Here is a 72089-nt window from a genome sequence, read left to right on the forward strand (position 1 = left end):
TTATTTAGCAATGGATGTCCTTGATATATGGTTCATAGGTGTAGAAAGATCCATTAGATAAGAAGGAGGTGAAACTTTCCATGGTGGGCAAGACACGGCATTTTCATTTCTAGACATAGTTCACAGGCCCCCAAGTTAAAGAAACTAACTATAAGTTGTGGTTTCAAACATATTTTCAATTCTCATGATTTTTCTCATTAGTTGTGTGTGTATGTGATTAGGGTCAATCAAGGAGGGAAGTGGTCTATGCAGTTGGAGCCACCATCAAAGCCTCCCTTGATCACCAACATAGTGAAAAAAAATAATGGATGAGCTAATGCATAAAATGAAAATTATCATTATTAGTCCTATCGATTTGTGTATTGTGGAAGCCTATAAGAGCATAGAGAAACCTTGGTCCTTTGATTTTCTTCTGCACGATGATGACTCCCTTGCATATTTGGTACAAAGCACAAAGGATATTCCAACAGATATTGAATTTCGGTTTGATGTTTTATTATTTTTCTTAGTAACCAATCATTAAGGTAAAACCCAAGGTAATAAAAATTTATTTTATTTGTTGCATTGGTTATATGATTTTACTTAAAATGCTATACTTCTTTGAGTAGATTAGGATAGGATGAATAATATGTTGAAAGAAGTTTTCATTGATGTCAAAGGCTGTCCAAATGAAAGAAAAAAGTTACATATTCAAATAACATATTTCAAAATATTAGCCCCAAGGGTTAGCTCAATTGGTTGAGTTCCCATTGCTAAGTATCTCACCATTTGGGAGGTCACGGGGTCAAATCTCCTCGACACCCTTGGGGTTAGGCCTTGCTTGTTTGGTCAATGGGTAGATCCCTTCGGGTTGATCTGTCTGGATTTTCCCCTGGATGTAGCGGCCACCCAGTGTCCGTGAACCACCCTTAAAAAACATATTTCAAAATATTGTTTTTGGATTTTTGATGCCCAATTTGGATACCCTATATTTGAATACATTTTAATCCATTCACTTAAATCAAATTGAAACATTACATATATAGTTGGGAATCTTATTCCAATACTTTTCCAACGATATATGTCACTCCCTCTAACTCCTCACAGTTGAGGATAAATGATTTTCTACTAGTTGCACAAGGCAGTATGGCCAGTGGACAAGTCAACCCAACCAGTGGATAAGTCAACCCAACCAGTGGATAAGTCAACCCAACCAGTGGTTAAGTCGGCCCAATATAGACCCTAAATGCATTATAAATAGGCATGAGAAGGAGCATTTCAAGCAACTTACTCAAGCAAGTTCGGATATGTTCAAATGAGCAAAGAAAAGAGTTTTGAGGGTCATACCTTGTGAACGAGAATTGAAGAGGAGTTGATTTGGAGAGACTTTCAAGGGAAGGGTTTTGGCACATTTTGAAGGGTTCCTGGCTTATTATGGAAAGCTATTTTTTGGTTTATTTTAGAAGAGTTTTTGGCACAAATTTTGAAGGTTTATGGTCCTGTTTAGAACGTTGATTGGAAACATGTTCTTGAGGGACGAATTCTATCCCCTTTGAATTCCGAATTTCATATATGTGTAGAGGGCCAAATTTTAGTGTGGAAGGATAAGTTCTAGGCCTATCCTTGTTGAGGACGACTTGAAGGACCAAAGTTATGGTACAAAGAAGGCTGAACGTGGGCCTGTTTTGAGGGCCAAAACTTGGTGTGTTTGAAGATGAGTTTCATGTCTATTTTTGAAGATCTAACAAAGTTATTTGTTGAGGAGGCCGAACCTTGTGGAGGAGGCAAAGTTCTAGAAGTTGAGTTATAATTGCTTAAGGGATGAGTTTAGGTGCATGTCCAAGTTTCAGTCTTGTTTTGGGGCTTGTTGAGGTTGATTTCTGGTGATAAGGAGGCTGAGTTCAAGGATCATTTGTTGAGGGAAGTTCTGTTGCTAAGAAGGCCATGTTTGGGAAACCGAGTGATTGTGTGAAGGAAAAAGGAGAAACTTCCAGGAGGGAAAACTTTCTTTGACTAATATTGAGTCTTATGCAATCTTAGGTGCTGATAAATCAGGGAGTTGGTGCTTCCTTTCAATTGATGTTGATAAATGAGGGAGTTGGTGCTTCCTTTCAAGTGGTGCTAATAAACCAGGGAGTTGATGCTTCCTTTCAATTGGTGCTACTAAACCAAGGAGTTGGTGCTGAAAAATTTGAATGTACTCTTTATATAATTAAGAAAAGCATTTTATGGTTTTCTCCCACTTTGGGATTCCACATAAAGATATAAGTGCTCTATATATTTATGTTCTTTTCTTTATATATGTGGATGCATTTATAAGTTTTTGAAGTTAAAAATTGTTAATATTGATTCACCCGCCTTCTCAATGTTGCTGAATATTCTAACAATTGGTATCAAAGTGGGTTCATTCTGAAACAATTTAACCACTGGAAGGTATATCTCAGTAAGACTTATGGACACACAAGAAAGATACACCAAACATTGTCTACGATTGTTTGATGGAAAAAATTATGCCTTTTTTAGAATAAGGATGACATTATTCTTACAAGCACAAGGATTTGATGTTTGACAAGATGTTCTAAATGAATACATGGTACCAACCTCTGCTCCAATAGATCTGGTTGGAAGAAGACTCCATGAGAGTAATTCAAAGGCTATGTATGCCATTCTCGGAGGGATGAAAGAATACTTTTTTTTCAAGGTTATGCATTGTGATTCAGTAAAGGAAATATGGGACAAGCTCAAGAATGTGTATGAAGGAGATGGAAATGTCAAATAGGCCAAGCTTCAAACTTATAGAAGATTGTTTGAACACTTGAAGATGAAAGAATATGAAGATGTTGTATTTTACTTTCTTTGGGTTGATGAGATCGTGAATACTATGAGAGGATTGGGAGATAATATCGTAGATATAGTCACCGTTCAAAGATACTAAGATATCTTCCAATGAGATTTGATTATAAAATCTCAACTTTAGAGGAAATACAAGTTCTAGCTACGTCGAGTATGGATCTGCTACATGGAATTCTTATATCATATGAAGTGAATACATTCCAAAATGGAAGTAGATTTAAAGGTCTCCAAGAAGACAAGGAAGAACAAACAAAAGTAAAAAAATAATCTCTAGTTGTAGTGATGATTTAGATGATGAAGAAGAAGCCAAATCTCTAAGAAATTTGAAAAGATGAGTTGGAAAATATAAAGGTAATATTCCTTTAAAATACTTTGAATGTGGTAAAATTGGTCATTATGATCCTAAATGTCCTTTTGCAAAAGGGTCAGATAATGATGAAGAAGGAAATTATAAAAGAAATATCATAAAATAAACAAAGGAAAGAACAAGGGAAATTTATTCAAGAAGAAAAGCCTCTATTTAAAAGAAGATAGTAGCTCATCTGATGAAGCTGATGATAGTGACCATGATTCTGATAGAGTGCTCTTCATGGAATTAGATACTCATAATGAAACTCTTGAAAACTATGAAGGAAATCATGAAGAAGAAGGAGAAGTGGATCTTGAGGCATAATTGATTAGTGCCTTAAGTGATCTTAGAAGAACAAGGAAGAAAAATCTCATACTCAAGGAAGAGGTAAAGAAACTAAAACAATGTTTACAAGTCCCAACAGGAACTCTGAAGAGACCAAGCATACTATAATAAATCTGAAATTTCAATTGGAAGAAGCCATAGTGATTGAAGAAACACTTGAGATGGCTGGAAGAGAAGGAGAGAATACTAAGAATCTAGAAGCTAAGATAGTCTCCTTGAGGAAGGAACTGCAGAAGAAGGATATCCAACAAAACTTTGACAATAGTACTATAATAATGAATGAAATCACTATAAACTAGAAACCATTCAATGACATGTCTAAACTAGGATATAAACAAACTAATATTGATAAAGGTTCAATATCTATGATGAAAGGAAATGAAGTAAAGCAAGGAAGCTGCATTGATGGGATCAAGGGTCTTATCAAGAAGGAAGAATACAAGCTACTAAAGGAGGACGTACAACAACCTACAATGAAGAAGATTCAAGAGGAAGATCATGGATTTAGAAGGACAACGCCATCAAGAAGACCACCTACACTTAGGTACCATAATATTTTCTTGGAGTGTGTTATTCTTGTAATAATTTTGGGCATAAGGCTATAAACTGTAGAGCCTATGCAAGGGGTAGAAATACAAGAAATAACTATGAAAATCCCAAGAACTACTATGAAGGAAGTTATGGTAAAAAACCTCGTGAGGTTTTCAACATAAATTATAATAGTTTTGGTGCTCTTATTTATGAAACTAAATGTTACAGATGCAACAATTTTGGAAACATGGCTAGAAATTGTAGAAGCAATTTGATAGTTCCTTCAATGGAAACAAGGTAGGTTCTTGTCCATGGTATGAGGGAAAAACCAAGAACTTGGAAAAAGAAGCAGGAAAATTTGAAGATTGAGGAATGTGGGCTTTCTCTACAAGCCCAAGGTAGAATATTTCAATGGTATATTGACAATGGATGCTCAAAGCATATGAATAGAGACAAAAATTGATTTGTAACATTGAAGAAAGAAAAAGAAGGATATATCACTTTTGGAACGATAACTCTACCAAGATTATAGGGAAAGACACAACTAGCCTTAGAAGCAAAGATGTGGTGGTAGAAAATGTTTTACTTGTTGAAGATATGAAGAATAATTTGCTAATTGTTAGCCAAATGTGCGATAAGGGACACACCCTTCTATTCAATTCAAAATAATGTGAAATAAGGAAAGAAGGACCAGGAAAATTGGGTGCAACAACAATAAGAAATCCAAACAATATATACGTCCTAAATGAGATTGGAAATGAAAGATGATGCCTCAGAAAGGAAGATGAAAGTTGTATTTGGCATAGGATATTGGGGCATATACACTTTGACAATCTTATCAAGATCAACAAGAAGAACGATGTAAGGGATATGCCTAAAATTAGAAAGCCTTCAAATCCTATGTACAAGTATTGTTAGGATGGAAAAAAAAAAACACGAGTTGAGTTCAAAACTAAGGGTCATTCCACAACAAAACCACTATAACTTGTACATATTGATTTATGTGGGTCAACAAGAACAAAAAAAAATAGATGACGAACAATACTTCATGTTGCTTGTTCATGACTAAACAAGGATGACTTGGTTTTTTTTTCTTAAAAAGAAGTCAAAGGCTTTTGAAAGTCTTAGAATATTCAAGAAACTTGTTGAAAATGACATTGATTTTAAAATTAAATGCTTGAGATAAGATAATAGAGGAGACTTTACTTCAAATGAATTCAATGACTACTGTGAAGAACATGGAATAAGAAGACTCTTCTCCACAACTAGAATTGCTTAGCAAAATTGAGTGCTTAAAAGAAAGAACAAAACCATGGAAGAGATGGAAAGAGCTTTGTTGCACGAATCTAAACTAAGTAATATCTTTTTGATACAAGCAATACATACAACTATTCACATTTTGAACAAAGGATTATTCAAAAGCAACAATGACAAAACTTCTTATGAATTGTGGAAGGGAAGACCAACTAGTGTCAAACATTTCATAATATTTTGAATAAAATTTACATAAAGAGGGATGTCTAGGAGTTAGGAAAGTTTGAATCCAAAACATGTGAAGGCATACTTGTTGTGTACTCACTTAAAAGCAAAACATACAAGTTCTATAATCTTAGACTCAACAAGGTAGTAAAAAGAATCTATGTAAAAATTGATGAAATAAACTTGCTAAAGACAAATAAGGAAATAAAATATAAACACATCTATGAAGAATAGGAAGAGGAAGAACCAAAGCAAGAGGAAGAAAAGAAGAATAGGAACACCAAGAAGATAAGTAGTCATAGATAGAAAAAGAAGTAGATAATCATCAATATTTTCAGACACTTTCCAGGGCATCTAAACATTGGTATCAAAAGAATCATCCACCAGAACAAATCATTGGGGAGAAGAGTGCAGGAGTAGAAACCAAAAGAAGGAAACATACACAAACATTGGAGCAAGGGCATCTATCACTATTGTCCACAATTGAACCAAGTAAATTTGAGCAAGCTAGAAATGATGAGCATTGGATCAAGGCCATGGAAGAAGAACTAAATCAAATTGAGAAGAATGAGACACATAAAATTGTTCCAAAACCCAAGAACAAAAACGTGATTGGTGCAAAATGGGTCTTTAGGAAAAAACTAAATGAAGATGGAAAGGTGACTAGAAAAAAAGTAGGGATAGTGTGTGTTGAAAATAACAACAAGAAATGTTACAAATAGCATCTAGAAATTCCAATTTAATTTGTCCTTGTAATTCTCTTCTCATAGCAACTTGTAATAGTTAAACTAAGTTAAGTTGACTTAGTTAGCTTAGGAATTTCGAGTTGGAAGTCTATCTGGAGTCATGTAAGTGTGATCCCTAAGCTTTAGGGGTCCATAGTGAGTTCATTGGAGTTGTAATTAGATAACTCAATTTGACTGAGTTATGGTCGGTTAAACTAGTTCTAACTATTGGAAGAACTAGTAGAGGTCTAGTAGTGAGTTGGTGCATCCTCAGTGCTACTCCAGGTAACTGGAGATTCAATCAAGAATAACTCATGCATGTCAGTTCAGAGGAAGATCCAATTGAGACTAGAGTGCAGGGACAATGTACTATCCGTTGTATAATTTTCTAAGTTGCACAGATGGTGCATGCAATCAGTCGAGGACCTAAGTTTGGATTGCACAGTTGTGGAAGAAGGTTTTCCTCATTAAATAGAGGTTAATTCCTCTAGGAATTATGCAAGGAAGTAGGGGCTTGGAGAGCATCAAAATAAGCTAAGTGTTGGCTTGAGCTAGCTTGTGAGAAGAGAGTTGATCATTCTTGTGTAGGAATTGTTCTAGTGAGAACAAGATTTGTATTTTATTCTCATATCTTCTAAATAATGCAATATAGATAATCAGGGTTTTGAGTAGTTGTTTTCCCCAGAGAAATATTGTGTTATGTGCCATTGATTATCTTCCTCTTACTGATTATTGTTTTCATCGATCTATTGGTTTCCATTGTTGAGGGTAGAGTATATTCTTATCTTGTGTTTTAATATATTACATGAGTTGTGAGTATACAAGAAAATCTACATGGTATCGAAGCTAGATTTGTAGAAATTTCTACATGGTATCAGAGCTGAAGATAATATAGAAGAGAAGAATTCAAAGTTGTCCTCGCAGATTGATGGAGCTCTAGGTTAGGGTAGATCCAAAAGACCCTATGTACAGGCTTCTTAATGGAGCTAGGAGGCTATTAGTGGGTAGATCAATGAGCCAATGTTTAGTGGCACAAAAGGAGTTGTCATCATTGATATTGGCAAATTGAGAAGCAGGATTTTTTTTGTGTGGAGAGTTTGCAGAGCAGACCTGAAAATTTTTGTTGAAAATTTTCAAAAAAAAAAAAAGCAGATCTGGATTCTTTACAAAAAAATAGCCAAATTCAAAAAACCAATTAACCGAATTGGAGTTCGGATGAGGGAGATATTGCCGATTTAAATTTAGCTCTTTTATAAGAAAATTTTGTGACGACGGATGTGCGAGTCAAGAACCTATATGCAATTGAGGTACAAGATGAATGAAAATAATTGAGGAGCAAGGAAAAGGTCAGAGACATGGTGGTTGAGAGTAAGAGTGAATTACCTCTCAATATGTAGCCCCAGAAGAAACCTCAGAAGCAGCTCAGAAAGTTGTGGAGAAACCACAATTAGAGAAGCAGAGAGGAGATCGAGTGGAGGCATCCACTCAAGCATAGACCTCCAGTAGGGGGAAATATCGAGCCAAGTGGGCAGGGGAGCACATGCAACCATACCTCCAAGTGAGAGGTGGGGATATTTGAAGTATTAGTCCCAAGGGTGCAGAAATTTGGGCGGGGTCCATTGAGAGGTTTTGTCTCTTAGATCATACCTTGCTACGAGAGCCCACATACATAGTAGCAGGATGGATCAATGGCGGTTGATGTAGTCAGATATCAGAGTGGCAGAGGCAAAGGCTAGCAACATTAAGATATTGGAGAGTGCAGAGAAGAGTTAATAACAGTGCATATGGCACAGAGGCAGAGTCAGCAGAAGCGTAGAGTTTTCAGTCGATAGAGGCAGAGCTAGTAGCAGTCAGAGACTCTGGTGATAGATACCTCATTTGATTCAGTTTGGATGTTTTTTGTCTTTTTTGTTTTTTGTTTTGTTTTTGTTTTTTTGTTTTGTTTTGTTTTTGTTTTTTGTTTTTTGTTTTTTGTTTTTTGTTTTTTGTTTTGTTTTTTGTTTTTTCATAAGTTGTAGTAGCAACAACTATAGAGAGAAGTGTTGCATGCAGAACATTCCAAAGGTACTAGATTGGGATAGAGTTGAATTCCTTTCTTGTTGAGAGGGAGTGTTGAAAATAACAACAAGAAATGTTAAAAAATAACATTTGGAAATTCCAATTTAATTTGTCCTTGAATTAAATTGTGAATTAAATCTAAATTCTATTCTCATAGAAACTTGTAATAGTTAAACTAAGTCAAGTTGACTTAGTTAACTTAGTAATTTCGAGTTGGAAGTCTATCTGGAGTCATGTAAGTGTGATCCCTAAGTTTTAGGGGTCTAGATTGATTTTATTGGAGTTGTAATTAGATAACTTAGTTCAACTGAGTTATAGTCAGTTAAACTAGTTCTAAATGATGGGGGAACTAGTAGAGGTCTAGTAGTGGATTCGTACACCAGTGCATCAACAGTACCACACCACTTAACTAAAATTTCACTCATAAATAATAGAGGAGATTTTGAGTTTGGAGTTATAGGTGAAATTTGAATTTACAGTTCACACTTCAAGGTCGGCAAACGACTTTCTATGGTTTGGCACTCGAGTATGCCTTGGATGGCAGCTCGAATTATATAGCCTAGAAGGATAGGATGGAGGAAATGTTGGAATATGATGGCCTCAAGGAATTCATTGATCAAGACATTCCTACGTCTCCAACATCGGATGCCAAAGATCTGGCTGAATGGGTAAAGTGTGTAGCAAGGGCAAGGAAAATTACCCTTGGAGTTCGAGACCACATTGTCTTGAGTCTCCATGGCAAGGAAACTTCGTATGCTATGTGGAAAGAATTGACGAACTTGTTTCAAAACAACAATGACCATAGGAAGTTGGCACTGAAAGACAAATTTCCAAAAATCAAGATGGAGAAGGGTGACTCAATTCTAAATTACTTAACCAAGTTCACCCATTTTCGGGATGAGCTTGGAAGTGTTGGAATCATTGTTTTCAAGGATGATATGGAGAGCCTAGCTCTTCTAGGAATTCCCAAGAGTTGGCATAGTTATCAGGACTCTGTTAATGGGAGGGAGAAGCTACTAGATTGGGAATGACTGTGGTCGAATTTGGTACAAGAAGAGTTTCGACGGAACACCAGAGATGGGACCTCTTCCAAAAAAGTGGAAGAGGACTTTGCCTTAGCGAGTAAGGCAAAGAAATCCAAGGGAAAGAAGTCTCAAGGTGAGGCAGGTAGAAAGAAGATGGACTTATCAAAAGTCAATTGTTCTCACTGTCATGATCACATGCACTATGTGATGCAACAAAGCTGCATATTTCGAAACTTGATCCTCGACCGGTGGGTTATGGGTCCACTGTATGGTTAATTTCTATCATGAGATGCTTTCGTTGCGGTGGCCCATGGTTTCCTTCACAAAAATCCTTCACAGTATCACAGCTCACACAATCATGTGACTCCTCTCACATGTAATATGCTTAAACACAACCGGAATGAAACGATCGTTTGACTTGTATGACCAGAATTCAAATAAAATTTAATCCTCTTTGATAACATATTGGGTCATGAAAGGTCCGTTAACCCACGCACATGTTCATGTGCGATTATTGTCTGATCAATCAACCAACAAATGGTCTTGATGGCCGGAACTCAACGAGGTTTTAATCTCGTTGTATAAAACTTTATCGCGTCCATTTCTAACATTAACCTGTGCGCACTTTCGAAAGTGATATGCGTCTGATCACCCATTAAATGGATGGTCTGATCACTCTAAACCTTAAATTCTTTTTAATAACCACATCGCGTCCATTTATCATGTTAACCTTCTTGCATGTTTTGACGCGATATGTGTCGATCTCCTCTGATCGGAAGATCATTGCTTCCCTGCGATTTTCGTCAATTTTAGCAATCTGCCAAATTTATTTCTCATCTGCCGCTTTTACCTTGACTCCAATATGCACTCAGTGGCCACAATACTCCTCCAAATTCACACAATTTCTATCGATTATCTTCAATTCGCCAGGTTTTAGATTGTCACGATTTTTCCTTTGCAGCCAATCAATAACCAGACATGAGTTTACAGAACATCCAACCACCAAGCCAAGGGTAGTTACCAACATAAACCTCTATCACCAAAAGGATTATTACAGAATCAAAACATAACGAACATAGAATCGTGTGAGTTCGAAACATAAGGAACACAAGTTCAATCATTTCACAGGGAATCTAAAACCTTCGGAATTTGACCATTCATGCGTATAAATTACAGAGATGCAGCAAGATACCAATTAGGAAATTAATAATCACAGACTCTCGCTACCAGTGCACAAATTCAACTATTCAAGCGAAGAAACCCCGATTGTCACACAAATATATACAAATCCACATTGTTTTGGTATTTATAAAATATTTACAAAGGAAACCGTCACATTTGACTGTTTCAGTTCTTTTCCATAAAATCCCTCTACTACTCTTTCTAACCTATAGCTAACCTCCAATTCTCTTCCCAAAAGGAAGAACTCTTTATTGAAAAAAACCTCTCGAATGTTTCTAAAGCTTACAATATATAAAAGAAAAGGATTCATGAACCATTTCAGTTCTGATCCCACAATTCTCTCACTTTCTCCTAAAGTATCTTTTCAGCTCCATTTTTCCCTCAACAAAATCCTAAATTAGATATTTCAAATCCCTAAAATCCTCACTCTTCCTAGGATTACTCATTCATTCCTAAGATCTCTACAACTCATGAGATATTCCCTATTAATCAAATTACATTCCAATCTCTTTAAAACTCAAAATAAACTTAGGAAAATAAATAAATAATTAAGGGAACCCACTCCCTTTAGTAAATGTGTGATAAGACTCCTAGGTCTTATAAACCTTGAAGAATGCTCTTGCATCAGACTCCCTAGGTTGAAATAATTCATGGACTCCTGTTCATGAGTCTTCCCACTTCCTCTATTGTAAACTTCATTAGATTTCATCTTCCAATTGGATGTCTGACCTTTTTAATTGCAAGCGTTTTTGCTGCATCCTCTCCTTCTTCTAGATGCCAAACTCTGTATTGTGGATGTCCTTGTGCTCTTCTTTCAGGAGCATCTCCACTGCATAGTGTTTTGATGTTGATATCCTGCATAAACAACTCCTTAAACAACATAAATTTATGCTCCTTTGTTTGTTGATGCCTTGTCATCATATCAATAGAATCGAGCTCCAACTTTATGTATTTTCCACTATTTTGTATCTGACTGTTCATTTTGATTTTTGACCCAATCACTAGCATCCTCTTCTGTCTATAAACCATTTTCTTTATGCTGTCCTGTATATCCTTCCATCTTTCCTTGACTTGCTGACTTTGACAATTCCTCATGCTCATCACCTTTGTAGTTTTCATCATCCACCTATCCAATATCTTGAGTAGAATCCTCTCAATCTCAAAAGAAGATTGTTTCTTGTTTGATACAAGAACATATAACCTTTCAACCACATACTGTCCATCAGCTGCAAATATTTTAGTTATTGAACCTTGTTCAATTTCCTCCATATTCCTATTAAATTTAACTGAACTGTTCATCCCAATTTTCAATTGCAAATTCAAAATAAACTCTCGATATTCAAATCTTCTTTGGATTAAAAACAAAATCTGTTTGTGGACTGTACTTTCACATCCTCTGTAATTTTCTTTCTCTTTTGCAATGACTTGGTTAAGAGCTATGCCAACTTTCCTTCCTTCATCCTGAACTTCTGAGTCAACTAGTTGCTTACTCTCATCTTCTTGTTTCCATAAGGAAAACTGACTTTCTGCATTTCCAGAACTTACATACTTCTTTATGTTTACTTGTGCAAACATATCTCCAAGAGAAGTTTGTCCTTCATCCTGAAAACCACATTCAACAATTAATAATTCAAAATCAGAAAATACATTACATTTTCCGCTAACTCTGCTCCTTAATTTCTCTGATTTATCATTCTCTTGATGCACATATGACATGTCAAACTTGTCATATCCTCCTCCATATTGTCTTGTCTCGAAAAAGTATTCTTTGTTTTCACTTTTCTCTGGACGTTGTCTAATTTCTGAATTTTGTTCTTTGTTGTTCTCTTTGGCCTTCCTTCCTTTCACACTTCTTTTCATTCTTCGTGTTTCTTCCTTACAAATCTATAAGCCACTAAGTTTCCTTTTCCATTCCTCTTTCTTTTCAATCAAAATCTGCCAATCTTTGATTTTAGAACCTAAAGTTCTCTTTGTTTCTATACAAGAAGCAAAATCACCATATACAACAAATTTTCCATTCCACTGTAAAATCCCTTTTACAACAGTAAAAATTACTGTCAACACCATGAATATCACATTCCACTAAACTCCTTTGCTGCTTACTGCAAATGCATAGTTCACGAAAGCATCCTTGCCTTCATCCTCTAAGATTGCCTGTCTCTTTCCAAGTTGCTGATTACATTCACCCTTACTCTTTTTGCAATTTGTACAAATAACACTGTCTTCAATTTTTTGTTGTGCATTAGTCTCTACCAACCTCTCTTTAAGTTCCTGATTGTCCTCTTTTCCTTTCTTCTTCACAGCCTTTAATGGATTAACTGTACCTCCTTGGACTGAATTCCCCTTATAAATTTATGTTTCGTCATCTTCCATAATGCAATCTTTAATAAGAGTCATCTCCATTAATGCTTCATTCTTTCCTCCCAAGACAATTTCTTGCCCATTAACTATCAATATAGGTTCATAATTTTTTAATAAAAATTGAAGAGATAATTCCATTACCTCAAGTGTTTTTTCTGCACATATACTCTTGTTTGCTTCTGTCATAATATTATCTTCATACCTCTTTTCTACTTCTCCTTTTGCAATCTGCAATTTTCTTTTGTCTTCAGACCGTCTGCCATCTTTTTTCCAAATCTTACTGGACTCATCATCTTCAACTTCCATGTTAGTCTTCAACAATTGTCCATCTTCAGTGTCTTTGAACACATGTTCAATTAAAAACTGTTCTATTACGACCATCTCTTCTAACAGCTTCATTTCTTCAGCAACCTGCATAAACATATCTTCTAAAGGTTGTTCACTACCTGCATACATACACAAATCATCAGTTTCAAAAACACTAGGCTCCTCTTTCTTTGATGTCTCAATCATTACATCTCTCTACTGATTCGAACTTGTCCAACAGTTCATAAAATCATCAATGATTCCTTCCTCAGCAAGGTAAACCTCTTGCTCAGGTCTACAATAGCTATCTTTCACCTCTAACTCAGCTGCTTTGAGTTCCTCACTTAATCTGATGTACATTCTCCTCTTTATCTGTCTCTGTAGCAACTTCCATTTTATTTTCTTTCTTTTCATAGTCCAACCATACCTTTGGTCTTTCTCATTCCTCCGTAACAGTTCCATTAGTACTTTAAGATGGACTATTATCTCAGCCTTTTCCCTCTCATATCCTTCATCAGTCCACTGCTTCCATATGCCATTTGCCTTGGCACCTTTCTTTCTTCTGTTGTGGCTTCTCTCTGAACCCCTGCTATGACTATCAGTAGTCATTTTCTCATCTCACTCTATGAGTTCCTCACTCACTATGAGCTGCACTAAGCCTCTTGCAACAACAAGTCCTCCCTGCTGTCATTTACCTCACCAATCCCCTCTCTGGACTTGGTCTTTTGGTAAACATTGGTTCTCTATCTCTGGAACCTCTTGAGCACTCTCTTCTGCTCTCTTTAGGCTTATATCCTCAACTCACCTCTCTTGAGAACACTTTAACTATCCTCCCTGTCCAACTTTCAACTGGAATATTTAGGTTCACTGCCACTAACACAACTCCTCTCTTTCTTTACACAGTCTGCTATTGTGTGTTGTTGCTATCACTCTCTTCCCTATAAAAAAATTCAAATGAAACCGACATCAAAATATAACTCATACCTGAGAGATATTCAAATGATCTATCTCTTTAACCTTTCACTGGCTTGGGCAATACACATGTTGCCTTTCTTTTCACTTTCTGCACTTCAGTTCTTCTTTCAACTAAATTTCTTTTCTTGCGGAGTACATCCATATTCACTTCATTTGCTGCAATTTCTTCATTCACTTCTTTGTCACAACTACTTGCTGGAACATCTGTTGTTACTTTGCATTCTCATATATATCATTGAAATTTTAAAACCTGCACAACCTCTACCTGATTCTATCTTTCCCAACTCTTTTCCACAATCTGTCTTTGATGAAATGCTTAAGTCCTCATTTTTTGCAACATCTCAAGTTTCCTCTAAGCATAAATCATTGTGTCCTATTCTCCCTCTGTATCGGATCCATTACAATGCAAATTATATACATGCTGAGAATAAAATTCAATCTCTCAACCAATCTCCACAGAGCATTAGTCTAGCTCTGATACCAAAAATGATGCAGCAAAGCCGCATCTTCGAAACTTGATCCTTGGCCAGTGGGATATGGGCCCACTGTATGGTTAATTTCTATCGTGAGATGCTTTCGTTGCTATGGCCCATGGTTTCCTTCACAAAATCCTCCACAATATCGCAACTCACACAATCGTGTGACTCCTCTCACATGTAATATGCTTAAACACAACTAGAATGAAACGATCGTTTGATTTGTATGACCAGAATTCAAATAAAATTTAATCCTCTTTGATAACATATCGGGTCACGATAGGTTTGTTGACCCACGCACATGTTCATGCACGATTATCGTCCGATCAATCAACCAACGAACGGTCTTGATGGTAAGAACTCAACGAGGTTTTAATCCCATTTTATAAAACCTTATCGCGTTCATTTCTAACATTAACCTGTGTGCACTTTCAGAAGCGATATGCGTCTGATCACCCATTAAACGAACAGTCTGATCACTCTGAACCTTAAACTATTTTTAATAACCACATTTATCATGTTAACCTGCTTGCATGTTCTGACGCGATATGCGTCGATCTCCTCTGATCGAATGATCATTGCTTCCCCGCGATTTTCGTCAATTTTAGCAGTCTGCCAAATTTCTTTCTCATCCGCCACTTTTACCTTGACTCCAGTATGCACTCAGTGGCCACAATACTCCTCCGAATTCACACAATTTCTATCGATTATCTTCAATTCGCCAGATTTTAGATTGTCACGATTATTCCTTTGCAGCTAATCAATAACCAGACATGAGTTTACAGAACATCCAACCACCAAGCCAAGGGTAGTTACCAACATAAACCTCTATCACCAAAAGGATTATTACAGAATCAAAACATAACGAACATAGAATTGTGTGAGTTCAAAACATAAGGAACACAGGTTCAATCATTTCACAGGGAATCTAAAACCTCTGGAATTTGACCATTCATGCATATAAATTACAGAGATGCAGCAAGATACCAATTAGGAAATTAATAATCACAAACTCTCGCTACCAGTGCACAAATTCAACTATTCAAGCGAAGAAACCCCGATTGTCACATAGATATATACAAATCCACACTATTTTGGTATTTATAAAATATTTACAAAGGAAACTGTCACATTCGACTGTTTCAGTTCTTTTCCATAAAATCCCTCTACTACTCTTTCTAACCTATAGCTAACCTCCAATTCTCTTCCCAAAAGGAAGAACTCTTTATTGAAAAGAACCTCTCCAATGTTTCTAAATATTACAATATATAAAAGAAAAGGATTCATGAAAAATTTCAGTTATGATCCCACAATTCTCTCACTTTCTCCTAAAGTATCTTTTCAGCTCCATTTTTCCCTCAGCAAAATCCTAAATTGGATATTTCAAATCCATAAAATACTCACTCTTCCTAGGATTACTCATTCATTCCTAAGATCTCTACAACTCACGAGATATTCCCTATTAATCAAATTACATTCCAATATCTTTAAAACTCAAAATAAACTTAGGAAAATAAATAAATAATTAAGGGAACCCACTCCCTTTAGTAAATGTGTGATAAGACTCCTAGGTCTTATAAATCTTGAAGAATGCTCCTGCATCACTATGCCACGAATTTCCCACATAGGAAAGCAAGCAAGAAGGAGCATGTAGTAGCTGCAACATGTGAAGTCTCTCATTTCATGAATGGCAAGCACTGTAATGGGAGGCGTGTGGTATCTTGACAGTGGTGCCTCATTCCATATGACGGGTAATAAAGAGCTCTTTAGTGATTTTGAGGAGAAATACCTCAAGCAGAATAGAGAGTTTGGAGATGACAGGAGCTATAACATTACTGGGATCGATACAGTTACCTTTCAGAGGGAGTCTGTCTCCCCTCTTAGAATCACAGATGTGATGTATGTTCCAGTAAAGAAGAATCTTGTTTCCATTGCAGTATTGGAAGACCATGGCTATGATGTGATTTTTAGCCTTAGACCTTAGACACATTTCCACGAGACAAGTGAAACAAATCGATGTATGAGTCAAGAACCTATATGCTATTGAGTTACAAGATGCATGCAAAGCCTTGAGGAACAAGGCAAAGGTTATAGGTGTGGTGGTTGAGAGGGAGAGTAAATTACCTCTCAACATGCACCCCTAGAAGAAGACTCAGAAGAAGTCTCAAACAATTTTGGAGCAACCACAATTGGAGAAGCATAGAGGAGACCGAGTGGAGGCATCCACTCATGCAGAGACCTCTAGTAGGAGGAAATTTCGAGCTAGGTGGGCAGAGGGATCACATGCAGCCATACCTCCAAGTGTGTGAGGTGGGGCGATGTGAAGTGATAGTCCCAAGAGGACTGAAATTGGGCAGGGTCCATTGAGAGGTTTTGTCTCATGGATCGTACCTTGCTATGGGAGCCCAAAATACATAGTAGCAAGAGGAATTCATGGCAGTTGATGCAGTAAAAAATCAGAGTGACAAAGGCTATAACAATCAAATACTGGAGAGTGCAGAGCAGAGTTAACAACAATGTAGAAAGGAAAAGTCAGCAGAAGCGCAAAGTTTTTAGTCGACAAAGGCAAAGCTAGTAGCAGTCAGAGAATTTGATGACAGATGCATCATATTGATTCAGGTTGGATGTTTTCTTTCAGTTTCAGGAGTTTTTGTAGCGAAAACACTAGAGATAAGTGTTGCATCAAAACATTCCAAAGGTTCAAGATTGGGATATAGTTGAATTCCTTTCTTGTTGAGAGGGAGAATTGAAAATAGCAACAAGAGATGTCAAAAATAACATCTAGAAATTCCAATTTAATTTGTCCTTGAATTAAATTGAGAATTATTAATTGTAATTCTTTTCTCATATCAACTTGTAATAGTTAAACTAAGTTAAGTTGACTTAGTTAACTTAGGAATTTCGAGTTGGAAGTTTATCTAGAGTCATGTAAGTGTGATCCCTAAGTTTTAAGGGTCCAGAGTGAGTTCATTGGAGTTGTAATTAGATAACTCATTTTGACTGAGTTATGGTCAGTTAAACTAGTTCTAACTGTTGGAGGAACTAGTAGAGGTCTAGTAGTGAGTTGGTGCACTGGTGCATCCTCAGTGCTACTACAACTAATTGGAGATTCACTCAAGAATAACTCATGCATGTTAATTCAGAGGAAGACCCAGTTGAGACTAGAGTGCATGGACAATGTACTATTAGTTTTATAATTTTTAGAGTTGTACAAATGGCGCATGCAATCAGTTGAGGACCTAAGTTTGGATTGTGTAGTTATGGAAGAAGGATTTCCTCATTAAATAGAGGTTAATTCCTCTAGGAATTGTGCAAGGAAGTAGTGGCTTAGAGAGTAGTAGAATAGGCTAAGTGTTGGCTTGAGATAGCTTATGAGCAGAGAGTTGATCATACTTGTGTAGGAATTTTTCTAGTGAGAACAAGCTTCTTGTTTTCTTCTTATATATTTTGGTTAATGCAATATAGATAGCGAGGTTTTGAGCAATTGTTTTCCCCAGAGAAATATTGTGTTATGTGAAATTGATTATCTTCCTCTTGCTGATTATTGTTTTCATCGATCTATTGGTTTTCGCTGTTGAGAGTAGAGTAGATTCTTGTCTTGTGTTTTAGTACATTACATCAGCTGTGAATCTACAGGAAAATCTACAGTGTGCAAAGGATATATGAAAATTGAAGGGACAAAATTTGAAGAAACTTTTTCTCTAGTAGCTAGAACATAAGCAATCAGAATTCACTGGTCTTATGCATGCTCTAAAAGAATAAAAGTGTATCACATGGATTTAAAATCAACATTTATTAATGGGGATCTAGAAAAATAAATCTACATAGAACAACCAGAAATATTCCTATTATCAAAAGATGAAAACTATGTTTGTAGATAGAAGAAAGTCCTATATGGGCTTAAGAAAACCCCTAGAGGTTGTTACTCAGGATTGGATAGGTATTTGCAACAATAAGGATTTAGAAAGGGAAATGCATACATTAATATCTACATAAAGGAAGGGCACGAAGATATGATCATCATTGAAGTATATGTTGATGACATCATCTTTGGAAGTGACGATGATAAATTAAGTCAAAACTTTGCAAAAGATATGCAAAATGAATTTGAAATGTCTTTTCTTGGGGAGTTGAATTTATTTTTGGGACTCCAAATATCTTAGCTAGATGGAGACATTTTTATCTCTCAAACCAAGTACATCAAAAAAATGTTAAAGACATTCAAAATGGAAGACTACAAACCTATGAGCAAAGAATATGAATACAAAGAAGTGGATCAAAGACTCTATAAATCAATGATTGGTAGCCTACTCTATGTGATAGCTTCAAGACCAGATGTAATGCAAGCAGCTGGAAAAGTTGCAATATTTCAAGAAGCACCAAAGGAAACTCATGTTCTAACAGCAAAAAGGATATTAAAATATCTTAAAGGAACAACAAACTTTTGGCTGTGGTATCTGAAAGGAAAGGAATTGACATTGGTAGCTTACACATATGCATATTGAGTAATAAGTATAAATGACAGAAGAAGTACAAGTGGATCAACCTTTTACTTTGGATATTGTTTAGTATCCTGGTTGAGCAAGAAGCAATATTCAATATCCTTGTTTACAGTAGAAATAACATATATTGCAGCAACAACATGTTGTACTCATGTCTTATGGATGAACCAAACCTTGCAAGACATACAAGAAAAATATGATGAGCCTATTCCGATTCTTTGAGACAACACCAGAAAAATAAACATCTCCAAGAATCTAATGATGTGTTCTAAGACCAAGAAAATTTCTATCAAGTTTCACTTTATAAGGGAGAAAGTTATATAATATAAAAGAATATCAATCTAGAGTATGTTGGGATGAAGGAAAAAATTTTAAACATATTCACAAAACCACTTAACAAGGAGACATTTGGTTATCTTAGACAAAAACTAGGAGTAATTTCCACTCCAAATTGATTTGCACAATATTCAACAAAGAAAGACAAGGGGAGAGACAATGTTAAGGGGGAGTTACCTTTTCCCATTGATGTCAAAGGGGAGTAGAAATATCAAGAAGCATGAAGTCAGGGGGAGCATGATCACAGGGGGAGTATGATGGTGTCCATTAATGACAAAAGGGGGTATTGTTGAAAGAAGTTTCCATTGATGTCGAAGGTTATCCAAATGAAAGAGAAAGTTACATATTCAAATAGCATATTCTGAAATATTAATTTTATATTTTTGATACCCCATTTGGATACCCTATATTTGAATGAATTTTTACTCCATTTACCTACTCGAATGGAAGCATAAGATATATGGTTCGAAAGTTTATTCCGAGACCTTTCCAATGGTATACGACACTCCCTCTAACTCCTCACAGTTGAGTAGAAATGATTTTTGAATATTCACTATACATTCTGCCAGTTGCACAAGCTAATCCAACCAATGGACAAGTTACCCCATCTAGTGGACAAGTTGTCCTAGCTAGTGGACAAGTTGTCCCAACTAGTGGGCAAGTTGGCTTAGTTTAGACCTCAAATGCACTATAAATAGGTGCAATAAGAATCATTTCAAGTAACTCACTTAAGCAAGTTCAGATTTGTTCAAAAAGTGACGAAAATAAGGAGTTTCGAGGTTCATACCTCATGTACTAGAAGTGAAGAGGAGCTAATTTTGAGATACTTTTCGGGGAAGTATTTTGGCACCTTTTTGAAGGGTTCTTGGCTTATTTTGGAAGGATTTTTGGCACAATTTTTGAAGGTTTATGGTCCTGGTTAGAAGGCTAATTGTAGAACTATTCTTGACGGTCAAATGTTGTCCCCTTTGATGGTTGGATTTCAGATTTGTGTAGAGGGCCGAATATCAGTGTGGAAGGCCAAGTTTTAGGCCTATCTTGAGAGGAGTGACTTGCCCATGTTGAGGCTGAATTTTAGGAAAAAAGTTCTAGTACAAAGAAGGTTGAACTTGGGCCTATTTTGAGGGCCAAATCCTGGTGCATTTGAAGACGAGTTTTAGATCTACTTTTGAATATCTAACATTGTTCTCTGTTGCTTGTGGAAGAGGTAGATTTCTAAAAGCCGAGTTATGATTGCTTAGGGGTTGAGTTTAGGTGCAGTAAATTCCAAGTTTAAGTCTTGGTTTAGGGCCTATTGAGGCTAAGTTCTGCTAATAAGGAGGTCATGTTCAAGGATCATTTGTTGAGGGAAATTTTGTTGCTAAGAAGGTCATGTTTAGGAAACCAAGTGCTTATGTGGAGGATAGAGGAGAAGTTTCTAGGAGGGAAATTTTTCTTTGTATAATATTGACTCTTGTACAAGCTTAGGTGTTGATAAATCAGGGAGTTGGTGCTGATAAACCAGAGAGTTGGTGCTAATAAACTAGGGGGTTGGTGCTTCCTTTCAATTGGTATTGATAAACCACAGAGTTGGTGCTTCCTTTCAGTTGGTGTTGACAAACTTGAATGTACTCTTGATATGTATTAAGAAAATTATTTCATGGTTTTCTCTTGCTTTGGGATTCCACGTAAAAAGATCTATATTATGTATACTTATGTGCTTTGATTTATATCTATGGATGCATTTAAAATTTTTTGAAGTTAAAAATTGTTAATATTGACTCACACCCCTCTTAATATCATTGAATATTCCAACATAAGATCTTTAACATAAGCATTAAATTATTTTAAATATTTTTTCCATTTATTAAAACTTCCTTTTAGCATAGCTTCAAATTTTTTATATGTGATTTAATTTCATTAATTGATGTCGTTTACATGCTATGGTTTAGTTAAATATTCCGCCTTGTAATTTTTATTTCCATTCATATTAGTTATACAACTTTTTTACTTATATTTCATTTTTATTTTATTGGCATGTTAAGAAGGGACAAGACTTTCGTCTGACTCTCTCCCTATATTTTACATTGTCTTGGTGAGATTCTTAGACAAGTAGAATATTCCAGGGTTTTCACATCCCTTTGAGTAGAGGGCGTGTCTTGTAGTTGAAGCCAACTATTACCCCACACATCAGTAGGGGTACATATAATTTTTTGCATTATTTTTTACAACCATTTTAATCCCTGTTAGCTCTGCTATAAGACAAAGTCTTTGGTGGATCGAAAACAGGTATGGCCGCGTGTTTTTAGCAAACAGGGAGCCCGCAATAGTCCATTTTTCTCCTCTTCCTTCATTTTCTTCTTCACTCCCATAACCCCCATTACCCCTGTTTTCTTCCAAAAGCCCGGCATAAACCATTTTCTTTAGCTCCCGAGCGCCGAGTTCATACCATCATATAACCGTATTCATATGACCGCGCGCGTTCACTGACTCTTTCCCACCACTATAGCCTTTTCCTGCGTGCTAAACCTTGTTCATTTCCCCACTGTCAGATCGTTTGTCGCCGCAATGCAACGATAGTCGCACCTCCCGCTAACGAAACTTGCCCGTGCGTTAACTCGCGATATCGGCAGTTTTTTGACATGTCCCATCCGCCACGTGTCGGGCGATGATTGTGATCACGCCCCCCGCGTACGTTTACCGCCCTCCTTTGTAAGTAGTGCGAGGAAACCACTTACCGCTGTCCTGCCCGTTCCCTCGCTCGTTATCATCCGCGCAGCTCCCGCCCCCGATCATCGTTGGATTTGCCCGCCCATGATCCAACGGCCCTCATCTGTTTGCCTCCCGTTCCTGTCTGATACCTCTCACCAAAAGATCTCAGCTGCTTGTTTGTTTGATCTAACGACTAATATTGGTTCCCGTCGCGCCCATGCATTCGCCATGCAGTCTTTGTGCCCCCAACCTCTACCATGTTTCCGAAGGAAGAAGGAGGCCAGTATATAGTACCTTGCGCCATTACTCCTCAGCAACCGTATTCATAGAGCATCATGACCGAGAAGGAAAGGACAATCCTCGGGTAGTTCAACACCTTCAACAGTTATGGAAATTTATTCATACAACACTCCACCTGCTCGAGGAAGTACAACAAAGTACCAGAGAATGTCAAATTCAGTCATTAAAGCCAGCAGATCATAGCAGAGGCCCATTCTAGATAGTTAATGTGGTTGGTGGTCCATTATGACCCCTCCACGCATTGAGCAGCAGAGCATTTTTGTAAACAAACTCTATATAGACCTAGAAAACAGATGTAATGAAGGTTGATGGTTGTTGTTTTGATGTAAGGTTCAACTTCTGGAGACTGTAACTACTGTGATACCTGCAATGTCTGGCCTTCATTTTCAGCTAATACAAGCTTCTTTTGTTGTTAATTGCTCACTTTCCACTTCTTCTTTGTTCCAGGCTATGCTTGTTATACATTTTTCATGTGCTCTTGGTGTTTAGCATTAGAGGGGTTGTCATCCCACCTCTGTGTTAAATTCTAGTATGTATCATTGAATGTGTATGCATGTTTCTGTTATTTTAATGCCAGAGAGCTATCATTTTGTCTGTGCATTAGGAAATAGATTTACGGACCTTTTAACTGGTTGCAGCCGACCATCACAGGGTCCTGTGCATTTGCTGGTGTGGTCAGTATTCTCCATCTTCACCTGTTCCTCAAACTGTGAGTAATTGGTGGTCTAAAGCCTTGTAGTCTGGGGGTGTTCACCCATGTTTGGGGTTAAGCATAGTAGAAGTGGTTATCTGGATTGAATATGCATCTTTCCTTCCATTCATCCACCTATCTCAAACATTTTTGTTGAGTTTGTAATGTTCCCAAGCATGTCTGAGATACAACCTAGGAGAGTTTCTTGGGGTGATAACATTAATGGGCGCCGTTGCCAGGGAGAGGAGATTGAAGCTCAGCGTCCCTGGGAGAATGACACAATTCTAGATTTTGATGACAGACAAGGTCTGGACACATTTCTGGTTGTAATCATCTATCTGGCGACTCTACTGGAGAAAGACCAACCTTTGGCGGCTCCACATTGCAGTTTTGGCTCAGTTTGTGAGACATACTCGAAGAAATCCTCAGAAATCACCAGCTGAACCATTGCCTGACCCTGAGAAGATTGTCAAGTCGAAGAAAACATCACAGAAAGGAGCATCAGGATCAGGTAAGCCCAAGAAATCTTATTTGTCTCTGCATGAGGAGTTTTTAGTTGAGAATACACAATTTGAAGACTTAGAGCCTAGTGTTGCTAGTGAGCAAACACCTGCAGAGATTCATAAAGCTCCTTCTCCATCTAGTTTCCCTTTGAATCTCAGTCCAAAGAAAGTTTCCCATACAGTCCATAACATCCCTTTGTCTCTGTCATCCATTTCATTGTTTCATACTACTCAATCTGCCAGTGTCCTTCCATATACCCCAATCATGGCAGGACAACAAGCACCTACGAAGATAGAAAGAATTGTAGCTGCTAGGTATGGACCTCTGGTCTTGCCTGTTCCTTTAAATGCTATGCTAGTAGGAGAAGATCAGAAATATATGCCCAAGTTCACTAGTACAGAGGGAGTAACAGCAGAAGAACACCTTGAGGCTTTTTATAGTTATGCTAATAACTTAGACATAAGTGAAAGTGATGTGTGGATGAGAGTTTTTGTCCAAAGCCTTGATGGAGACGCCAAAAAGTGGTTCAGAGAATTACCACGGAGATCCATAATAGATATTGAAGCCTTAGATGATGCATTTTCGAAGCACTGGGGAGATAAAAAGGACTTGCTGTATTACCATACTGAGTTTGGTAACCTGAAGAGGGAAAATGGGGAATCATTGCCTGATTTTAATAAAAGATTTAATCGTATGTATAGTAAGATACCAGCTGAGGTAAAGCCTACCCACACCTCTACCAAACTCACTTATGCCAATGCTTTTGACTCAGATTTATGCCTGTTATTGAGAGAAAGAAGATGTGCCACTCTAGCTGACATGCAGGATGCAGCACTAGAGGTGGAATATAATATTATCGCTGCAGAAAAGCTAAAAAGTCATGCTGATAGAAGGAGGCAGAGAGGTGAGGCTTCTTCTTCCTCTGCCTCATCTTCAGAGCATAAATTAGATAAAATGACTAAGATGATAGAGTCATTGCCTGCTGAAATATCTAAGCTGAAGATTGAGCAGAGTTCAAGAAAGACTAGGCAACTGAACACATTTTATCCAAGAAATCCAAATCCACTAAGAAGAGAAAATGAACAGTTGCAAATAATTCAGAGGGGAAAAGAAACAAATGAAGAAAAAAAGGTTAAAGCTCCTTTCCAAAATGTAGTCATGGAGGAGGAACAGTTTGAAGATGAGGATGAAATTCACTCCATAGAAGATAAAGGCAGTGCTGCTTTTTGACATTGGCTGCATACAAGGAATCGTTGTTGCAGGACCAAATAAGTCAAGAATGGGATAGAGAGGCTGTTCTGCAGACTGGTGAACAACAGAGATACAATCTGAGGTCAAATTCAAAAAATGTCAAAGAGAATCCTGCCCAAAGAGCTGTTGTCCAACAGAGTCTTAGAATATTAGGCAGAGAAGAGCAGCTGATCCAGTCATCCTCAAAGCTCCAGTTCAAGAGGTAAGAGGTTCTGATAAGTTACCTTCCTCTTTCAGCTTAGAGTCAGAAATCCAGAAGTTGAAAATATCTGTGCCTCTGGTAGAATTGGTAAAGAGTGAAGTATTTATAAAACCTATCCTTAAAGCCCTTGAGCTGGAAACCTCACAAACCTCCACTGACTCTGTCAATTTGCAAGATGACAAGCCTGCCATTGTGCTTAGTCCCATGGTTGAACTTGCTGATAATAATTCTCCATCTTTTTATGTCTCCTTGACTATTCATAACAAAATCCTCCACAATTGCCTGCTAGACACAGGGGCCAACCACAATTTGATGCCTAAAGCTGTCATGGAAGAGTTAGGCCTTGATATCACTAGACCATATCATGATTTATTCTCTTTTGATTCAAGGAAAGTGAAATGCCTAGGATTAATCAAAGACCTGGCCATTACCTTAACTCAGCTACCCATGAAGAGTATGATGATGGATATTGTGGTAGCAGATGTCCCTCCCAAGTTTGGCATGTTGCTGTCCAGAGGATGGATTAAGAGACTAGGTGGGACATTACAGAATGATCTATCTTATGCCACTGTCCCAGTTTTTGGAGGAGAAAGCAGGAGATTGTACAGAGAAGCACAGTTGGCATATATCATCAGTGATGAGAAGAATCCTACTAATCATCCCATATATGCTGTGGACACTGATTTTGGAGCATGTATCCTCCAAATAGAAGAATCTCAGAAGGCCTCATTGCAGATTAGGAAACCAACAAATCAAGCTGAGGAAGAGCAAGGAAGTCAGATTTGGGAGATGTTCTTTGATGGAGCATGTTCCAGGGAGACTGCAGGAGCAGGGGTGGTGCTGATATCTCCAGAACAAAAAAGCACACATCTGTCTTTTAAGCTGGCTTTTCAAGTCACAAACAATATAGCATAATATGAGGCTCTACTGTTGGGCCTTAACGCATCAAAAGACAGAGGAATCAAGAACCTGAAGGTATTTGGAGATGCTGATTTGATCATTTAGCAAGTGAATAAAACATTTCAAGCAAAGCACCCAAGGCTGAAAGCGTACAGAGATGAGGTATGGAGACTCAAAGGTTCCTTTGATTATTTTTGTATTTCATATATCCCTAGAGCCAAAAATCAGCTTGTTGATTCGCTTGTTGTGTCTGCTAGTTTATTTATCCCTCCCATGCCTCCCAGACTAGTTTATGAAGTCCAAATGAAATATAGACCATCCTTGCCTGATAATGTCCAGCATTGGAAATTTTTTGAAGATGATGATGAGATAAATAGGTTTTTGCAAGTCATTGATGAGTTTTCCGAAATGCAAATTGACCAAGAAAATGAATCCTTGGAAGAAAACCCCAAATCCCGGCTTAGAAATAAAATTGGCAAATATATCATTGTCCAGCTTCCTAGCAATTATATTCCTAAGGGTTTAATTCCTTTAGAATGATTGTTTGACCAAAATGATGTGCCTTACAAGGCTTCCCAGAAAGAAGATCAATCTGCAGTCTATAAGCATGACATAGGGAGTCAAGGTCAACCTAGATACATAAATCTATCCACCCATCTGTCTGCTGACCAAAGTTCTGAATATTGCAATTTAATGAAGCAATTTGTTGACGTGTTTGCTTGGGAATATAGTGACTTGAAAACCTATGATAAAAAGATTATTCAGCACAAAATCCCTCTAGAGAAAGACACCGTACCTTTCAAACAGAAGTTGGCTGCCAAAATCATAGTCCCTCTTAGATATTCAAAATGGGTGGCCAACTTGGTGGTAGTGAGGAAGAAAAGTGGAGAAATCAGACTCTATGTTGATTTCAGAAACTTGAACAAGTGCTCCAAGAAAGAAAACTATCCTCTACCCAAGATGGAGCATTTTTTGCAGAAAGTCTCAGGATCCAAAGTAATGCCTTTCTTGGACGGATTTTCAGGGTTTAATCAGATTGCTATGCATCCAGATGACCAAGAGAAGACTACATTCACCACTCCTTGGGGCATTTTTATGTATGCCAAGATGCCTTTCGGGTTGATGAATGCTGGAGCTACCTTTCAGAGAGCTATGGACATAGAATTTGTGGGGGAGAAGGATAAATTTGTCCTTATCTACCTTGATGATATAACGGTATACTCCAGAAGCCATCAAGACCATTTGCAGCATTTGAAGAAGGTGTTCCTGAAATGCAGAAGGTTTGGGATTTCAGTCAATCCTAAAAAATCACAATTTGCTTTAGAAGAAGGCAAGCTGTTGGGACATATTGTTTCTATTGCAAGTGTTCGAATTGACCCAGAAAGAGTAAGAGCAATATAAACTTTGTCTGTCCCGAGATCAAAGAAGGACATTCAATCCTTTCTGGGCAAGATTAATTTTGTGAGGAGATTTATACCAAATTTTTCAGAGCTCATGAAACATATTACCTCCATGTTGAAGAAAGGGTCAGAGGTTAAATGGACTGATTCAGCAAGAAAATCCTTTGAGTCCATAAAGAAGGCTATTATGGAGGCTCCCACTTTAATAAGTCTGTATTACAGCAAGGAGTTCCATATATTTTCATTTGCCTCTGAAGACACCATTGCAGTAGTTTTATTACAAACAGATGAAGAAGGCTCAGAGCATCCGGTGGCATTTTTCAGCAAAAACTTGAGGGATGCTGAATTGAGGTATGACATTGTTGAAAAACAGGCATATGCTCTTATCAAATCCTTGAAAGCTTTCAGAGTTTATATTTTGCATTCCAAGATAATTTCATATGTACCTTCTGCTGCAATAAAAGATGTCTTGACACAACCTGATGCTAATGGAAGAAGGGCTAAATGGATTGCAAAGATGATTGAATTTAATATAGAGTTGAAGCCCACCAAACTTGTCAGAGGTCAGGGTCTTGCCAAGTTATTGGCTGAAGAAAATTGCAGATCATTGGATATTGATTTCCTGTGCACAATTGCAGAAATTGGTCAAACAGATGAAGAAGAAGAAGCAGCTGAACCAGAGAGAAAGCAGTCAGTGGCCGAAAATTTAGCTTCTTGTGATTGGTATTCCGCAGTAATTAATTTCTTGTTGAAGCTAGAAATCCCTCCAGGCTCAAACACAAGTCAAGCTAGAACTATTAAGCTTAGGGCAGCAAAATATTGCATTAATGAAAATTTTCTCTACTGGAGGGATCCATCTGGAGTGCTTTTGAGGTGTCTGGAAAAAGAACAATCAATGGAAGTTATGCAGTAGTTTCATTCCAGCATGTGTGGAGGACACCATTATTGGTAAACCACTGCCCACAAAATTCTCGGAGCTGGATACTATTGGCCCACTTTATTTTTTGATGTATTTTCATTTGTTAAATCTTGTGACAGGTGCCAAAGATTTGAAGGAAAACAACAGTTGAAGTCCCTGCCCTTAAAACCAATACATGCAAAAGGACCTTTTCAGTAGTGGGGCTTGGATTTCATTGGAGAGATCAATCCACATTCCAGTGGCTATCACAGATGGATATTAGTAGCCACTGATTATTTTACTAAGTGTATTGAAGCAATCCCTACCAGGAAGGCTGATCATAATGTGGTCATCAAGTTTTTTACAGAAAATATTTTTACCAGGTTTGGTTGTCCACATAAATTAGTCACAGACAATGCAGCAGCCTTCAAAGCAAAAGAATTGGTGGATTTATGTGATTCAATGGGTATTAAACTTGTTCATTCCACCTCATATTATCCCCAAGGCAATGGTCTAGCAGAATCTTCAAATAAAAGCCTGATAAGGATAATTAAGAAACTGTTAGAAGACAATAAAAAGAATTGGGATTCTAAGCTCAAGTATGCACTTTGGGCTGACAGAGTGACCATTAAAAAATCCACAGGGAATTCTCCTTTCAAGCTGGTATATGGTACTGAAGTTGTAGTCCCAATTCAGTGAACTCTCCTATGGCTAAATTCCTTCAAATAGAACAGAATGAAGAAGAAGACATGGAAAAAAGGATCACTGATTTGGCAGAGGTACATCAGATTAGAGAGCAGCTGGTGGAAAAGGTTGTAGCACATCAGAAAAAGATCAAGGATGCTTTTGACATGAAGACAAAAACATATAATTTTCTGGTTGGAGACTTGGTTTTGAAATGGGATGCATTGAAAGAAAAGAAAGGCAACCATGGGAAGTTTGATGCTTTCTGGACAGGGCCTTTTATCATTTCTCAGGTTCAAGGGAACAACACCTTCATACTGAAAAGTATGGGAGGAGAGGCTCAGTTGATGGGCGTTTTCTCAAAATTTATGTGATTTAAGGTCTTTTGGCCTTTGTTACACAGTAATTTGTCACTGCCTTCCTGTCAGTCACCCTGTTGTGCCAATCACTAAGCTTCATGCCTTCTGAACTAGCCCAAAAACCATTTTCCTAAAGTTTTATTCATCAGCGCGTCTGTTTGCAAAATACCCGCGATGACTGGCGCTCCATAGTGTATTCCGCGCGCTGCCAGCTCGGAAGGACATCACTTTTCCGCGCTGGTCGCCAGCGCGCCTTTCCCGTGTTCTTCCGCGTTGACATGACTGTCCTAGTTATGTAGACGCGGTGACATCGCGTCAGTTGCCTCATAATCCGCGTTGATCCAGTTTGGGCGAATTTGTTCAAACAACCAGTCTTCCAGATAACTCCAGGCTTGGTTGTTAGCTTTGTGAATGTCGACTCCCTTCTATGGCATGTCTGTTCGACCCTTTGCAACCATTTCCCTCAAGGATAAGCTCATCCTTCCACCCTTTTAGGAGGCTCCTTCTCCTACATATACTTCCACCATTACCATGAGCAGCTAGTTAGACATAGCTTGGATTGTATAGAGCTTATAGTGCTCAGATTGCTGCTACTATAGGTATTTGGTGTGCTAGGTGTGGAAGTGATTGATTGCTTAGGGAAGGTTGTTTTGTGTTGCTTGTGTGTGAGAGAGAGTTGTTCGTCTTGGGAGAATCATCCTCAAAGGTGAATGCTTGAGATACATGCTGACTGGCCCCTCCTGAGAAGGTTACCGACGTCAGATTATTTGGTTGTACTCTTCTCTATTCTGATTAATAATAGATGACTGCTATTATTGTTCCATTCTCATTTGTACTTGCAATGGTTAAATGTGAATTACATCTTTTCTGACCGATGTATGGTTGCTTTTACTAGATTTCACGCTTGTGTTTGTTTCCTCTTCGTGTGTGCAGGTATCTATTCGCGGAGATCGCGGAGGATTGTGACCAGCCAAAGCGAAGGAGCGAAGGCAACATCTCTTCGTCAAACAACAGCGCTGGAACCCAAGTAGGTGCTCTTTACCTCTTGTTTAATTGTAATTAGGAACATGCATAGCAGCATTGTTTGATTGTTGCTAGACCCTTGCTGGGCTAGTAGGGATCGCCTCTATCCGTAGAGGGGATTTACCTCTCCAACAGCCTTAAAGTTGTAAATATGTTGTTTTATCAGTTTTATTCAGACTCCATGCCCAATGGAACACTAGGAATTTTGCTAATTTGTTTTCATCGGAAAGGCATTGATCTGTAGGTCTTGAGACCTCACAGGGAGGATCTCATCCCCAGAAGGAGCCAGTGTTATCTTTGCTATAAGACAAAGTCTTTGGCGGATTGAAAACAAGCTTGGCCATGTGTTTTTTGCAAACAGGGAGTCCGCAGCAGTCCGTTTTCCTCCTCTTCCTTCATTTTCTCCTTCACTCCCATAACCCCCATTACCCCTGTTTTCTTCTAAAAGCCTGGCATAAACCATTTTATTTAGCTCCCGGGCGCCGAGTTCATACCATCATGTCACCATATTCATATTATCGTGCGCGTTCACTGACTCTTTCCTGCCACTACAACCTTTTCTCGCGCGCTAAACCTTGTTCATTTCCTCACCGTCAGATCGTTTGTCGCCGCAATCCAATGGCAGTCGCACCTCCCGCTAACGAAACTTGCCCGCGTGTTAACTCATGATATCGGCGGTTTTTTGACATGTCCCATCCGCCACATGTCAGGCGGTGATTGTGATTGCGCCCCCCCATGTACGTTTACCGCCCTCCTCCATAAGTGGTGCGGGGAAACCACTTATCGCCATCCTGCCCGTTCCCCTGCTCGTTATCATCTACACAGCTCCCGCCCCCGATCACCGTTGGATCTGCCCACCAACGATCCAATGGCCCTCATCTGTTCGCCTCCCATTCCTGTCTGATACCTCCCGCCGAATTATCTCAGCCGCTTGTTTGTTTGATCTAATGGCTGATATTGATTCCTGTCGTGCCCATGCATTCGCCATGCAGTCTTTGTGCCCCCAACCTCTACCATGTTTCCGAAGGAAGAAGGAGGCCAGTATCTAGTACCCTGCACCATTACTCCTCAGCAATCGCGTTCATAGAGCATCATGGCCGAGAAGGAAAGGACAATCCTCGAGCAATTCAACGCCTTCAGCAATTATGGAAATTTATTCATAAAACACTCCACCTGCTCGAGGAAGTACAACAAAGTACCAGAGAATGTCAAATTCAGTCATTAAATCTAACAGATCATAGCAGAGGCCCATTCTAGATAGTTAATGTGGTTAGTGGTCCATTATGACCCCTCCACGCATTAAGCAGTAGAGCATTTTTGTAAACAAACTCTATATAGACCCAGAAAAAGATGTAATGAAGGTTGATGGTTGTTGTTTTGTTGTAAGGTTCAACTTCTGGAGACTGTAACTACTGTGATACTTGCAGCGTCTGGTCTTCATTTTCAGCTAATACAAGCTTCTTTTGTTGTTAATTTCTCACTTTCCACTTCTTCTTTGTTCCAGGCTGTGCCTGTTATACATTTTTCATGTGCTCTTGATGTTTAGCATTAGAGGGGTTGCCATCCCACCTCTGTGTTAAATTCTAGTATGTATCATTAAATGTGTATGCAAGTTTCTGTTATTTTAATGCCAGAGAGCTATCATCCTGTCTGTGCATTAGGAAATAGATTTACATACCTTTTAACTGGTTGCAACCAGCCATCACAGGGTCCTGTGCATCTGCTGGTGTGGTCAGTATTCTCCATCTTCACCTGTTCCTCATACTGTGAGTAATTGGTGGTCTAAAGCCTTGTAGTCTGGGGGTGTTCACCCATGTCTGGGGTTAAGCATAGTATAAGTGGTTATTTGGCTTGAATATGCATCATTCCTTCCATTCTTCCACCTATCTCCAACATTTTTGTTGAGTTTGTAATGTTCCCGAGCATCTCTCAGATACAACCTAGGAGAGTTTCTTGGGGTGATAACAATCCCAATGTCACAAGTAAAAAGCCATGTAACAACCATGTGAGACCTTGTATGAGGCATCCTAAAGCTTATGTCTTGTTGCTTTGGTTGGACAATGGCCAATACCTTAATGTTTGTCTCTACTTCCTTTTGTTTTGTATATGATTGGAGAGCCTTCGGTGGGCTTATTTAAGGACTCATGGTTTTATGGGAGCTTGCTTTTATAGGGGTGATCACTGGTGTATGGGCCAATGTAGCTAGCGCCAATGTGCATCTATGTCTTACCACATGGTTATGGGTCTACCAAGTCTATAGGTGGATTTTGATTTGGTGCAGTATGTCCTAAATAGTTTTAATGCATAATAGTGTCATATTGACAACTTTCACAGTTCCCGAGGTAGTTCATGTTTTCCTATGCAAAGTGGTCTTGAAATTAAAAAGTCAACTTGGTATAAGATTGTTCAGTTTAATGAGAGAGTTGCATAGCATGTAAAATTTTCCTAAACAATGAATATGGTGGCGAGTTATAGTTTGTCAGAGGTGATTAAATAGGTCAGACAGGTTTTCAAGTGGTAGAATAAGGTCAACGTTGGGTAGTTTGGTACATGCATTATGTTAGAAGTGATATAGATAATGAGAGGAACAAAACCAAAGTCTCAAAATCCTCATATTTCTTAAGGCGTAAGAGAACCAACACAATGGATTGATGATGTGGCATGGACAATTATGATGTGACAATGCTAAGCAGGAGTTGAAAAATTGAAGACATACCCAATTCAAATTAGGGACGATTGCAATAGACCTAGGTGTCAAATTTGTTAAATTCCTTAGGGTGTTAGAGATACACAATGCAAGTGGCTAAGTTGAGGTTACTAAAGGGATAAGTCTAAGTGAAATAGCCATTATGAAATTCAATTAGCCATTGGGGGTACCTTGGTCTGGAAAGTTAAGGAAAGGGCCAATAAACTAGTTATTATGAAGTCAAACAAGCATCTTAAAGAGTCGAGTTCTCCCCAAGGAAACTAAAATTCTTATGGACTAAGTTAATCTACCACATGGACAATGGAGAGGGACATAGAGCTACTATTTATTACTATTCTTCATCTTTCACCATTATGGGTCACTAGCAAAAGGAATCTTAGACAAACTTAAGCATTATGAACTAATTCGACCCCTTATTGGGAAAATTAGTTCTTGTGATGTAATATTTAATGAATTTAGTTAACTTCCAACATGTGGATGACTCATAAAAAATAATTTATAGAGAAGGAGTCCAACTAGCCATTAGAAATTTTATAAAATTTTAGCCCCTCCTTGAGAAAATGTTGTTGTTTTCTTATGAGGTCAGTGCAATCGATAAAGAACTTTCATTTGCAAACATGAGTTCAATTTTTGTTTGTATATTGTGTGGGTTGGATTATACTATTGTTTCATTTCTTGATTATTTGTTTATTCATTTTAATCTAATATTTCTTTCTCCAACACGAAGTCTAATGGATTGAACCATTAAAGGGGTACATAGTCATGTGGAGGTGGCAAACTAGTGAGTAATCCCACATTTCCTTTTTGTATGAAAGTGAGTAATTCCCATGGGGGACTATATGGGGGAGCAATACCATACCATGTGCATTCATATTGTAGGAGATATATTGAGGAAAAAATGACATAATATATTAAGCATATAATAGGGGGTAAAGGGGTTTTATATTGGTAGGCATAAATAATGGAGCTCAAAGTTAATGAAAAAATAGAAAGGGGTATAAAAAGTGTTAATGAAAAAATGGATACCTACAATATCTAGTGAAAGTAGGGACTTTTAAAATTGGGAAGGTGTATTGGGTTCGTATTGGTAGGGGTTTAAATAATGTGATTTTTAGAGGTATTTTCCAATATGTTGTCAAATTAAGGGTATTGTTTAGTATGCCATGAACATGCGTGATATGTTAGAGATTCATTGAGTGAAACCCCCGTGGTCATTCCAGTCAATGTTGGACTATTCTAACATGAAGCTTGAACTCAAAAGGTAGCTCATACTCCATCTCACTCTCAAACCAAAGAATCAAGTAAGAAACACTAGGGGCCACTCCTAGCTAGGTCCACATATTTAAATAAGCATTAAGTGATAGGTGTGGGTGATATCTATTGCCGACCAAGCCCACTTCCCTAACAAAGTGCAATATCAACTAATGAGGTTTGTATTTCACAACATAACTGTTGAGGTACATGGTATAATTTGCAACAACTATTTTATTTTAAAACTTAGAACCTTTTTAGTTCTATTTTAGTTTAGGATTTTTCTTGCTAATTTTTATATTTTTATATCATAAACAACAAGAATTTAACCTTGGGTTATTGAAAATAAAGCTAAATTTTGACTAAATATTGATACACCAGTTTTCTTTAGTATTGAATATTATTACCCTCCTCTATCAAGTTGTTTAAGTGCATATATGGATATTTCATTAGCTATATCTCAAGAAATCTGTAACAAACATCAATGTTTTAAGCTTTTAGCAAGTATGTACATCTCTTGGAACCTTTCCATTTGATTCTATATTTATTTTACTTTGCTAATTTGTTGTTCATAGTCTAAACTATACAATTTCTAGCCATATTTAAAGTTTAATCCAAATATGGAAATTTATGGGGACTTTTCCTATTAGGAATTGATCACGGTTCATAGAAATAACAATTTTCAACTTGCTTGAAATCACTATTTTTTGTTTCCCTGTGTTGGGAATTGGTCTCATAAGACTTATATCTCACCCTCCAACCTTCCCACTCCTAGATTTATGCTATAGGAGTGATTGGGCACTCATTGTGTGGTCAATTTGAGTGAAATAGGTTGCTTCACCTACTATTTACTACAAATTTTGTAGTTTGATGTAATAGGGAAACAAGCTAATTTACTTTGTAACCTCTCTAATCAACAACCTAAACTTAAATGTAACATCATTACTAGTTAGGATATTTACTATATATCATTTTTGAGTACACATGGCATATTTAACATCAATTGGTGTAGTGTTTTGTTGTTATTTATTTGAAGTTGCACATTTATACGCAAAATTCAAGAGGACAACCAACAAAATCAACTCCTTCACCTCTTCTTGACCCCATTTAAGGCAATATTATTACTTGAATTTGGTTGGGGTATCAAAATTGGCATTCGTTTTGTACCTATTTTCCCTATCTTTTCCTACCATTTTGACTTTAAAAGCATTTCCTTGTCACTTCGTCAGTGATTATTGACTAAAGTATGTTCCATTCTTCATGCCACCCTTACTATCTAGTTTTGCTTGTAATTTGACATAAAAGCTAACTACTTTATGTTGTTTTATTAATGAACCGACGAATAGTTGTTTCAGGTGGTATGGCTTGTTGAGATGCTATTATAGGATGATATCTCCCTAGCTATGCCTCGCTAAACATGGAGTGAAGGCTTTTCTGATGTTGCTATTACAACACTAAGTTTATTATGGATACCTTTTTCTTCTATGATTAGTAACAAAGACCAACTTGGATAGACACATGGTCAGAGCTAGTTTGATCGATTGAAATATGAATTCATGGACATTGTAATTGACTTAGTTGAAACAATTGGGATTTCTAAATGATATATCATTGTAATTTAGAAAGATGTTACAACTCTATTTCAATTAAGACAATTTGTTATAAGACATTTTTTGTATAATCTTGATTTGGATCACATGAGAATCAAGAGATTCTCATGATGTTATTTCTTTTCGAAAATAGGAATGTAATCTGAAATCATAAAAGATTGTACTCTCTTTCCGTGATGCATGCATAGATAGAGATCAAAGAAGGGATAAACACCATCATTGTAATCACGTACAACTTTCATTAATGAAACTATTTACCATTCGTGGCTCCATATCTCTTTCTTGATGAGTTTGCATGTTGTGCAATTCACCGACCCCTACTAAGGAGGAATGACCCTCCTTCTTAGTAGGGATCACTAGTTAGAGAGGTAGTGTAGTAAATCTATTTCCTCTTTGTTGTGAGTTATGTGTGATTTATTGCTATTCTTACAGATCTTGTTCATGCATTGAATAGTTGCAGGATTGTAGCCTCTATCATTGTATAATAATATAGGTCCTAGATCAGTCCCTTCATTAAGTGTGATGGTTGTTTGATTATTGTTACAATTCTCTGGTTTGCTTAATTGATTGAACGGTTGTTACAACAATTGTTTGAATATTTAATAATTTCAAAGAGAGTTGTTTCTTGTGAATAAGAGTGATTGTGAGATAGAGTGTGATTTATTTTGGAATGTGTGTCTTTTCCTTATGAAGTGTGAGAAAGTTTTGGAGTATGACAACAAGTGTATTTGGAGTGCGGAGAGTGAAATTTAAAACATTTGGTTTTGAGATTTTATTGGTGCTAGTTTCCATTTTTTCCTGCATATATTTTGCACAATAGCCTTGAAATAAAAAACCTACCCTGATTGACAATTTATGTGTGACTAAGATTCGTTGCTCTAATTTAAAAGGACAATTGATTCACCCAACATTTTGACACAGTTTCTGGGGAGGCTATTAGAGGTGCATATGTGTGACCATAATTATTTGCATGCATTGATTCAAAGTGTGTTAGATGTGTTACTATCTCTAAGGTTTCTGGGAGGTAAGACGAGAGGTAAGACCCGCACATCGCTTCAAGATACTAAAGTGGGATCAACCTCATGAGGAGTCAGGTAACACATGATTTCATTTCATGAATAGTGAAGAAGAAAAATACGGTGCCCCCAAAGAAACTAACCATATAGGTAGAAGAGGACGTGGGATAAAGGAGAAGAATAAGAATTTGAGAAGAGTAACATACATATAGGAGATAAATTCAAAAGCTAAATCATAATCATTTTCTCGATAAGAAACATCTAAGAAGAAAGGATTAGGTAAACTGCTCTACAGTGGCCAACATCTCCTGAGTCATTTATGTTGGCTACCCATATTAGGGGGGTGGAATTTTATAAATCTTTGATCTTTGAGATAAGCCCAAGTGTTTCTATTCCATTTGTATCATTAGAGGAAGGATATCAAGGCTTGATAGAAGGAAAAGAGGATACCAATGAATGTGATTTAGAATTGAGTCTAGAAGAAAAACTATTTAACCAGTCCCCAAATTTAGGAAGTTCCATGAAACAACCTGTTGAGAATTTTGCTACTAATGGCGTCATGAATCATTAGGATCACCTGGACAAACTAAACCGTTTAAGAAACTTGAATGATATGAGCAACCCTCATCACCAAAAAGATAGCAATATCCTCTATTAGGGGAGCCAACTGTAACATCTGTACAAATTTCTCAAGCTTTTGGGTAGAACCAAATGGCAGGTAGCTCAGTTACCACCTTTGATTTCCCCATTGGAAATATGTAGGGACAAGCCTAATGAAGAATATTCATCTATCTGTATTTCCTACTTTTTAGGGTATGATTATAGAAGATCCATATACATTTCTCTTTCAATTATGTCCTCCACAGGAGATATGATTACACCATCAATGAATATAAATTAAAATTATTTGTAGCTACATTAAAAGGAGTTGCACTAAGATGGTTTATGGGACTCGATGGGGCATCCCTTTTCTCTTGGGATGGGATGAAAAAGACCTTTTTAGAAAAGTATCAAGACTACTTTCATTTTAGAGATCAAAGGGAGGAGTTATTCAAGATAACTCATACACCAAATGAAAACTTGGTAGAGTATGTTGAACACATTCAGTACAATTTGCAAAGATCTCAACATACTAATATGGACAAGGAAATAGTTAAAACAATTATGACCAGAGGAATAGGGAATGACATGTTAAATATTTTGGGGAAAGGAGATATATCCAAGGAACCTTATGAAAAAAAAATTCAACTTTGTCGAAGGAGTTCTAGAAGATCAACAAGAAACAAGACTATGAAACATGATGCTTCTACTAGGATCTTAAAATCTGCTAATAGTGGGGAAAAACGAGCAGAAATGGGAACTTGCTAGAAAATTTCAAAATTGGCATTATAAGCTTGTTGTCCTCTCAACCTGATGTATTGCAGGTGAAGTAGAAATAAATTGAGGTAGAAAAATATTTGGCTATATTCTGCTGTCGATGAAGGAATAAACATCCTCTAAGGGATTTCCCACTTAATAGCTGCAATATATGTGAGCAGGATCATTCTATAGAAAAATGGCCCTCGTTACCTAGATTAAAATCAATTTATAAGGAGACAGGGGAAGAAATTGAAGCAATATATTTTATTGTCATTAAGAAGCCCTAACAGCCTCAACCATCAGGTATGGTGAAATAAACCTTCTCTTCTTTTCATTATTGGTTTGGTATGTATAGTCCTTAGTGAATTCCCCAGAAAATGCAATACCCAGTAGCTCCATGGATGCCTCCCAATCCTCCTTTAGTCCAATACCCTATGTGCTAAACTTAGCGGCTGTTTCCTTCTTGGCCTCAGCCATGATGAGGGATTGTTCTCCCTAACCAAATTCCTATTAAGATTACAATGCAACAACAACAGTTACAACTTCCCTCTAATGTACATGTGAGTGGTCCTCGATTATTCCCCCAACTACTTGTAAAACTGATCCCTAATCCCAATAATAAGGAAGTGCAACAAGTTTCAATGCCAATTCTTGGTACCTATTGTATCTCACCTTTGGAATGCAATGAATTACAATTATGATAGGGAAGAGAGTAAACCCCACTATTTCTCCTGTCATTATAGAAAACGAGGAAGAAAATCCATCAAGAGAAGAAAACTTAATTCAAGGATCTCTAGAAAAAACAACAGGTTGTAACGACTGATGTTACTACTAGCACTGGAACAACTGATGATACTCATGAGGTTGTAATAACTAGTGCGACTGCTAATAACACTATAACAAATAATGATACCTTCGATGTCACTATAACAACTAATGTTACCCTAGTTGTGAGACCTGTAAGAGTTGTTACTAATGAGACTTCTTTTCATCCCCATTATCCTAAAATATTAGTTGAATTCAAAATTACTCCTCAATCTGAATCTGCTTTATTAAAGGATTTGAAAAACTTACATGTCCATATTCCCATACTTGAAGTGTTCTGAGATGTTCCAATTTATGCTAAGACAATCAATTATGTGTAAAAAATATAGGTAGGAAATCTCGAGATCCACCTACTGTACATGTAATTGGAAAATTATTAGAGCTAATGTTAGGGGATAATACACCTACTAAATATGAAGATCCTAGGAACTCAACAATAGTTGTTCATATTAGAGGAAAAACTCTCCTCCAAATACCCTAGTTGACTTAGGAGTAACAATTAACATATTACGAGGGAAACTGTTGAACTACTTGGGCTTACCAACTTGAGACCAAATGATCTGAAAACACAGGATTTACTATTTGCTCAAATTTACCAAATATTAACTAAGGTTACTTTTATGTGAATGAATGAGAAAAAATTGAGTTTTTAAGTGCCTTAAACATAAATTTGAGAACTATAAATCAGCATGAACAACAACAAGAAAAGAAGCAAACACAACAAACATTGATGACGAAGTTCGTCCCTCTTGGACTACATCTCTGAGTTTGCGTCCAAGTGGGCATCTGCTGTATTAGGAATGCTCAAAAAGTCTCTTTACATAAAATTTAGCCATTTTGAACTGTGCATGCAAGCACCAATGGCCACTTTCAAAATGAAGGCCTCGACTTTTCTCTCCAACACAACTTTCCGTTCTAAAAAAAGCCTAAGAATGACCAAGTTATGCCCAAAAAGGAATTTAGGCACAAGTAAGACGACGTTCTAAATCTCACAGTACAGCTGTCGTCACACTGGTGCAATGGCATTGTTTCTTAAAGGCCCACGGGCAGGTCCCGGAGTCAAACCCGCGGACCTCCCAGTCTTCGGTTGTAATACATGTCATCAAAATATCAAATAGCGCAATACAAATATAGTTATTCCACAATAGTTAACATTTTGCGTTTTTAACATTGGACCAAATATATGATATGATTCTTATACCAAAGTTTTGGACCAAGTATATGATATGATTCTTATACCAAAGTTTTAATGAACTATAGCCTGATGGTCTATTGGTTAACATCCTTATGGAATATTGGTACAACCAATGTTTAAACTTAGTATTTAGGCATTGTAACATATAGCTGGAACATCGGTGGTGAAATAACATTACAACCCGTGGCATTTGTTGACCTCCGCGACATGTGACCGGTTTGACGGTTATGCATCTCCGAAGGTTTTTGATACAACCCGTGGTTTGGCATTAGACCACAGGTACTCCGCGTGGCATTTGGATGTTGGACCGTAGCTCAACCTGTTATAACACTTGTGCTATCCATGGCATATATTGTTATTACAAATGTGAACCTCCTTGATGCTGGCAGAGCGTGGGGTTTGTTGAACGATTTTTTGGAGCGCCGATAATATATATTCATGTGTTGGGTTTGGCGGGGCCGCCAAATATGGCGGGCTCCACCAACCCTACCCCCTTTACACCTTATTACAAACCATAAATATATAATAATCCACCAATGTTTTAGTAAAACACATGCATAGATCATAGGTAAGGTTTTGTGATAATGAAACAGAGGTCACGGGTTCGACTCTAACCCATGCCAATTCGACCTTTGTTTACTTTGACTTCCTGCATTGATTTTGAACTGAGTTTACTGCCACATGTCATACTGAGAAACTGCCACTTGCCCTACAAGGCCCATTTTTTTACTTGTTTGACAATAACTTTAGAACGTGTTTTCCACTCATATGGAGGCCATTTTCGAAATAGAGTATATTGTCGGAATTAGCGCGACAAGATCTTTGACTTGGCATTGGTTTCATGAGCATCTAAGACTTTTGAACTTTGAGCATTTCAAGGATCCTGCTGGATCATTCCTCTCCACTGGAAGCTTTTGGACAACCAAAATTTTGGTTTTAAGAAGACATGAGGTGAGGGTACAACTCCCTCACCCTTCCGATCTCCATTCACCTTGTCTTGCTTGGATTCATACCTTTGGGCCCCACTCGAAGATACTCAACATATCCATGGCTAGAAGTGCAAACGTTCCTGTCTAAGATGGTATCTTCCTGTAACTCAGTCATACTTTCAGGTGAAAAATCATCTATAGTTGGAATTTGAGCATTTTCCTTTGGATCCATGATCATAAGGGGTTCATACAACTTCAAATTTTCAACATTTACAACTGAATATATGTGCATGTATTCAGGAAAATTTAACCGGAATGCATTGTGCCCAATATTTTCAACAATCTTAAATGGATCATACTTGATAGGTTTCAAATTTTTACCTTCACCTTTCATCCTTTCTTTTCTGATGTGAAGCCATACTTGATCACCAACTTGGAAGTGATGATCCACTTGATGTTTGTCATGACACATTTTTTACTTGGCTTGACTTTTCTCCAATTGATCTTGCACCATTTCATGAATCGTTTGGATTCTTTGAATGAACTTGATTGCTTTTTCGACATCTCCATGTCCATCCTCCTTAGCTTCTTTATGAAACATGAAGTCCATTGGTGATTTTGGCAAGTACCTAAAACATGTTTCAAAGATCTACGAATAGAAGAATGCAAGGCCCAGTTGTAAGCATGTTGGACATACTGTAAGGATTCATCCCACAACTTAGGATGCTTGCTGCAATAGCCTTTGAGAAGATGTACCATTATTTTGTTCACCACCTCTGTTTTCCCATTGGTTTGTGGATGAAAAGTTGTGCTCTTTTTCAATTGTGCAAGAAAGAACAACTGTGCAGTCCGTTCAACAGTAACTTTCTTTGTACATGGAAAAAGAATACACATTTGCTAAATCTACCAACCATAACATACAAATAATCATGCCCTTTTCTTGACATAGGAATTCCTCCTAAAAATCCATAGATATATTGTCCCATGGTCTAGAAGGAACTGGAAGTGGCATATACAAACCTAACTTTATGTTGCTTGGTTTGCTTGTTGAACACATGACACAACCTTTGATGTACTTAGCAATCATTTCATTCATTCGAGGCCAATAACAATACCTTTAAAACTTTTTCACTGTCTTACCTACACCAAAATGCCCTGAAACACGAGAAGAATGTGCTTCCCTGATCACATGCACTCTTTCTCCTTGTGGTATGCAAAACTTACCAAGATGGTACAATAACCTGTCATGAACATGATAATTCACTTCTTCCACCTGAGCACCATGAGTTAGTGATTCATAAACATCTTTGAAATCAATATCTTCAACATATTGTTCAATATAAATTTCATGTGCTAAAGAACTATTTTGAAGAATAACTTAAGCATTCAAAGAAGGTCTTGATAACATATCAACTACTTTATTGGTGGTATCTTTCTTATATTTAATTACTAAGTGGAATTGATGCTAAAACCCCATCCATCTATCATGTCGATACTGCTGAAACTTAGTTTGAGATTGAAGGTACTGAAGTGGCTAATGATATGTATGAATCACTATTTCTTTGCCCATTAAATAATGTTTCCATTTTTTAACACTTTCCACTAATGCATATAATTCTTTATCATAAGTTGGATAGTTAGCATCTGCTTTAGAAAATGTTTCTGAATGAAAACAAATAGGCTCTCCTTTTTACAATAACATTGCACCCACTGCATACCCACTAGCATTTGTTTCTATTTCAAATGGTTGTTGAAGGTCTAGTAATGCTAAGATTGGAGCTGTCACAGTTTTCTTCTTTAGAGTATCAAATTCTCTTTGTTTTTTTCCTCACCACTGGAAGGAGACTTTATAACTTGTTAAATCATGAAGTGGTGATGAAATAAAAGACAAACAAGAAATAAATTTCCTCCAATATTGAACTACACCCAAGAAACTTCTAACTTCTGTCAAATTTTGAGGTCTTGGTCACTTAACGATTACATCAATTTTAGCTGGATCTATTTTTAAGATGACCTCCTCCAAATATGTAACCAAGATAAACTAAGGAAGTTTTCCAAAATTCACACTTAGAAAGTTTGAGATACAATTTCTCTCTTTGCAACACATCAAGAACCTGTTTAACATGCTTTACATGTTCTTCCAAACTTGAACTGAAAAATAAAAGTATGATCGAGATAGAATATGAAAAATTTATCAAGAAAAAGATGAAACACATCATTCATCACTCTCATAGCAGTTGCTGGAGCATTGCATAAACCAAATGACATAACCAACCATTCATAAAGCCCCTATCTAGTCTTAAACGTAGTTTTCCATATATCATTCTCTGCAACACGAATATGATGATAACCACTTCTTAAATCTAGTTTTGTGAAGTAAACAAAATTCTTTAAATGATCAAGCAAATCATCTATTCTCAGAAGAGGACACCTGTTCTTAATTGTGATTTTATTTAAGGCTCTAAAATCAACACACATTCTCCAAGTTCCATCTTTCTTAGGGACTAATATGATCGGTGATCAACACGAAGAAGAGCTAGGCCGAATGAAGCATTTATCAACCAATTCCTGAAATTGTTTCTTAATTTCTTCATTTTCTATGACTGACATAAGATACATGCCAATATTCAGAAGAGGGGAATCATATTGTAATTTAATATCATGTTGTATTTCTTGTTTTGGAGGTAGACTTTTTGGTTCTTTATAAAATTCTTTATAAGAATTTACTATTTCAACCAATCTGTTCTTAAACTGAGAATCACACCCTTGAAAAGCATCATACTTATCTTTAGGTTTTTCTTTAACAAACATGAGAACATATTTTTTACTTGAACTTATGAGTCTTTTCATTTGACTTACATTGATTAAATCCAAGCTTGTCTTCATTTTGTGTGCCTTGACAATTATTCAATTTGATCCTTAACAAGATGATACTTATTCTCCTTTCTATGAAATATGGCATCTCGATCATAAAGATAAGGAATACCCAAAATAACCCCACATATATCCAAAGGAATCACATCTAGCTCAACTTCATCAACAAAATTAGCTGTAATTGCAAACCTTAATCGACACTGTTTTGTGACTTGCATCTGAGTGTTTTCTTTCAACCATCCTAAAGGGTATGGTTTTGGATGATTTTTAGTTTCCAATCCCAATTTCCTTACTAGTTCCTCAGATATTAGATTTTCCTGTGATCCACTATCGAATAATGTATCTATCTTAGTGTGCTTGGAGATAATCCTGATATGAAACAATTCAACTCTCTTCTTTTCTTCAATCACATCATTAGATTTTGAAGAAGATGTAGAACAAGTAGAACTAGAGCTAGATTCAGAAGGATTACCTGTCAGACCCATAGCGGTTATCTTCTTTTCATCACCAGAGTCAGATCCCAAATCTTGTTGGACTACAACATTAGCTTTCATCTCACCCTTCTTCTTAAGGAACTTCTTTGGCTTAAGTTCTAGATGAAGCTTCCAACACTTGGAGTCATCATGTCCAACCCTCTGACAATGAGTACAAGTAGACCTTTCTCCTTGTTTCTTAGCTATTTCTGATTTCTTCGCTTTCAACTTGCTCTTCCCTTTGCCTTCTTTGGTTCTCTGAATGCTTGAATGGTTTCTTTGAAAAGTTTCACTGAAAAGGCATGCCACCTGATTCAATATGAATGGTTTGTACACACACTTTATCAAAGTCAGTTGGATTAAACATAAGCAATGTATGTCACAAACAAGAATGCAAACTTCCAATATACTTTAACAAATTATCCTATGCGTTTAAAGGAACATTAAGTGTTAATGCCTTTTTCTTGAATTCTTGTGTAAACTCTTGCACACTCTATCCTTTAACTTGCCTTACATGATGCCAATCCATTACATCTTGTTGCATATATCCTAAAGGATAGAATTTCTTTCTAAGATATTTAACAAACTTAGACCAGGCACAGATACTTTTACCTTTATGCTTCAAATTTGATTGAGTTTTACTTTCCCACCAAATCAAAGCTATTCCCCCCATTCTAAGTGTAGCTAATTGAATTTTTCAGATTCTTCAACAATATTATGAATTCTACAATACACCTCAATTTGCTTTATCCAGTTATCTAACTTTTTAGGATTCATTTCACCATCATATATTGGCAACTAAAACTTAACATCAAGATTCGAAAAAGGAGGTTTATTTTGCTTCTTTTGTGAGTCTGAATCTAAACTGGAATGATAAGAGAATGAGGAAGAAGAAGAAGATGAAGATGGAGGAGAAGTAGGTTCATTACCATAAGCTTTTTCCTTGTCATTTTTCACTTTCGTGCCTTTAGAAGACGAAGTTGCATCTCTAGTCTTCTTGTCTTCATAAAGTTCTGCAATCATCCTTTTCATATTAAGGAACATCTACTGAAACTTCTCCTCGCTTTTTGTCTCAGGAGCTTCTCCCTCATTTGAACTTTCCATCTTTTGTGAGACTTTCCTCTTTCCAATCTCTGGATTTAACTCTTCAAGTTTCCCTTCTCCATGTCATGACCTGGATCTAGTCAACATACACATTGGAAAATATCCTACTTATACATGATCAACCTTGATCTGATACCAAAATACGATCCGAAACTACAAGATTGACTATTTTCTCAATTTCACCAAATATTAACTAAGGTTACTTTTATGTGAATGAATGAGAAAAAAATGAGTTTTTAAGTGCCTTAAACATAAACTTGAGAATTGTAAATAAGCATGAACAACAACAAGAAAATAAGAAAACACAACAAACATTGATGATGACGTTCATCCTTCCTGGACTACATCTCAGGGTCAACTTCCAAGTTGGTGTCCACTATATTAGGAATGCTAGAAAAGTCTCTTTACATAAAATTTAGCCATTTTGGACTGTGCAATCAGGCACCAATGGCTACTGTTAGAATGAAGCCCTTGGCCTCTTCTCTCCAACACAACTTTTCATTCTAAAAAAGGCCCAAGGATGGCCAATTTATGCCCAAAAAGGTATTTACATGCACAAATAATACACAGTTCTGAAACTCACATTACAACTCTCATCACACTAGTGCAATGGCATTGTTTTTTATAGGCCCATGGGCAGGTCCTGAAGTCAAACTCGTGGACCTCCCGAGATATGGTTGTAATACATGTCAATAAAATATCAAATGGTGCAATACATATATAGTTGTTTCACAATAGTTAACATATTGTGTTTTTAACATTGGATGGAACCAAATATATGATATGATTCTTATACCAAAGTTTTAATGAACTATAGCCCGATGGTCTATTGGTTAACATCCCTGTGGAATATTGGTATAACCAATGTTTAAACTTAGGATTTAGGCATTGTAACATATAGCTCAAACACTAGCAGTGAAATGACATTACAACCCTTGGCATTTGTTGACCTCCACGGCATGTGACCGGTCCCACAGTTACGCATCTCTGACAGTTTGGGATACAATCCGTGGTTTGGAATTGGACTGCAGGTACTCCATGTGACATTTGGATATTGGACCGTAACTCATCCTATTATAACACATGTGCTATCCGTGGCATATATTGTTATTACAAATGTGAACCTCCGCATTGCTGGTAGAGCGTATCAGCTGTGTGACAATATATATGTGGGGTTTGTTGAACGGTTTTCTGGAGAAACAATAATATATAAACATGTGTTGGGTTTGGCGAGGCCACAGAATATGGAAGGATCCGCTAACCCTACCCCCTTTACACCTTATTACAAACCATAAATATATAATAATCCGTGAATGTTTTAGTAAAACACATGCATAGACCATTGGTAAGGTTTTGTGATATTGCAACGGAGGTCGTGGGTTCAACTCTAACCCATTCCAATTCGACCTTTTTTGACTTTGACTTCCTGTGTTGACTTTGACCTGAGTTGATTGTCGCGTGTCACACTGAGAGATTACCACTTGGCCTGCAAGGCCCATTTTTTTGCTTGTTTGACAATAACTTCAGAACACGTTTTCTCACTCATATGGAAGCCATTTTCGAAACCAAATATATTGTCGAAATTAGCACGACAAGATCTTTGACTTGGTGTTGGTTTCATAAGAATATGATACTTTTCAACTTTAATCATTTCAAGGATCCTCTTGGATCACCAAATCTCACTATTTTATATTTGGTAGATAGGTCTAAGATTCGACCTGGAGGAATATTGGAGGATGTTATTATTTCCATATATTCTTGGTAATATCTAGTAGATTTTGTAGTGTTATATCTGACACGCCTAGGGGGACATCCTCTGATTTTAGGCAGGCCATGGCTGACCACTGTAGACACATTTATTAGATGTAGATCTTGGTGTATGACCATATTCGATGGTAATACTACCAAGGGTCTTGTTCCTTACCCTCTAGCTAAACCAAGTTCATAATATAAGAATAATTTATGGTATGAGTTTGAACTAGAGGAAGTTGATATACGTTCACTGCTCATTGGAGGAAAATATTTACATTTTAAAAATGAAATTGAGGATGATACTATCAACAAATTCATTAATGACCCTTATGTTGTTACACTATCGACATCTCAACTGTTAAGTTATGTAATAGACAAATCCAACGAGGAATATATTTTTTATGATCCTACCTTAGAAGAAATACCTACGGTCCCTAGTGTTAATGGTGTTCTAGTGGAAATAGAGCCTAAAGATACCTTAAATGTTAATCCTAATTTATCCCCTACACAAAAAGAGAGATTAGTGTAGTTATTGAGAAAGAATAAAGAAGCCTTTGCATGGTATTATAAGGACATGAAGAGTATCCATCCTACTCTATGCACTCATCACATTTATTTAAAGGAAGGATATCGGCCTATCGAACAACCTCAACGTAGAATGAATCCAACCTTGGAGAGTGTTGTCAAGGAAGAACTTCAAAATATATTAAATGCAAAATTTATCTATCTTATTTCTGAAAGTAAATGGGTATATCCACTTGTTATTGTTCCCAAGAAGAATTGAAAGTGGAGAGTCTGTGTTGACTATACGGAGCTTAACAAAGCCACTCAAAAGGACCATTTCCCGCTACCTTTTATTGATAAGATCCTAAATACTCTGTTTGGTAAGAAAAATTTCTCTTTTCTATATGGATTTTGCAGCTATAATTAGATTTAGATCACCCTTGAGGACCAAGACAAGACTACCTTCACTTTCCCTTGCGGTACATTTTCCTATAGGGTCCTACCTTTTGGACTTTGTAATGCACCTGCAACCTTCCAACAAGTAGTGTTAGGAATATTTTCTGATATGGTAAATGACTACTTGGAAATATTTATGGATGGATTTACACCTTATGTAGATGGGTTTGATGAATCCTTGCACAACCTTGAAAATGTACTTTAATGTTGTATACTATCCCACCTTTGTCTCAGTACTGAGAAGTATCACAAGATGATGAATGAAGGTATTGTTTAAGGGAACTATCTCTCTACTAAAGGTATACAAGTTCATCCAACAAAATTTGGGGTAGTTTTAAGAATTCCCACTCTTAAGATGCAAAAGGAGGTACATAGTGTTTTGGGGCAGACAGGTTATTACAGACAATTTATAGAATTTTTTTCTAAGATTGCATTTCCATTTTTTTCCATATTAAGAAATGATAAAGATTTTATATGGATTGACAAGTGTAACAATATTTTGCATAGTTAAAAAGATGTGTAACAACAACTCCCATATTACGAGGACCCAACTAGAGTCTATCTTTTCACATCTCCACTGGTTCTTCTGATACAACCATTTGTATTGTGATGGGACAACATGAGGAAAATAAACCTTACACAATCTGCTATATCAACAAGAACTTGATCCCCGTAGAGGTAAATTATATAGTGACAAAAAAAAGAGTTTCTTGTTGTTATTCATGCTATCAACAAATTTAGGCATTACATTACTAGTTACCAAACTTTTGTGCATACTGACCACTCTGTTATCCAATTTTTAATGAATAAACTAGTTACTAATGCTAGGGTTACTAGGTGGTTGTTGTTACTCCAAGAATTTGATATTACTATTGTAGATAAACCTGGGAAAGATAATGTTGTTGCATATTTTCTTTCTAGATTGACTAATGTGACTAATAATTTGTGTGTTGAAGACTCTTTCCCAAATTACTATCTCATTGTAGTATCCACTTATTCACCTTCGTATGCAGAGATTTCCAATTACCTTGCTGCAGGAAAGCTTCCCCACACCTTTCTCCTAGAGAAGAGAAATATTGTTCAATGGAGTGCTCGATATTTTTGGTTGGATGACTACCTCTTCCACACTAGTTTGATCAACAAATTAGAAGGTGTGTGAGGGAGGATGAGATCCATGATATTCTCAAGGCTTGTCATGATGAGTCTTGTGGAGGAAGTTTTGTAGATAGGAGAACATGTCATAACATTCTTTAGACAAACTATTTTTGACCTACTATATTTCAATATGCAAGGAAATATTACAGGGGTGTCATAATTGTCAAAGAATAGGCCAACCTACTCAATAAGATGAAATGTAATTACAACCTCAACTGGTGATGGAGCCATTTGAGGGATGGGGTTTATATTTTGTGGGACCAATTAATCCCCCATCTCAGTAGAAGAATTATGTTTTGGTATACACAGACTATGTCACCAATTGGGTGGACGCAAGAGAACTAACTAGAGCATTTGAGTGTGTTGTTTTAGAATTTTATTTGAGTAAATTTTTGCTCGGTATAGAGTGTTGAAAATAGCAACAAGAAATGATAAAAATAGAATCCATAATATTCCAATTTTAATTTGTCCTTGAATTAAAATTGTGAATTAAATTCGAATTTAGTCTCACCAGCTACTTGGAATTAATTAATTAATTCATTATGGATTAATTAGTTGGAGAAATTCAAGTTAGAAGTCTTTCTGCAGTCATGTAATAATTATCCCTTAAATTAAGGATATTATCTCTTAATTAGATAAGATTGAGTTATATTTGAGTTGTAATTAGTTAGCTCAGTTTACTGAGTTAAGTCCAGTTAAATTAGTTCCAAACTGTTTGAGGAACTAATTATGAGTTATAATTCAATTGATGTATGCATGCACTCAACTAGTGTACTCCAAATAACTGAAGATTCCCTCATCAGAAACTCATGCATGTCTGTTATGAGAAAGAACCAGTTGAGCTAAATGTCAAGGACAGTGTACTATTAGTTGCATGTTTTTCCCTATAAAGGAAACCAATGCATGCAGTCAAGGTAAGGTTCCTTGAGGATTGTGCAGTTCTGACAGTGTGTTAGAGCAGTGTGTGAGAGCATTGTTAAACTGGGCGAAGGAGATCATCAAAGAGGTAACTGCACAAGGAAATAAGAGCTTGGAGGGTAGAGGAGAAGGCTTGTGAGAAGCTTTGTTTGCCCGTGAGCATCTAGGAGGATTGTACTGAGAGTTGGCTAGTTGTGAGAGCTAAGGCTTTGTATAATTCTGATGTATTTCCACCTTGTATGATAATACAGATAGTGGGGTTTTTAGCTGAGGCTTTCCCCTGAGTATTTTCTGTGTTTCATGTGCATTGATTCTTCTTGTTTTGGTTATATGTGTTCAGCTCTGATTTAGCTCGATCTTTAAGCTTCCGCAAGTTTGATAGTAGAAGTAGATTATAGTATTTTGCTTCGGTATATTGCATTATCGAGTTAATCTACAGTCAGATTTTCTACATAGATCTCAGAGGTAGATTTGTAGAGAATTTGCAGGAAATTCTACATAGAGTGCCAAAACAGATAGTTATTGTTGAAAATGCAATAAGAAAATGCTAATTTAATTTTGTCCTTGAATTAAATTAGGAATAAAATTGTAATTCCCCATCACATGACAACTTGTATTAGTTAAATAAGTTAATTTGACTTAGTTTTCTCAGTTAATTCGAGTTGAGGGTCTAACTTGAGTAATGTAGAGTGTCTCCTACTTTATAGGAGCCCTGGTTGAGTTTATTTTGAGTTGTAATTAATTAATTCAGTTTAACTAAGTTAAATTCAATTAAACTAGTTCCAACTGATGGAGGAACTAGTAGGGGGTCAAATAGTGGGGTGCCGCTTCATGTGTTCAACCAATTAACTCACGATTCACTCATAAATAACTCATGCATGTCAGATCTGAGAGTTACCTAGTTGATATAGGAGTTCAGGGACAACATATTGTCAATTGTATAATCATTCAAATTGTATAGGTGGTGCATGCAGTCAGAGGAAGGCTTATGATGGATTGCGCAATTCCAATTGAGGAATTTCCCTAATTAATAGGGGATAATTCCCAAGGAAACAATGCAAGGAAATAAGGACTTGGGCAAATGCGAAATTGGTTAGTATTAGCCTAGGCTTGTCTAGGAAGCTGTGAGACAAATAGAGATAGTGCAGAGGTTGCTCGGGCTTGAGAAAAACATTGTAATCTTCTCATATTTTCTAACTAATGCAATATACAGATAATAAGGGTTTTTGGCTGTGGCTTTCCCCAGGAAATCATTGTGTAATGTGTTGATTGAATTCCTTATCTTGTATGCTTTGTGATTTCATGATCGTTTAATTGTAACCATTAATGAGTAGAGTAGATTCAAGTCCACTGTTTTAGTAAATTACAATTAACAATTTGAATCTACAAGGAATTTCTACACAGTATCAGAGCAAAAATCACTTTAGAAGAGGAGAATACACGTTTGTATTATGCAGGTGAAATCAAATTTGCAGTATCATTCGTCAAAGTCAGCAGGATGTCATTCTACAGATTGAGACTTGAATATTCCCTTGAGGGTAGTTCAAACTATATTGCTTGGAAGGACAGAATGGAGGTAGTGTTGGAAGACAACAAGCTGAAGGAATTCATAGAAACTTATATTCCTATGCCAAATGATGCTCAAGATCTAGTAGAGTGGAGAAAATGTGTTGCAAAGGTGACAAGGATTATCCTAGAAGGAGTTCGAGATCATATTTTCTCGAACGTCCACTGTAAGGAGACTCCATATGCAATGTGGAAGGCCTTGACATACCTGTTTCAAAACAACAGTGACAACAGGAAGCTGGCACTGAAGGACAAGCTCAGAAAAATCAAGATGGAGAAGGGTGACACAATACTAAAGTACTTGACCAAGTTCACCCAAAGTCAAGATAAGCTTGGAAGTTTTGGTGTTATAATTGCTGAAGATGATGTGGTCAACCTAGCACTTCTAAGCCTTCCTAAGAGCTAGCACAACTACCAAGATTCGGTAAATGGGAGGGAGAAGATACTAGAGTGGGAGCATTTGTGGTCCGAATTAGTGCAAGAAGAGATTCGATGAAACACTAGAGATGGATCCTCATCCAAGCATGATGATGAGGAGAATTGTGCCTTAGCTAGAAAGTCGAAGAAAGGGAAAGGGAATTCATCCCATTCCAAATCATATTCCAGATAGGGTGGGAAGAAGTAGGCCTTGTCGAAGATCAAATGTTTTCACTGTCATGAGCTGGGACACTATGCCACGAAGTTTCCACACAATAAGGCTAACAAGAAGCCCTCGGGAGTAGTGGTAGGTGAATCTCTTGCTTCACAATTCGAGTTTGTTTTCACCCTCATTGATTGCATGGTGACATCAGTGATGGGTAGTGTGTGGTATCTGGATAGTGGATCCTCATTCCATATGACTGAAAACAAAGAATTCTTCAGTGACTTGGAGGAGAAGGACCTCCATATGCACATCAAAAGGGGAGATGATGGAAAGTATAGCGCGACTGACATCGGTACTGTTACTTTTCAGAGGGAGTCTGGTTCTCCTCTCACATTAAAAGATGTCATATATGTTCTGGGTTTGAAGAAGAATTTGGTTTCAGATGCTATGTTTGAGGACTATGGCTACGATGTAATATTTAGAAAAAGACAGACTTTCCTTCGTCACATAGCTTCAGGACAAGTGAAGTGGATCAGGGGTTGGGTGAACAACCTCTACAATTTGGATGTAGAAGACTATGCTGCTTTGAGCACAAAAGCAGAGAAGGTGCAGAGTCGAGACATCAGTAAGTTGTGGCATAGAAGATTGGGTCACTTGCACCACAGAGCCTTGAAGATCATGCATTTCTACAGGACTTCCAAAGGGTACACTATAGCAGAGAGATACATGCAAAGAGTGTACATTGGGGAAGTACACAAAATCCACCTTTCATGATAAGGACAGTCGAGCACAAGAAATCCTTGAAAGAGTTCACTTAGATGTGTGTGCACCATTCTCGATAGCCTCCATGGCCAAGCATAGGTATTTGTAGATTATTTCTCACGCAAGTGCTGGATTTTCTTCACGCAGACGAAAGATCAAGCATTCTCTAAATTTTGTGAATTTAAAGCACTTGTTGAGAAAGACACTGGCAGGGAAGTGAAGGCTCTTAGGAGTGATAACGGTGGAGAATATGTGTTGGATGAATTCAAGAACTTTTGTGCATTAGAAGGCATTCAAATGGATTTAATAGCACCCCATAACCCACAACAAAATGGAGTGGTTAAAAGGAAGAACATAACTATTGTGGGAGTTGCACAGGAAATGTTACATGATCAAGGACTACTGTTGCACTTGTGGGATGGAGCATGCAACACAACTGTATATGTGTAGAACAAGAGTCCTCATTGGATTCTAGGGATGAGTACACTAGAAGAATATTTTTTCAGGTAAGAAACCAGATGTGGCACACTTCAAGATCTTTGGTTCATCAGTTTACTATCATGTTACGAAGGATGCAAGGAAAAAGATAGCTGAGTTGGGCACATTTGTGGGGTACAATGATACACCTCACAACTATCGGGTGTACCTTTCATATCACAGAATGACAATGGTTTATAGAGATGTGAATTTTGATAAAGAGACGACCATGAGATGTTCCCTTGAGAGGGAGCTTCAGTTGCATGTAGATGAGGAGATTTTAGCTCCAAAGGAAGAACCTTAGGATGACGTGGAGCAGCCACATGCAAAGGATTAAAGAGTGGAATCACCCACTCATTAAGAGACTTACAGAGATGGGAGGAAGCACACCAGAGAGGCTGAAAGATTGATGCATGAATTTAGAGAGAATGTGGGAGCACCCACATCACAATGCATTCAGAGGAGGCCATGAAATCGGTACACTGGCTACATGGCTCTGATGAGCGAGAGTGTAGATATTGAGCCATCCTCATTCGAGGAAGAAGTGAAACAACCAGTATGGGTTGATGCCATGGTAGAGGAGTATGACTCCATTATCAGAAACAATGTTTGGGAAGTGGTCCCAAGACCAACAAACAAGTCAATGGTGATTTCCAGATGGCTTTAAAAGGTAAAGAAAGAAATAAATGGAAGTGTGGAGAAACACAAGGCCAAATTTGTGGCTAGAGGGTTCTCTCAGGTGGAGGGAATTTATTACAAGGAGATATTTCTCCAGTAGTAAGATACTATTCAATCAGATATATTCCAACACTCTTAGCACAGATGGGATGGAAGATACATAAGATGGATGTGAAGACAACATCCCTCAATAGAGTGATTGCGGAAGAGGTGTACATTGAGAAATAGGAAGGATTTGAGACCTTCAACAGAGAGTTGCATGTGTGCAGACTCAAGCGAGCGTTGTATGGATAGAAACAAACACCTCGTGTTTGGTACACCAGGATTGAAAACTATTTCACAAGGTTGGGCTTCACCAAAAGTGAAGCAGATTCAAACCTTTACCATATTGTGGTTGAGAGTAAATTGTTGATTATATTATTATATGTTGATGGCTTAATTCTAACAAGTGATGAGAAGCTGGTAAAATCTTGCAAAGGGGATCTTGCAAGAGAATTCGAGATGAAGGACCCGGGGTTCATGCATTATTTCCTTGGTACGAAAGTATGGCAATGAGATGAGGAATTGTTTGTCTCTCAGTGAAATTATGCCAATGGGATATTGAAGAAGTTTCACATGGAGAGCAACAAACCCATGGAGACTCCTCTAGCAAGGAATTGGAGAAATGAAGATGATACTTCAGGTGAACTAGTGGAGGCTACTATTTACATGCAACTTGTGTGTTCACTTATGTATTTGGTGAAGACACGACCGAACATATGTTTTTCATTTAACCAACTTAGTCAAGAAATGGTTAAGCCAATCAAACTCTATTGAAGGAAACTAAACAAGTGTTGAGATACCTTAGAGGCTCGCCTCAGTTTGGTCTTTGGTACAGACAGACAAAGGGAGTGAAGTTGCAAGGATTGACAAATGTAGATTGGGTAGGGAGTCCATTCAACAGGTGGGAAGAGCACATCAGGGGGAATCTTTAGTATTGATTCAACAACAATTTCTTGGTACAACAAGAAACAGAGATCAGTTGCACTTAATTCGGCAAAAGAAGAGTACATGGATGCTAGTCAAGCAACGTGTGAGGTTATCTAGATGAGGAAGTTCCTTGTTGGGCTATTTCATCAACAGATGGATCCTATTGTGATTTACTGTGACAATAAAGTTGTATTATACTCTCAGAGAATCCAGTTTTTCATGATCGATTTAAGCATATCAAAATCCGATATCACCATCTACCAGATTGTGTGCAAAGGAAAATCATGTTGCTGGAGTACATTCCTTCAAAGGAACATGATGCAGATATTTTGATAAAGGCATTGACAAGATGAAAATTCAAGTTTCATAGAGGCAAGATCAGGGTAGAAGTTAATCCCTTTCTTTTTGAGAGGAAGTGTTGAAAATGCAACAAGAAAATCGTAATTTAATTTTGTCCTTGAATTAAATTAGGAATAAAATTGTAATTACACATCACATGACAACTCATATTAGTTAACTAAGTTAATTCGACTTAGTTGGCTCAGTTAATTCGAGTTGAGGGTCCAACTTGAGTCATGTAGAGTGTATCCTACTTTATAGGAGTCTTGGTTGAGTTTATTTTGAGTTGTAATGATCCGAATGGAAAATGGCATTCACCCATGTTATTCATCCACTGATAGTATTTATCCACCCATGGTATTGTAAGTGGAATCAATCCATGGTATTCATTCACCCATGGCATTGTAAGTGACATCAACCCATGGTATTCATTCACCCATGGTATTTACCCACCCATGGAATTTACCTGTGGTATTGTAACCAAAAAAGGATATAAGTAACAAGTCACATTTTGTAAAATGACATATTGCCCACCATAATGCAGTCTTTATAGTTATTATATGTTTTAATAATAAAAAAAGTTTCTTTATGGTTTTTTTATTGCGTGTTCTCCTATTTTCTTCTGGAGTTTTATTTTTTCAGATCTTGAGGGCCTCTCCCCAAAGATCCATTTCAATTTTTGATATCTTGGGGGGCTCCCCTCAAGATCAGGATTAGTGATATTAGAATTAGGTTATGCCTCCATGGGAATGAGGGTTTGACGCATATTTCAATTTCAAATTTTTGCAGTAATATTCAACAAAATTCAGGAAGTTCCTTGTTGGGCTATTTCAACAACAGATGGATCCTACTGTGATTTACTGTGACAATCAAAGTTGTATTATACTCTCAGAGAATCCAGTTTTTCATGATCGATTTAAGCATATCGAAATCCGATATCACCATCTACCAAATTGTGTGCAAAGGAAAATGATGTTGCTGGAGTACATTCCTTCAGAGGAACAGGATGTAGATATTTTGACAAAGGCATTGACAAGATGAAAATTCAAGTTTCATAGAGGCAAGATCAGGGTAGAAGTTAATCCCTTTCTTTTTGAGAGGAAGTGTTGAAAATGCAACAAGAAAATCATAATTTAATTTTGTCCTTGAATTAAATTAGGAATAAAATTGTAATTCCACATCACATGACAACTTATATTAGTTAACTAAGTTAATTTGACTTAGTTGGCTCAGTAAATTCAAGTTGAGGGTCTAACTTGAGTCATGTAGAGTGTATCCTACTTTATAGGAGTCCTGGTTGAGTTTATTTTGAGTTGTAATGATCCGAATGGAAAATGGCATTCACCCATGTTATTCATCCACCGATAGTATTTATCCGCCCATGGTATTGTAAGTGGAATCAATCCATGGTATTCATTCATCTATGGCATTGTAAGTGACATCAACCCATGGTATTCATTCACCCACGGTATTTACCCACCCATGGAATTTACCTGTGGTATTGTAACCAAAAAAGGATATAAGTAACAAGTCACATTTTGTAAAATGACATATTGCCCACCATAATGTAGTCTTTATAGTTATTATCTGTTTTAATAAAAAAAAAGTTTCTTTATGGGTTTTTTTATTATGTGTTCTCCTATTTTCTTCTGGAGTTTTATTTTTTCATATCTTGAGGGCCTCTCCCCCAAGATCCATTTCAATTTTTGGTATCTTGGGGGGCTCCCCTCAAGATCAGGATTAGTGGTATTAGAATTAGGTTATGCCTCCATGGGAATGAGGGTTTGACACATATTTCAATTTTAAATTTTTGCAGTAATATTCAACAAAATTCATGCACGTGCTATGCCCTCCATAGAAAACTTTATGGGGCAAAGCGAGAAGAATTTGTTTTTCATGTTTTTGCAAGGATTTTTTGGGCGGCGAGTTTGTAGATCAGTTTTGAATTTTTTGGTGCAAAATTTACATAAATAAATAACATATCTAGATTCCTTGTGAAAAAGTACCCAAATTCAAAAAACAAATCGACCAAATCAGAGTCCGAATGAGGGAGGTATCGTTGATTTAAAATCAGCTGTGTTGCAGAAATATTTCTGATGACAATTTGTTGACGACGGTTCTCCTATCAAATTTTTTATTTTTTGTGTAGAATTTTAGAAAAATGATTACATATCTAAGATCCTCTTGAAAAGTCACCCAATTTCAAAAAAAAAATAGTTGAATCAAATATCGGATGAGGGAGATATCGCTCATTTAAAATCAATTTTTTTTTTCAGAACTTTTGGGACGGCAAAACAATTGCAGCGTGAACCCGAGTTTCCAGAGTGTCCAGATAGAGATTTCAAACACATGGGAAGATGCAAAATGGTCATTCTATTTCCAAAAATAGGTTATAAGAAAGCTTCTGAGTTATATTGACTGATTTATCTCCATTTTAAATCTGGAGCAGTATTCAGAGTGAGTTTTCTTTGGAGATGTGCCCTCCCACCTCGCTTTAGTAGGCACCTGCTTCACATTCATCAGTTTCAGCATAGAAAAATCTGACTTGGGTTCTTTGGAGACATTCCCTCCCACCCCAAGCTATGTAGGCACTTGCTATTTTATTAACAGTCAACATCATGGTTATGGGTCACCACACAAAACCCTATGCCAATGAAGTCCATTTGCTCGGCCACACATTGTCTACCTCATAGTTGGCCCACCATCATTACAAGGTATCTCTATCCTCGAATCTTTATTTTTCATGGTTATGGGTCATCCACAAACCCACACTTTATCGAAGTCCATTTTTTAGGTCGCACACTGTCATAATCACAGTTGGTCACAAGCATTACAGGGTATCTCAATCCTCAGATCTTCGTTCATCACAGTTATGGGTTAACCACACAAAACCATTCTCTTTAGTGGCTCTTCATATTCAACAAAGGCTTCTCAGGAGGGAACTTCACGCGATGAGGACCATTACTTCTTAATAAGGGAGGAATGATTCAAATGTAAAATGGCATCCACCCATGGTATTCATCCACCCATGGTATTTATCCACCCATGGAATTTACCCATGGTATTGTAAGTTGCATCAACCCATGGTATTGTAAGTGACATCAACCCATGGTATTGTAAGTGACATCAACCCATGTTATTGTAAGTGACATCAACCCATGGAATTTACCCATGGTATTGTAAGTGGAATCAACCCATGGTATTGTAAGTGACATAAACCCATGGTATTTACCCACCCATGGAATTTACCTGTGGTATTGTAACTAAAAAATGCTATAAGTTACAAATCACATTTTGTAAAAGGACAGATTATCCACCGTAATGTATTCTTTACAATTATTATCTGTTTTAATAAAAAAAGTTTTTTGTGGTTTTATTATTGTGTGTTCTCCTATTTTCTTCTGGAATTTTAATTTTTCAGATCTTGAGGGCGTCTCCCCCAAGTTCCATTTCAATTTTGGAGATCTTGGGGGGCTCCCCTCAAGATCCAGATCATGTAATTAACTAATTTAGCTTAATTGAGTTGAAGTCAATTAAACTAGTTCCAACTGATTATTCACTCATAAATAACTCACGCATGTCAGATGTGATAGTTACCCTATTGAGATTGGAGTTTAGGGAAAATGTACTACCAGTTGTATAATCATCTGAATAGTACAGGTGGTGCATGTAGCTAGAGGAAGGCCTATGATGGATTGCACAATTCCAATTCAGGAATTTCCCTAATTAATAGGTGCTAATTCCCAAGGAAACAACACAAGGAAATAGGGACTTGTGAAAGTGAGAAATTAGTTAAGCATTGGCCTAGGCTTGTCTAGGAAGCTGTGAGATAGATATAGATAGTGCATAGGTTGCTCGGGCTTGAGCAAAGCATTGTGATCTTCTCATATTTTCTAACTAATGAAATATACAGATAACAAGGGTTTTTAGTTGTGGCTTTCCCCAAGAAATCATTGTGTAATGTGTTGGTTGAATTGTTTCTCTTGTATGATCCATGATTTCACGATCGTTTAATTGTTTTCGCTGATGAGTAGAGTATATTCACGTCTATTGTTTTAGTAAATTACAACTAACATTTTGAATCTACAAGGAATTTCTACAGTTACAGATGGAGGAGCACAATTTACTTCTTAGCTGATATAAGACCTTGTCAGAAAGTATAGGATTCATGATTGAGTCAATTCACCTTATCACCCACAAGAAAATTGGCAAGTGGAAAGTACCAATAAGGTGCTTGAAGTTATTCTCACGAAGACTGTGGTGGGCCACTGAAGAGATTGGGTTGAGAGACTTCCAAAAATGTTATGGGATTATGGAACTACTTGTAGGAACACTACAAGATTCTCTCCTTATGAGTTGGTATTTGGTGAGAGTCCCATATTTCTCTTTGAATTTGAGATAAAGACACTTAAAAATGATTTGGGGGTGAATTTAGACTTGATTGCAACTCAAAAACATCGATTGCAACAACTAAATGAGTTATATGAGATCTGCTTGGCTTTTGTGCAACGAAAACATATCACCAAACAATAATGTGTTAGGTGCCACGATAAATTTACTTTGAAGAAGGTGTTTTAGAAGGGTGAATGAGATCTATTATATGACTCCAGATTTAAATATTTCAAAGGGAAGTTGTGTACCAGGTGGCTAGGTACTTACAAGGTATATACAATATTTGACAATGGGACTGTGGAATTGATAACAACTGATGGGTCTCAGACATCTTGTCTTGCCAATGAACACCGTTTGTGATTGTATCATAAGCCTACTTCAAAGGATTCATTTGTCAACATTGTCTCAGATGCAGATTTAGACCTTGAAGCTGTTGGGGCAAGGGAAATTTTTCCCGCGCTGTTAACAATTAGTTATTTTATTTTATTTTTTTGATTTAGAGAGAGAGAGAGAGAGAGAGAGAGAGAAGAAAAAAGGATAAAATATAAAAAGAAATAGAGAAAAAATAAAAATGTCTAATGGTGAAAACCTCCATGGGGTGCTACTAGATGAATATGGTGGCTAAAAACCAGCTTGTTGGTAGCCGACATATCTTTTTCTTCCTCTGTAAAAAAAATTATGATATATTTTCTTTGTCTATAAATGGCTTAATTTTTAAATTTATTGTTGTTACAGACTCAATATTCATCAATTATAACAAGATGCTACACTTATCACAAGCTTGCTGCTATTGAAAGATATTAAGTATTCAAACAAATTCTATTGATACAATTCTACAAAGTTTTGTTGATATAACTCTATACATTTGCATAACACTTTTACAGTTTCACATAGCTCCACTGATATAGATCATAGATATTTTTATTTGTTCACTATCACAAGTTGACATATGTGTTCTTGCATTTTCATGGTTGACATCTATAACTTTGTGCTAATACACCTGACACATAAGTATCTGTGTGTTACCACATCATTGTAATGGAATAATTCACCAATAGACATATGCCACGAATTAGATGTTGCACATCATTGATCAAGTCACTATCACTTATACAATATCTGGGTCATCATAATGGTATGTCGACGACATGTATGTTTTTTGTCATTTACTTTCATTTCTAGATTTAAGGTTGACATGACCCTCTCTCACATATGCCGAGGACAACTATTATTGGTGAAAATTGGTAGCTCGGGGAGAAATTCCCTCCTTGGGGAAGCCCTTCTCACCCTAAGGAGACCCTACTAGCCCTTGGAAGAATTTAATTTGCACATGGGAAAATATTATTTTTAATGTGGAACCATGACAACACAAAAAGTACAAGTTGGTTTGGAAGAGGAAATTCGTCCACCTCAACCACATATAAATACACCTAAGTTCACATTACTTGGAGGCATCACATCACATCACACATTTTTCTTCATTGGTTTGACTTGGACTAAAAATTACAAGGTTTGAGCTCACACGTGCGAAGAGGAGAGAGAATTTTTTGGTAACAATTACTTTTCTATTTTGGCATCTTTGACCATCTTTGACTTTAGATGATTTGAATTGTTTTGACTTGGGCTTTGGATCTATTCTTGGAGGCCGAATTTAGGAGAGAGAAGGACATAATTTTCTAGGAATTTTTACCTCATTTAACCGTAGGCCTGAGGAAACTTTGACTGCAGGGTTGAATTTGAATTTGACTGATTTTTGAGGCAGATTTTGTGATTTTTTTGAATGAGTTTAACTGAGGGAAGGAGGTCGCATTCATTGACTGGTTGACCAAATATTTTGGATCAGATTTGAACATTGACTAAGGGCTAGTTAAGGATGCGTTGATCGCTGTTGACTTTACAAAAAATTGCAGATTTGAATTTTGACCAGATTTGAATTTTTATGCTCATATTGGATTGGATATTGGTTGGATGATTTGGTTAGTTAAGGCTTTAACCTTTGACTAGTTATTGATGTACTTGGACTAAGTATCTCTCTGCTAAGAATTTGAGGCAATCTAATAGAAGAAGAATTTGGAAAGGGTTTTCCCCCTTGTGGGGTTTTACCTTGGTCTTTGACCAAATCTCTGTGTCTCTATTGTTCTTGACTGTCTTCTTTTGTGCATTTGGTTTACTGTTCTATCTACAATTGCTTACTATTATTGGAAGATTGATAATATACTGGGTAATTGATTTCTATTAGAAGAATAATTGTTACAAGTGATTGCTATAGCATAGAACATTGGAAAATTAACATGCCAAAGTTGAGGTGAAGACAAGACCAAGAAGATAAGAGAAATCACTCTTTAAAGATATCTTATCCATTGTTGAAGAACATTTGACTTGGTCAATATGAATACCTCGTACTTCAAGATTGAAGAGAAGCTGAATAACTCTTCTAACTATGTTGTTTGGAGAGCCAAGGTGGATTTGAATTTAGAGGAAAATGATGTTTTAGAATATGTAGAAGGAATGGAATCCGAGCCTCTAGAGAATTATTTTGCTACTATCAAGTCCAAGTACAAGAAAGGTGAGGTCAAAGCTAAGAAAAGCATTATTGATTCTTTGAGAGATCACTTGATCACTTATGTTGCAAAATTGAAGAAGTTTAAGGAAATGTATGATAGGATGGTTGGGATGTATGAGGTTAACAACTTGAACCATATTCTATCTTTGAAGAATCAACTCAAGGACATTAAGATGAACAAGGGGGAGACTGTGCAGTCATACTTCATGAGGATATCCCAACTCAAGGATCAATTGTTGTCTTCTAAAGAAATTACATCTGATGGAGAGCTAGTACTAATTGCCCTGGGTGGTCTTGCTCCAATTTTGGAGACATTCATTAAAACTATTAGAAAAAATGACATGTTTGCTTCATTTGATGAGCTAATGGGAAATTGCACTCAAGAGGAGACTAAGATGATTTCTAGAGGGAGAATTCAAAATCATGAAGAAGGAGAACCCACTACATTTGTTTCTCAAGGCAAGAAGAGGAAAGGAAGAGGAATACCATCTAATTCAAGAAATCCTGCACCAACATCCAGGGACTCCAATAGAAGACATATAAAGGACAAGCCACAAGTTAAATGCTACAATTTCCACAAATATGGTCCCTATGCCCGAGATTGCCTAGAAAATGGAAATGCTCCAAAGATCCTACAACAACAACCATGGCTTCAACAACAACATGTTCAATGATAGAAGAATAAGAGAAGTTCTTGCCACCCGAGAATAAAACCATCATCCTCCTAAGAGATCAAGGAACTCAAGGTATGAAAATAACGCGATTGCTACTCAATTTGATTATTTTCTTATTTATGTTGTTTTTAGTTCCACTTCCCTGGATTCGTTTGATAGCTAGTTAGTGGATAGTGGGGCTTCTAGAAATTTCACTGGTTATCATGAAGTCCTCTCAAACCTGGTTGAGAGGGAGACAAATTTGAGGATAATTCTTGGGGACAATTCTACTTATCTTATAAAGGGGTATGGGTTCTATTTCATTCATTATGGTCAAACTATACATCTACAGGATGTTCTGTATGTGCCAGGATTGAAAAAGAATATTGTGTTTATATCTGCCTTGGAGGACAAAGGGATGAAAGTTTCTTTTATAAATGGAAAGGTCCTTACTTGGCTAATGGAATATTACTTGAGAGATGCCTTCACTTTTGCATCTATAATTTAAGGCCTTTATAAAGTCAATGGAATACCAAATCGAGCATTGGTTCATGATATTAATCATCAATATGAGTTATGGCATCGAATATTCACTCACCTTCATTATGAAGCCTGACCTAAGATGAGGAGGATGGTTTTTGGGATGCCCAAGATTTGTGTAGATCATGATGGAGTTTTTCTAGGATGTGTAAGTGGAAATAAGATGAAGGGACCATTCCCTTCGAGCAGAAGTAGGACTAGTGAAGTACTTCAAATCATACATTCTAATCTATGTGGACCCATGCCAGTGACTTCTCCTGGAGGCTACCTGTACTACATAATATTTATGGATGACTTATCTCTCAAGAGATGGATTTTCTTCTTGAAGCACAAGGACCAAGAATTTGACATGGTTAGGGACTTCAAGGCTTTGATAGAAAATCAAACAGGAAAGAGGATCAAAATATTCAGGTTTGATAATGGAGGAGAATTCATTTCAAATGATTTCATTTATTTTTGCAAGAAATCTAAAATCAAGAAGGAGACCATCATACGTTATAACCCAGAGGAAAATGGAGTGGCTGAAAGGAAGAGTAGGACCATCATGGAATCTTGTCAAGCCATGTTGCATGATCAAAAGCTATCGAAGTTTCTATGGGGAGAAGCTACAAACACTGATGTCTATGTCCAAAATAGGACTCCTAATCAAGACTTGGGTGACAAGACTCCCGAAGAATTTTTCACAGGTATGAAGCTTGATGTTGGACACTTGGGGATCTTTGGCTGCCTTGTTTACTTTCTTGTGTTGAAGGAAAAAAGGAACAATCCATAAGCTTCAGAAAAGAAATGTACGTTTGTTGGTTATTGTGAAAATTATAAATCCTATAGAATATATGTACCTGTTCAAAGGAACATAGAGTTTAGCAGGGATGTGACATTTGATGAAGATTCTACCCTTGGGAAATCAAGGGACACTGCCACCCATGCCGATATTGAAAGAATGGATGATGCCATGGATGTACAAGATGAATCTCCTATGCCTGAGCTAGAGATTGATGTTGTTGACAACCCCATGGAACCCATGCACTCCTTGGATCCCCATCCATGTGATCCTCCTACCAAGAAGAGACCACTATGGTTTCATGACACTTTACAAGATGCTTAGAGACATGTTGCTGCAAGAGGAACCTTTAGGGAAAGAAAGAAGCCATGCTGATATTAGGGATATGTTGTAGCAATGAGAAACATGATACAAGTTTAACCACACACTTTTGAAGAATCAATGAAAGAAAAAGTATGGAAGGATGCTATGGCCGAGGAATATGAGCCCATTATGAAGAACGATGAGTGGGAAGTGGTTCTGAGACTCGGAGGAAAGTATGTTGTGACTTCTAAATGGTTGTACAAGATTAAGCATGTTGCAGATGGACGATATCGATAAATACAAGGCGATATTTGTTGCTAGAGTTTTATCCCAGAAAGAGGGAGATGGCTATGACGACATGTTTACACCAATTTCCCACAACACTACCATTCGACCTATCATTGCTCTTGTTGCTAGCCAGGGATGGAAGCTTCACCAGATGGATGTAAAGACTACGTTTCTACATGAGAAACCACATGGATTTGAGGAGCATGTTAGGAAGACCCATGTATGTAGGCTGAAGAAAGTGATTTATGGATTGAAGCAAGCCCCTAGGGCTTGGTATTCCTGCATTGATAGCTATTTGATGAAGCTTGGATTCATAAGGAGCAGTGTTGGTCCAAGTATCTACTTCAAAGTAGTCCAAGGTATGCCCCTAATTTTAGTATTATAATTTGATGATTTATTCTTGACATGTGGAGAGCATCTTATTCTCTAGTGTAAGAGGGTGTTAGCCTTTGAATTTGAGATGAAATACCTTGGTTTGATGCACTACTTCCTAGCTTATAGGTGTGGTAGAGATGTGGTGAGATTTTCCTTTCTCAAGGGAAATATGTTTTCAAACTATTGGACAAATTTGTTATGGTAGAATGAAAATCCATGGCCACACCGATGGAGATGAACTTCAAGAGATTATGTGGTGAAGTTGTGGGACCAAATCTGGAAAATCCCACTGAGCACCGACAATTTATTGGGCAATGATGTTCTTGGTGAATGCTAGACCGAACATATGTTTTGATGTCAACACTCTGAGTCAATTTATGACCAAGCCTCTATATGCACGTTGGGTTGCTGCTAAGCATGTGATGATTGGGCCAAAAATATTTTTGATAAGAAAAGCATATCAGGTTGTTGTTTTAGCCTGGGGTCTACCATGATATCTTGGATGAGTAGGAACCAAAAGTCTGTTTCTCTTAGCATTATCGAGGCTGAGTATATTGCTGCTAGCATGGCTAGTTGTGAGGTAGTATGGCTGAGGAATCTGTTTGGAGAGTTGTTTGAGTAGGGACTAGATATGATAGTGATATATTGCGACAACAAGAGAGGTATCCGACTTGCAGAGAATCCGATATTCCATGACAAGTCTAAGAATATTGAGATTAGATATCACTATATCTGACATATGGTGCAGAGAAGAGATGCAAGACTCCAACACATTTTTATTGGTGAGTAGATAGTGGACATTATTACCAAGACTTTGCCAAAAGGGAATTTATTAGTCTTCAGAGAGTAGCTTGGACTGGTGGATATGACCCTCTCGAGAGGGTCACGACTATTCAAGAACACTGAGGCATGCTCTTCCCTCCTATTTGAGCTCTTAGGGTAAGAATAGAGCCGAAGAGTCCTTGGGGTTGAGGGAAATCATGAAAAATAAGTGTGTATGATCCTTACCTAATGGTAAGTTTGTATCTCCCTTATTTTCAACATAGGGTTGTGTCTAATCCTTACCAAAAATGACAAGTGTGCATCTCCCCCTATTGCCAAGTTTGGGACTTGATCGAGTATACTCCAATATGCATCCTATCCACAAGTTGGAATTGTAGGGATTTCCACCCACCTGGCCAATGGGTGAGGAGACTTGGGTGTGTTTTCTCCTTACTAGAAATGGTAAGCGTGTATCTCCCAAAAGTGATGGCATAAATGTGTTCTACCACTTGATTCTTAAGGATCAAGGTGGGAAGATCAACAAACAATATGATAGTTGTGATCCTTACCTGTCATGGTAAGTGGTATCTTGCCTATTGTCATTAGATATAGGGTGGAAGATTTATCAACCCTATGATGATTCTTCTTCTTTAGATCGAGAGTATTCAATAGATGAACATAGATGAGATATGATATGATATAGCTACGACGATCATAACGAGACATCCGAGATGAGACTTATGACGCAGTCGATAATTCCTCTCTAACTAAGAGGGAGTGTTGAAAATTGGTAGTATAGGGAGAAATTCCTTCCTTGGGGAAGCCCTTCTCACCTTAAGGAGACCCAACTAGCCCTTGGAAAAATTTAATTTGCACAAGGGAAAATATTGTTTTTAATGTAGAACCATGACAACACAAAAAGTACAAGTTAGCTTGGAAGAGAAAATTTGTCCACCTCAACCACATTTAAATACACCTAAGGTCACATCGCTTGGAGGCATCACATCACATCACACATTCTTCTTCATTGGTTCAACTTGGTTTGGAAATTTCAAGGTCTGAGCTCACATGTGCGAAGAGGAGAGAGAGAATTATGTGACAATGTTGACTTTTTTGTTTTGGCATCTTTGACCAACTTTGACTTTGGATGGTTTGACTTGTTTTTGACTTGGGTTTTGAATATGTTCTTAGAGGTTGAATTTAGGAGAGAGAAGGCATAAACTTTCTTGGTACTTTGACCATAGGTATAAGGAAACTTTAGCCGTAGGGTTGACTTTGACTTTGATTGATTTATGAGGCAAATTTGATGACTGTTTTGATCGGGTTTGACTAAGGGAAGGAGGTCTCATTCTTTGACCAGTTGACCAAATATTTTACAGTATATTTGATCGTTGACGAAGGAATGGTTAAGGTTGCATTGGCTATTGTTTACTTTGACAGAAAATTGCAGATTTGAATTTTGACAAGATTTGAATTGTATGCTCATATATGATTAGATATTGGTTGGTTGATTTGATTAGTCAAGGATTTTACCTTTGACTAGTTATTGATGTACTCAGACTTTATATCTCTCTAATAGAAGAACAATTTGGAAAGGTTTTTCCCCCTTGTGGGATTTTTCTTTGGTCTTTAACCAAAGCTCTGTGTCTCTATTGTTCTTGGTTGTATTATTTTATGCATTTGGTTTATTGTTCTATCTATAATTGGTTAATATTACTGGAATATTGAAAATATACTAGATAATTGATTTCCATTGGAAGAAGAATTGTTATAAGTGATTTTTACAACATAGAACATTGGAAAATTAACAATTATCATTAAGTTGTTTGGGGGGGTGTGGGAGGTGAATAGTATCTATCGTATGAGGCACCATACCACTATCCCAGATTAGTAACTACTAACTAGACCTTGTATTAATAACAATCAACCTCTATTAATTCTAAAAACATGATGTGACTGCCTAAAATTATTCCCAATACTTGTCAATCATGGCATAAAACTGTCGAATGGGTAAAACTTACCAATTCTAACAGATTGACATTATCTGCTCCAATGAACTTTTGCATGAACAAGTGTCAACCTTGTAACATTCTTCTAAGCATCCATGGGAGGAGCAATAGTCTGCCACAAACCCGACTGTATTGATGCTCTGTTACACCATCTAGAGGCCCTAGAAGTAATTCAGAATGCAGGCTGGTTGTCCTATTTCGAGAAGTTGCAAGGATTCAATGAGAAAATTGTCCTAGAATTTTCACATACATTGCACAAATAAGGTTCATTAGTCAGAGGAATTATGGTTGTTGTTATAGAGGAAGTAGTTTCAAGGGTGATAAGTTAGCCTCAAACGAAAATGCATTGGTTATGCCTTAAAATAGCAGTCCTAACTACCAAAGCCACATTTTTACAGGAAGATGAGGAGGCAAGGCATAAGGGAAGAGGGTTTGACAGAACCTTGTTGAAGTGGTAAGAAATTTTCTAATACCGATGAATTTGATTTGAATACAAGAGATACAAATTTCTTCTAAAAATTGTGGAATATAAAATCACAAGATAGAAACACACGCAATGACATGCAAGCATAAAAACACAAGGAAGATAATGATTTTACAGGGGAGGCCAACTGGGAGAAACCCCTCTGCTACTTTTCATTAATCAGATGAGAGAAACTATTACAATTTCTTGCTTCAACTCTGAAGCACACCCTGCATTGTAAACTCGTTCTCCTGCTAACTCTCCTACTCTAGCCAACACTTAGCCAATTCAAGCCTCCAACTTCCTCTTATTTCCTTGCACAATTAAGGAGAAATTGAGCTCCTAAATAATAGGGGAATTCCCTATTTCCTTGTGAAATTCCCAAGGAATTGATCATCTGCTTAATTACCAAGCTTGTACACAAGTAGTATACAATTGATAATTACAATGTTCCTTCTCCTCCACTCCAGCTAGGCAATTCAAATTCCATGCATGTCTAGGCTATTTTTAGCTGACTGACTAGTTTAATTAAGAGATCAGTGAGTTAGCAATAGTCTACTACTCATATGACCTTCAACTGACTCAATTAATGACTAGAGCTCAGTTAACTGAGTTCAACTGAAAATAATTGAACTAGATTGCTAAATTTTAGCAATCACTAAATGCACAACTCGACTCCAAGGAGGAGACAAGGCCATGTCACACAATTTAATTGTCATCCAAGTCATTCTGTTGATGTGGAAAATAGAACTACTCAATATGACTATGGCAGAAGTCAAATTGAGCCTTTCTTGCTACAATTTATAACACTCCCTCTTAGCAAGAAATGGATTTTGCACCACCCCTATCCTGCACTTGTGGAATTCAAATTTACCTCTTGACAATGCTTTTTTCAAGATATCTGCATCCTGCTCCTTAGTTGGAATGTATCGTACCATCATAATTATCCTCTGCACACAATCATGCAAGTGATGGTACCTAATATCAATGTGCTTGGACCTGTAATAAAATATTGGATTCTCAAAGAGTTTAATACAACTCCGATTATCACAATAAATTACTGTCAGGTCCATATCTTGACTGAAAATACCCACAATCATTTTCCTCATCCATATGGCCTCATATGTTGCTTGACTTGCAACCATGTATTCAAACTTTATTGAGCTGAGTGCCACAGACCTCTATTTCCTGCTACCAGGAAATAGTTGTAGACCCAACAATAAAGATAGCACCTGAAGTACTTTTTATGTTTGATGGAATCCCTACCCAATCTGCATAAGTGAAGCCTTGAAGCTTCAATCCCTTTTTCCTCCTGTACCATAACCCATACTCTATTGTGCCTCTGAGATATATTAACACGTGCTTTGTTGCCTTCCAATACAATTTGGTAGGCTTCACCATGATTTTACTCAATTGATTAACTACATAGCATATGTCGGGCCTTGTGTTCACCAAATACATCAAGGATCCCATAAGATGCCTATAGATGGTCACATCTACTGCCTCTCCTGAAGAGGCATCCTCATTCCTCTAGTTTTTAGCTAGAGGTGTGTCCATAGGCTTGCGGTTCTGCATATGAAATCTATGAAGTATTTCAGAGGAATACTTCCCCTGACTCACAAACAACTCTCCATCACCCTGCCATACCTCCAACCCAAGGAAGTAATGCATCAAGCCCATGTCCTTCATCTCAAATTCTCTTACAAGGTCCTCCTTGTAAGAGTGGATCAACAGGTCATCCCTTGTAAGTATAAATTCATCAACATAAAATACCAAGATAAGCAACTTTCCATCTACCACAATGTGATAGAGGTTGGCATCTTCTTCACTGTTGGTGAATCCCAATCCACTGAGATATGTATCAATCCAAGTGTACCATGCATGGGGTGTCTGTTTGAGACCATAAAGAGCTCTCCTGAGTTTGCACACGTGTCTCCCTTTCATATGTCTCAAACCCCTCATACTGCTCTATGTAAATATCTTCCTCAACAACTCCATTGAGGAAGGAAGTCTTCACATCCAACTAGTGGATATTCCACCCAATCTACGCAACTTTTGATAAAATGGATCTGATTGAGGAATATATTTCTAGAGGAGCAAAGGTTTCCTCATAGTCAACTCCCTCTATCTGTGAGAAGTCTTTGGCCACAAATCTGGCCTTGTACTTCTCGATGCTCCCATTAGTTGCATGCTTCAATTTGTAAGCCCATATAGAACCAATGACTGACTTATCATCTAGTCTCGACACCACCTCCCATGCAATGTTCTTCATGATGAGTCATACTCCACCATGGCATTAACCCACACTGGTTGAGAAACTGCTTCCTCAAATGAAGAAGGCTCTGACTCAATTATTTCTATCATGAGATCCATACATCTAGTGTATCTATCTGGTGACCTCCTCTGCCTATGCAAGGATATAGGATATCCCACATGCTCACATTCATCTTGCACCAACCTTTCATCTTCTCTAGTTCTCTTCCTTCCCTATAAGGAAGATTCTAGTTGAGTGGGTGTATCCACTTGACCTCCTCTATGCTCGTCCATATGTGGCCGCTCCACAACATCCTGAAGCTCTGACTGGGGCTCCTCCTTTCAATATAGAAGCTCCTCCTCTAGTGGGATACTCAGCTTTCTCTCTAGAGATCATCTCATAGCTTTCTCCTCATTAAATTTGACATCTCTCCTCACCATTGTCACCCCGAGTGAGGGAAAATATACCCGGTAATTATGTGGTGTCTCTGTGTATCCTACAAAGACTCCCATCTTAGCTGCAAGCTCCAATTTCTTCTTTCTACCCTTGGAGACATGAAAATACATAGTAGCTCCAAAAATTCGAAAATGGGATACATCTAGCTTCCTCCCAGAGAAATATTCTCCGGATGTGATCATCCCAAGTATTATGTGAGGGCTTCGGTTCTATAAATAAACTGTGACGTTGCATGCTTCTACCCATAGATGTAATGGCAGCCCTTGGTCATGCAACATGACTCTTGTTCCTCCCACTATGCTTCTATTTTTCCTTTCAACCATGCCATTATTTTGTGGGTTATGAGGTGCCATCAGTTCTCTT

Source organism: Pinus tabuliformis, chromosome 5_2 (genome assembly GCF_031772625.1).
Source record: "Pinus tabuliformis cultivar Carrire ecotype Pingquan chromosome 5_2, CPIR1, whole genome shotgun sequence".
Taxonomy (NCBI): Eukaryota; Viridiplantae; Streptophyta; class Pinopsida; order Pinales; family Pinaceae; genus Pinus; species Pinus tabuliformis.